The sequence below is a fragment of the Dendronephthya gigantea genome, unplaced genomic scaffold, assembly GCF_004324835.1.
Source record: "Dendronephthya gigantea isolate DGI-Jeju-01 unplaced genomic scaffold, DenGig_1.0 000113F, whole genome shotgun sequence".
Classification (NCBI taxonomy): Eukaryota; Metazoa; Cnidaria; class Anthozoa; order Malacalcyonacea; family Nephtheidae; genus Dendronephthya; species Dendronephthya gigantea.
In genome coordinates, this window is record NW_021163123.1 from 589,874 (window position 1) to 650,821 (window position 60,948).

Below are 60,948 nucleotides of genomic sequence, written 5' to 3' on the forward strand. Positions count from 1 at the left end.
TTTACAGTATGTAAATGAGCATTTGCTTAAGTGTGGGTTCAGGCCCTTCAACTCTAATTGTATACGCGCCATTTCACTGCAAAGGCGGGAAGATCGAAGCGTGTGCGTCGAGCGCCAGACTGTTTTGCCTTTGAATCCACTGCGATATCTAGTCCAAAGCTAGCGAAAAAGAAGGCCAATGCGTTGTATGAGATTGAGGTACAAGAAATCGACAGAGATTTCTTCGAATATTTTCCCTTTTTGCGGCAAGAAAAGTTCCCAGTTACACCGGAAGAAAGTATTAACGATAGATCCGATATATTTCGCGCGCTCTAAGTTGTATAGAGAAATAAAAAGAAGGCCGTATTGTCCGAAGAAGGACGATCCTCGAATACCTATTGGAATTGACGCGCAGGAGGACGTTTATAATAATGTTACTTCCATAGTTTGCTTAAGGTCCACTATGATGGAGGAGCTAAAGTCATCCCATGCCCTGTATGATGCATCTGTGTTCACTATTTGGTAATAAATAGGAAATGTTGATTTGTTTAAAAAATTTGACTTTTTCTGGACCAGTTAAGTCTCTGTAATCTAACATTTTTTAATGCCGAACGCCCAGACTGCAGAGTATGGCAAGTGCACACACTCCAGATAGTTTTTGTCCAGCGACTTTGTACACTCAGTGAATAATTAGTACGCAAAAGATTGTCGAAATCTAACGAGTCTGTGAAATAATTTTGCATGGTGATATCACAATAAATAAATTAGCGTAAGTTTTTAATCATTGCAAGTTTTCGGTCCGTTAACACCCGGGCCTTTATCAGGGACAGTTATCAGTGCAACATATTCATCAGTTGCACTCATGAAGGCCCTCATTAACGGATGTACCTACAACTTACAAGCCAATTTATTTAAGTCTATGAAAGTTGAAATAGAGTGTTTTAGTTTATATATTTGGTTTTTATATAAAGTATTAGTTAAGCTGATAAGTGGTAAGCATAGCTTTCATTTTAATATTTTACTAAATAACATTTTTAACAAAAATATCCGAATTTCTGAACCAAGATTTAAGAACAATATTCAGTTTCAAGTTTATCGTTATAGTCAACGAGTATGCAAGTTTCGGCATTCCACAACTTGCATATAATATTATTACTCAACTGCATGGTAATTCCAAATGGTTGTTTAAACCATAATACATATGAATGGTTACTGTTCCTCTGTAAGTACATGAGGGCATCGTGGAATACCAGAGGCAATTCGATCGACGACTTTACTAACAGTTAACTTTGTGGATGCCCTTCCTCTGAAATCAGTGAAGGTCTGAATCTGCTTTGGTAGATTATGTTTTCTGTTCCCTTTCAAATAAATATTGGCAATTGTTTGCATTGTAGCTGGACAACGGATTGGGTGGGGTGATCATTTTTCTCAAAGAAAAAAGTTTCTCCTGTTGCTAAATTACATAGTTCCATATGTTGTGATGGGGCAAACTCGTACTGTCCGAGATATGACAAAACAGTTTCACACCGATTTTTCAATTGCTTCTTGACCCTTGCCTGGTGTTGTTTGGTTGACTCGATTAAGTTTTTCTTTTTGTCAGGTCCCCTCCTCTTTCGATTACACCGTAACTTGGCAATTTTCTTCACCCACTGTTTAAACTTCCCTTTGTATATTAGTTTGTTCTTTGCAGTTGTTTCTGTTAATATTTTCATATCCGATTCAACTTTCGCTCTTTTAGCAGAATCAGCGTCCAAGGCATCTTCTAAGTTTCGTTTTTCACCAATTAATTCTACATTTTCTTTCTTTAGCCCACCAACATCTGTTTCCTCATAGTGAATGCTTATCTCGAAGGTTGAATCCTTCCATGTATTAACCAGCTTTAAAACCTGCCTTCCACCTTGTTCTCAAACGTAGAACAGACACACTGGATTTTTTAGTATTTTAATAAACAGATTTCAAAGTATATAATTTACGAAAAATATGTGCGAAAAATGTCCTCAAAAGGCCTAAAATGTCTCTCTCGCCGTTTTGTCAAAATAACAACTCCCAAGAGTCCTTTGCGCGCTTAGGACACAGGTGTCCCAAAATGTTTTCTTTTTAAAGATTATAAAGTTCCAAAACACACCTTTCTTTTGGTGCTTGTTTGTAAACTGAATTGAGCTTTGAGATTTTGGTTCCAAGCAGACAAAAAAGATGGCTGTTCAATTTTATGCAGTATATACAAGATTTGTGCAGTATCGCTAATAACTGTTAGCCATGCATCGTAAGTTTGGCTATCCTGCCGCTTAGTCTCACGCGACAACGAATAAATAACATACCTATATTAATCAAACGATAAGCCGAATGAACAAAGATTTAATATGATGTAACAATTTACAATTCATATCACCATAAATATTTATAATTTTGTACACTTACTTGCTAATGTGATATGCTAATGGTGGGAACGTCGCATCCGCCATGTATAATTCATAGTTTCCAACCTGAGCTACTTCGATGGCAATGTTGGATATCAACAGGAAACTGAAGGCCAACTTTAGTAAATTAAATCGCATTTTGGCAGGCCTAAAACGCCTCAGATCACGTCGAATTTGGTATCAAAATGCAGCTTTCCTTCCGAATTTGGCGGCAACTCGCGCGCAGAACTTGCGTATTTGTAACTATGGCTCAATCCCGCAACCTATTGCCGCGCGCATTGAACAAAGTCCTAATAAAATATCGCTCTACTGTCTCATTTCAACTCGAAAATGACAGGAGTTAATTACGTCTGCTCATCACTAACATGTAGTCATTCAAAATAAAGCTTATATGACTCATTTTCATATATCTTGGGAAGTTATTGCCAACTTGTTCACAGAAAGAGCAAGAAGCAAAAAACCGCAAAATTTACCGACATTTCGCAGCAAATTCGGTGAAATATGAGCCTCAAAAATGGGTATTAGGCATTTGTGTTAATAATTATTCAGTCTGATAATGTAGATAGTATCTTCTTTGGTAGCCAAGACACTTTTTTTTCTGAGCCTTCTTGATCTTACTCCTATAAGGACCTCTTCCCGACAGTTCACAAAATTCAAATTTTTCTTTCTATATGACATCCCACGGTATAAGTCTCCATTCCAGTAAAGAGACGTCCAATGGCTTTACTGTATCGTTGATAACTTTGAAAAAGTTGCAATCCTCAGAATTATGATTTATCCAAGCATTGGTTAATTTGTAAGTTGTCGAATCTAACACGTTTGATTTGTATGTATAATTTGTAAGTGGTCGAATGTAACAAGATTGATGTGTAATGACATTGTCCATAGCTACCTAAAAATCATAGAAAACGAATGGCCACCCGCCACTATAAAAAATACCCTAAATGGAGTAATATATACGTATAATAAGTAAATGCAAAATATAATGAGTTTTGAAACTGCACGAAAATTTGGCCTGAGACCTAAGATCTAAGTCTAAGTCTAAGACCTTTATTGAATTACATCTGTTATTAAGCATCAAATGTGGTATAACAACTGCCTAGACAAAACACTTCTCGACGTTTCAACCTGAGGGCCTTCGTCAGGAGAGTTAGTATAAAGACGAGGTGCATGTTTTCAAAGAACCTTGTTACAAAAATTAAATAATTTTCTTTATTTTTTTTACAAATCAGCAGCGGGCGGAATCCTAACCTTTTCTGCAATCTGGCTGTAGTAGCGGGCAAAATTTTACGATATCTGTCCACAGTCCGCAATCCTATATTTTACACTGTAAAAATTGATAGGTTAAAATAACCAAAAAAATAGGTTGTTTGGATGAATCTGAGAGAACCGGTTTAAAATAGGTTGTTATTCTTACGTATACCAAATAGGTTAAAATAACCTATTGTTAACTTGTAGTTTTGACCTATTAATAACTGTTTAACTAATGTTAACCAATGATAATAGGTTATAGCAGCCTATTACAAAACATGACAAAAATGTTGGCTGGCATGATTTCAATATATATATAATTATTGGTATTATTTACAAAAGCTATAGAAAATGCATAATTAGTCACATCAACGAGAGCAAATTCTGAACAGCGGGAGGTAAAGCGTTATTTTGTTTTCCCAACAAAATAAAGTCCATGCAGGAACATATATACTTATACAAGGTTTTCCCCCATGCTATAAATTGTTTTTACCACTAAGCATTTCCCTGTAATTTTAAAGGAACAATAATGTATATGGGAAACCTGCATAAGTGCTATTCAAACACTAATTTGAATATTCCTTTAACTTATTTACCACGTTTGTAGACGTCACTGCAGAACAAATTATATGGACTTGGTCCTCTAGCTAGCTGCTTTAGTTCTTTTTAGTGTTTGAGCTGTAATTTGTTTCTCACTAACTGCTTGCTTTTTTACTCGTTTCTGGTTGCCAATCCATTTCTATAAAATATGATATTAATAAAATATTGATCATTGGTTTTTATTTATATGCAATGTATGAAAATAGAAAACTTTATTAACAATTAAACAATGAAAACAATCAGAAACAGTGAAAAAAAGAACTGCGGAATGGACAATTTGTGACATAGGCTACTGTAACTTTGGTCAGGGGCAAATTGGGGTGGGGACACATAGATATCTTAATTCACTTCAGTAATCGTGCAATAATTAAATTTTTGAAGGTATATTTTTTTGACAAACCCTATCAAGTAACACAAAATATAAACCGTACAAGTAAATTTTCTGAAATTTTCACCAAAATCTATTAGGGGCTGGGTGCCCTCAGTAAAATTTCCCAGGGGGTTTCATCCCCTTGTACTCTAAGCCTATGTCGACATATATTAGTCAGGACAGCTATAAACATCTCATATACTAGATGATTCTTGAGTAGAGTAGCCTATCATTAGAAAAATATGTACATTAATTAAGACACTGCATCATGTCACATTGCTATAAATGTCCTAATTTAACGCATTAACTTCCATTTTAACAAAATGTGTTTCAGGCTCCCCTTTTCCAAGTATTAATGAAACAGGAGGAAAGGGAGATAAAAGGATGTACGCTAAAAAATCAATTTTGTGTTTTAATGTCTGGTTTAGCCATGAAATTAATTCTTGGTACGTTTTTGTTTGACAATACTCGTTGAAAGTATGATGATTTAGGTGATATCATAAATTAACAGTAATATATGATAATAGAGTTATACAGTGATAAACAGAAGAAATGGATTACACGGGAAACATACATTCATACACTGGATTCATCATGAAAAATCTATATTAAACCATTTCTGTTCACATAAGCGTTTAAGGCATTATTAAACAATAATGTATTAATACAATACCATAATAACATATTTTACAGATCAATATTATAAACTTTTATCCTTGATTTATTAACACAAAAAATACTCTGTTTGACAGACTTGATTTTGTTCCAAACGGTATTAACACGCCGAGAACAAGAACATAAAAGGAGAACCTGACATGATGACATGATCACAACAAATGAAGTGTAAATTCATAAATATTTATTACGCGGAAATTATGCATGATGTATAGGTATACTATTCAAATATTATATCGACTATTATCGTGTTAAAGATACGTAGTAGCTACCTTGATTTGAGCCTCTGTGAGACCAGTTTCATCGAGTGCACTGTCTATTTTGGTTTTGTATTGACATCCTGTGCCAAACATCCCTCCTTTATAAAGTCTTTCTAAGACATTCCTTTGCTCGTCAGTGATTGTATTTCTATTACTCTTGGCAAAGTAAAATGTGAAAATAAATCTATCTTAATTTATATATTTTTTAAAACCTGGTTTTCAATAACCTAATGAGCAGATTTGATGTGATGATGCGTTGTGTAATGCTTTGCGTTGAGTAACTTTTGTTGTATGGACATCGAGATCAGAATACAGGGCCGTAGCCGTAGGGACCTGGAGCCGGTTGTACATAATAGCATTATTTGTAAATACTAGCCAGTTACTGTCCCTTGATAAAATTCCCTCACGTCAAACGGTCTTGCGAATTACCTTCTAGAGCAAATGGCAACGAATAGATAAAAACCCGCATTTAGAAATTTATCACAAAATGCGGTAAAATTCACCGGATTTTGCGATATCTCTCGCTCTAAACTGCGGCGCTTATTTGTTCCGAAGCAGCGCATATTAATAAGCCAAGGCCGTTGTCAAACGGGAACTCAGTATATAAGTTATTTTTCTTACCAAAATTTATATTCCAACATTACTATTTCACAGTTCCACAATATATAATTGATACTAACAATAACCCTAATTCGGCGGCCATATATTGCGTGGCGGACAACATTGCCATTATAGAAGATGCGATGGCTTAGACGATCATCTAAGGTTGCTAATACCAGATTTCTCAATTGAGAAACCTGTAGTGGAATTTCACCACCACCATTCCCTCAGCAATCAAAGCCAACAATTCATGTCACCTAATGACCCAGAAGCCAGAAACTTTGGCGTTGGGGAGTGACTTATTTTAGTTTTGACATCATCATCGTCGTCATCCTGAAAAAATAAAATTGCAATGTGAGTAAATATGAAATAATAACTATATATAATAGACTTTTAATCATGCTTACAAATGATAATGCAACTTACAGATAAAAAATTAAGAAAGAACTCTCCTGGAGTTAATTTGGTGGTCTTTCTCTCACCAAGAGCATGCGGTAGGGAGGCGAAAATACATTGGTCTTCCAAATCTACAAAAAATTAAATGGAAGTATTATTTCAGTAATTCATAATATTCTTGATATAAAATAACAATCTTGATATAGTAAGTCTTAGAGAGTAAAAATTTAACTATACATTAATAGTTTTGTAATTATACCCCTTTCATCTGACGCGTTGCATTCGTCCAATTTCTCTATGATGTTTTTAACCTCGCGCGACTGGATTTTCTTTGGTGCAGATAGCAGCTTCGGTTTGTTCTCCTCCCACAACCCCCTTATTTCCTTCCCTATCTCATTCTTTCCTTCATTTCTTTCCAATTCTGCTTTGATCTATAATATTTTACATACAATCATAGTAGAATCTGTACATGTAGAATCTTCCAGACTCTTGTGTTATGCAAGACAATTTCTTGCCTTCTTTTTGCATACGTGTTGTCCATAAGACGTTTTACCAGGCTGTAATCTTTGCTGCCTTTTTGGTACATTTCCTGCAGCTTCTTTCTCTGCTGTTCTAGTGTGTTGTCAGTTTCCCCATCAGGAATGGCTGGCACTATTGCAGCGCACTCTTTTTTTTTCTTTCTTCCTTTTGGCACATCTATACCTTCATCGTGCAATCTTTTTGTTTCTTGCTTTGCCAACATTTTCTTCACATTGGCAAAACGTTCTTGGATTTTTTTGACCCACATATGCTGAAAGAGACAATTAATTGCATAATTACATTACGTTTCTCTTCAGTAGCAAATGGCATTCTCTAATTTTTACCATCTTCAGAGTACTTAGTACACTTTCTGAAACCCTCCTTTGGAAGTAAAAAATTGTCAAATCCCTTTACCTGGCTCCTCCCTCCCTTAAAGTCTTCAACCTTCCTTATTGCATGTGGCATAATAAATTAATTTTTCAATTGTCCTAATGAAAATTATTAGCACAGCAGGCTAACAGTAAATATCAATTGAATGAGTAAAGAGTAAACTTACATGTCTTGCTCCAAATGTTCCTTTTAGGAATGGGTACGTTTGAATTAGTAACAAAGCAATATGTGCACTATCGTCAATTGTTGGGTACGATGTAGGTCATGATGGATGTGCACAGCTGCCGTATAAGAGCATTTAAACGAGCATTCAAATTAAACGAATGAGGTTTTGATTGTCTATGTTTTTGTCGCCACTGCTGAGTCTTGACCATGCAATTATAATACGACCGAACGCCTGTTTACCGTTTTGGTCGGTCCAGATAGAACAAGTACGATCGTACTATAGGGACCAGGAACTGCGTAACCGAGTTTAATTTCTGAACTGCATTGTATTTATAACAATGGAAAGGACAATGTATTTCTAATCGTTTCCGTTTACTTATATATAGGCTGAATATTAATGATATGTATATATTATTTGCTGCAAATATATCAAGAATTGCTTGTAACTTGCTTCAAAGGTCAAAAGTAAAAATTCGAACTCAGTCAATCGATGCGGAATAATGCTTAGAATAATTGTGCCAAGTTTCATTCCGATCAAACAAGTAATGAAAGAGCCTTAGGGTTTTTTTAAAGAGCGTCGCCCCCTAACAACAACAACAACAACAACAACAAGATTAGCAGCGGTTAGGGACCAGTTCCTGGTCCAAAAATATTTCCCTCGGTGCCAAAAACGTCCTTCGGCCTGAGGCCTCGGGTTATTTTTGATACCTCGGAAAATTATTTTTCTACGCAGCCTAATTAACGATATGTTCAAAATAATATGTCCAAATTTTTATTCTATTCTCTCCAAAGTACACTAAAGTATAGAAATTGTGTCTAAATTATAGGTAGGTATATACATGAAAACTGTAAGTGGTTTATGAGTGGATTTGGCTCTTGAGTGAATTTTTAATCAGTCGGTGGACATATATCAGTTTAAAAGTTATAAAATAAGGAATAGGTGTGACCACACCCTAACCCGTTCACGATCGATGATGAATTTCAGTGGCCTTTTATAGAAGTCAAAAAATCCAACCCAACAATACATGAGAAAATGATGTAGCAAGGAACAATTGTGTATCTATACCATTTTCTCTTGGTCTTTTTCATGTTCATCATTACTGGTCCTTGAGTGCATTTTTTGGTTCTTTAGTGAATTTTGAATTTGGCGGAAATATATCAGTTTAAAAGTTATAAAATAAGGAATAGGTGTGAACACACACTTATCCGTTCACGATCGATCATCAATTTTAGTGGCCTTCAGAAGTCAAAAAATGCAACCCAATAATACATGTGAAAATAAAGTAGCGAGGAACAATTGTGTATCTATACCATTTTCTCTTGGTCCTCTTCATCTTCATCAGTGTCTTCTTCAGTACCATCATCTTTGTTAGCTTCATCATCCAAGAAGTGAAGGGTTTTATCTTTTATATTTAGTTCTGTCATGCAAGTTAGAAAACATCTTATTCTATTCTTAATAAAGTATAGAAATACCAAGTACAAATAGTATCTAAATTTTAGGTAGGTTTACTTGAATATTGTATGTTGTCATTGAGTGGATTTTTTTGGTTCTTGAGTGAATTTGTTGGCTGACATATATCAGTTTAAAAGTTATAAGATAAGGAATAGGTGTGCCCACACCCCAACCCGTTCATGATGGATCATCATTTTAGTGGCCTTTAAAAGTAAAAAATCCAATTCAACAATACATGCGAAAATGATGTAGCAAGAAAAAATTGTGCATATATACTATTTTTGTCCTAAAGGTGAAGAGTTTAATCTTATATTTAGCTCTGACTTGCAAGTCAGAAAACATTTTATTCAATTTTTACCTTCTCTGGAAAAAGACCTGGTGATGGTATGTCTTCAATTTCCACAGTCTTCTAAAGTTTAAGGTATAGTGTGTTATGTTTTATGCTTTGTTGGCTAACTCATGGAAGTTATTGATTACTACGGTGGCCCAGAAGTGCAAAACACAAAACAAACATAGCAAAACAAAAATTACATTTCTTCGCCTGTTTTATCCAAAACACGAGACACATTTAGAAATCACAAAACACATTTAGAAATCAGAAAACACATTTAGAATCACAAAACACATTTAGAAATCACCAAACACATTTAGAATCACAAAACACATTTAGAATCACAAAACACATTTAGAATCACAAAACACATTTAGAAATCACAAAACACATTTAGAATCACAAAGCACATTTAGAATCACAAAACACATTTAGAATCACAAAACACATTTAGAAATCACAAAACACATTTAGAAATCACAAAACACATTTAGAATCACAAAACACATTTAGAAATCACAAAACACATTTAGAATCACAAAACACATCTTTATTTGTTTATCCTTACTTGGCGTTTGAAATAGGCTATTATTGTTTACCGTGACGTCTTCGCTTCCTGTCATTATCCCTGCTAAATTTGTGGTGGTAGGAAGCACAAAAACGCGACGGAATGCAGGAGGAAGCAATCAGATATTATTTTAGGAGAAATTACGAATATAATACAATACTAGAGTTCTTAGACAAACATCATGACATAAAGATGTCAAAACGAACTCTCTTAAACCGTTTAAGAAGTTATGGTTTGAGCAGGCGAAATCGTAACATCGATGAAGATCTTCTTCGCGAACGTATAAACACGGAACTGGACGGCCCTGGTAGCCTACTTGGTTACCGAGCGATGTGGCGAAGACTTCACTTAAAATATGACATTAATGTACCCCGATCAGCGGTAGAGGAGTTAATGAGAGAGTTGGATCCTGAAGGTGTTAAAACTCGAAGAGCTCACAAGCTTACAAGAAGAACATATTCTAATCCCGGGCCTAATTACTGTTGGCACATCGACGGGTACGACAAACTCAAACCTTATGGGCTGCCTATACACGCGTGTATCGACGGATTTAGTAGACGTTTGATATGGTTGAAAGTGGAAAAAAGTAATAATGATCCTAGAGTGATTGCAAACCTTTTTAAAAACGCTATCATTGAAATACAAGGTTGCCCAACGGTGTTACGTACTGACCGAGGAACAGAAAATTCACTCGTCTCATCAGTCCAGTGTTTTTTTAGAAGAAATGGGACCGATTCTCTTGCTGGTTTGAAAGCACATCGCTTTGGCTCCTCACATAGTAACCAGCGCATCGAGGCTTGGTGGGCATTTTTAAGACGAACATGGAGTACTTGGTGGATAAATTTCTTCAAAGACATGATACATGAGGGTCGCCTGGATACAAGTGATAAATTACATCTTGAATGTATCTGGTTCTGCTTTAAGAATCTTATACAAAACGAATTAAATGGCGTTATGGAAGAGTGGAATAATCATTACATCCGTAAGTCGCGATTTCAAACGGCTTCAGGCATCCCAAATAATCTATTTTTTCTACCTGAAAGTGTCGGTGCTACAGACCTCAAACATACATACAACCGGGAAGATTTGGAGGAAATTGATAATGAACTTCGTATACCGGAGAATAATGACTGCTTGATTTATCATGAATACTTTTCTCATATAAGTCAATTCCTTAGACTTGGTGCACCAAGTTCTGCGAGGGAAGCGCTAATTTTGTATAGTAGACTGTTGGTTGCTGCTCAATAAATAGCAGCAAATAATATTAACGGCATAATATTGAACTCTTTACATCGTTCTTTTTTAAAAAACTGATACCAACTTTAACCTAAGAATATCAAACCAATTATGGAATCATAAATGTTGTTCCAAATCTTGAAATGAATTTAAAAAGACTATGTACGAACTGTAAGGCGTTTTCGAGCGTTTTCATTTATGTGAAACGATACTAATCTAATACAGTCGTTGGAGAGAATTCAATATATTTGAGATATGCATTGGACAGCGTAATCATGCTCCCAAAAGATGATGGACGAAAACCTTTTTAAGTATGCTCGAAACTGATGCCCATTTGCGCATAGCCTTTAACTATGTATATAATTATTGGTATATTTGTATCATTATCACGATGCATAATGCGCCCTAAATATACTCTAAACTAATTGGAACCCAGGCGAGTTCAGCAGACAAAACGTGAACTCTTCAGAAAATTTTTTCCCATCATTTAGACCACTTACTGGGAACTTAAGAATGTTAGCACATGAATTTGTGCTTATCTTTCTTGCCATATGTAAGTGATGAAGGAACACTATGGTAGGACGAGGAGAAAAGCCAACAGCAGGAATATGTCGCGCACCAGTTGCAAATTGAAAAATATCACTAAGAGATATTTTAACTTCTCTATCTTCCAGTTGACCAATCACCTTGCCGCTTTCTGCATCCTCAAGATACTGGTTGAAATTGAAAATTATGCTCTGTTCAATTGCATATTTGTTGCTGCCAGTTGGACTGAAAACAGGGTCAAAGATAGCATCAACATCTTCAGCAGTGAGCTCTGCATGCCCCACTTCAAATAAACCTCTGAAACTATCCGGGTCTACTTTAATAAGGTTTAGCACATTGCAGGTACTAAGCCCATCGATAAATTGATTAAGCTCACTTAGGGAAACAAGCAAAGTATAATGAAGAGCAATACATTTCACAAAATCATCTTTTTCATTTATCGTAACAATTGGCTTTGTATAACCAGCATCAAAACGATAATCACTTTCAAAAGTTGCCTTTTGTTTAGTGGGGGGGGGACAGGGGGGTCAACATCTCCCGCCTCCCGTACCTCCTCTTCTGCCTCCCGTACCTTTTTGCGAATTGTCTCCCGCCTCCCGCCCATTTTCTATTAACTTGGCTATGTTGCTATATTAAGCTGTCCTATGTAATTTTGCTCATGACTGGCATCGAGTTTCAGTTTAACAGCTAATACGCCGAAATTTTGTGGCAATTTTGCAACCTATTGATTTTGTAATATCACGTTTTGTAGTTTTCTCTTGTCAGAAGGACAATTACTAGCACCGCCACCCTTGGCCGCTTTGTTGTATCAGTTATAATATACTGTAACTCCGAATGGAATCTTAGTACATCTTAATCTTAAAGGGAAAACTCGAAAACGTGATGTTACCATTCGTTCATACCTCACTGATTTCATAGGTAGTCTTCAAAGTGACGAGGGGGTCGCACGGACCTTCTTCTACTCCAGATAGATGTAAGACCAGTTTCATCTGATTCATCTTCCGAGTCGAGAGCAGTTTGGAGGTGATGTTCAGTGTCATCTGTCTCATGTCTCTCATCTACTTCTGTATCACATTCACGTCGACAAGTAGAAAGAGTATTACAGAATGCTTCCTCCGTAAGTTGTAACTTCTTATCTAACAACGATGTTACGGACGTGTCATCTACCTCACAGATAATACGATCTTTGTTGGAAGATACTCTTTCTCCATATGTTTCAAAGGTAAACGAACTTTCGTCCATGACGACGTATTCCGTACCGGTGATGTTGTTACCTTCCATACTGTCCGAGATAAGCAGAGAGAAACAGTTGGATCTGCTTTTAATGGCATAGATTGCAGTGTGTGCTACTGGACTCGTGTGAACATTATCGCTTTCATTTCCGTTTTCAGCCTGGGATGCTGTCCCCAAGTGGCAACTGATGCCTCTATCCAATGCTGTATCTTCCTCTTGCGCTAGATAGGCTGTTTGAAACAGCTCTTCCATTTGCATTTGAACTTGGTCATCAACATCTTCGTCTGAATTTACTGAAGTGTACATGTAGAAAGGCAGAGTACCCGCTTTATCTTTAGTAAAGGAGTTTCGCACAGACTGTTGCCTAACTCCTCGTCCAAATTCATTTCTCCAATCGTTAAGGAGTTTGACGTCCTCCTTACTGATGCTGGTAGTTGGTTCTTGGGGAACTTGGAGCAAATCTTCATATTTCACAGAAAAGTCCGTGGGCAACTCATAGTGCTCTTTCTCCCTGGTAAAGCATATGTACCCAGGCCATGCAATCCTCTTTAACGTCTCATCCGCAGCCTCCACGAAGTTAATTGCACAATCTAACACAGTGGGGGTGTCCGTTACCTGTCTCATTTCGCTATTAAAGTACTCGTTGACCAGGGTGAGAAAGGTTCTTACATCTGCTACATCGAGAAGATGGGGAAATTCTTCACTAAATTTGGTCTGGAGACGATGAAGAAAGTTTTTGATCATAGTTATTGACTTCACGGTTTTCTCAGCTGGCGTTCCTTGCGGTCCTTGCATCACTCCGGAAACTTTGAACTTAGCCTTAACGTTCTGAAGCATTTGTTTTAGCTCATCTTCTGCTTTTTCAATGCGTTGTTCTGCTTTCAAAAGCGATGGCAGTTCCGCATGTAAAATGCACGATAGATGTTTTCCAATATTCGGATGTATTTAATCAAAGCCGATACCTTCGTTATCAGCCTTACGCTTTTACTTGCTGTATCAATAAAAAAAATTGTACCATACTCTGCGATAATCCCGGAAGGATGAGAAACTCTTGCTACGTCGAGTAACCCATCTTCTGTTCCGCTTGAGCCATTGCCAGTGACTGTGTCAACTGTCTGAACTACATCTGTTCCATCTAGGATAGGTCCGTTGAGAGAAAATCGTTTCACCGAGTGTGATTTGGTGTCTGTGAAAAGAACCGACTGACCACTTAAACTTACTCCGTGAATTTGACGACACAAACTACTTTCATTCTGCAGGAGTTGTGTGGTGGTGCTATCTTCTAGGTTGATCATGAGAAGGCCACCAGCAGGACCTGAATCAGCAAGCAGTAGCTTCTGTTGGTTTTCGATGACACACATTCCAGTAGGATTGACGTTATCCTTAAAGTTTGTCACGATTCGAGAGTGACACTCCAGCTTGAAATCTGCATTTTCTACCCTTACTTCAACTAGTCTCCTGGTGCCAGTATCAGCAATGAACAGAATTTCGTCAGCAAGGCTTGTCATCACCACTGGTGTTTTAACAGCTGGTTTCAGATCCAACAATGTTCCTTTGCTACCCGTCTTCTTCTTATTTCCTTGTAGGAACTGATGTATGGCTGACTTTAACTCTTCACGGCTGTGGTTTTTGGCATTTTCATCAAGCCCATCATGCCGAGAGTTGATTTTAACTTTATGCCTGGTAACAAACGCATTCATTTCAGACTTTTTCATTGACGCAACCTTAACTTGCAACTTTAGATGTGGGTCAACGCAGTACACATGTCCGATTCTCTCAGCAACAATAATAGTACCATGTACCATTGCCACTGCCATTGGATTGGTATAACCGGTAGCAACCACCTTCACTGTCGCTGGATAATGAAGACGAACTTCAAATACTGTTCCTTTCTGACTATCTGCTACGTACAATTTGCTCATGTCTTCCGAGTCTTTTACTAGATCAACTGGAAGCATGAATGTGTTAGATTTGTTATCATCTGTGTTTCGGTGTTTCTCTGGCACTAGCGTGTAGACTATGTCATCAAATCGACTTTGAATGGATTCTAAAACCGACAGGCATTTTTCACTACAAATTTCTGCGACTGATTCAGTTGACATCTTATCTCGATGTCTCACGGACTCTAGCTTGATTGCTTGCCTTAGTTGTTTTCCGGTCTCTGATTTATAGTCTTGGCGAATAGTACGTAAGATTGCTAAGTTCACACGACAGTCATCGACTACTAGCCACCAGTTTGCGAGGCTTCCTTTAAGGCATTTACCGACATGAACTGCATCTGGGGTTCCTTCTGTAAGTCGCATGTTTGATTGTAGAGATTCCGATTCGTCTTCCTTTTGTGATAGCATAATTTCCAAAGCTGTTTTGTTTTTTTGTTCACAGTCTGATGAATAACCAGTTATCAAAAACTTGACACACTGTTTTTTGTTAGATAAGCATTTCTCACAAGGTCGCAGCTGAGGCTCTATACTTTCCATGCCCTTTTCTCGACATTCTACACAAACTTCTTTTTGTTCCAAGCAAGACTGACAGCGAGACGTGCAGTCAGAGTCATGAATCAAAATTGATTTACTTGACTTTGACTGCGCTTCAAGACACGTGAGACATGTTTGCAACTTTCCAGCAATTTCCTAAAGTTCGGCTAGCACTTCCACTCCAGTTTGAGCTGCGGCTTCGTAATTTACACCGACGGCAAGGCTGATCTTTCTATCGATAGTTGTTACAACTGAAATATCTGCATCTTTAATCATATTCTTTTTTAGTTCAGAAGGATTAGGCACGGGGTTATTCTTTATGTAATCAATATCGATTGTTTTCGTTGAACCAACAAGTGTTTTTTTTCTTTCATCAAGTTCGAGGCTAGGTTTGAGGCCAAGTCCATCCCTTGTCAAAGAAATTGCTATAGCTTTGACGTCAGAATTATTAACACACCAACTTGCATTTTGCACATCAGCAATCTTCAGAACTGAGATAAGGAGGTTTCTGATAATGCCACTTGCTGTAGTATAACCAGGTTTGTTACGACGCAACGTTCTTTTACTTGGCAACGGTATACCAAACCGCCCGAAATCCATACGTTTCTTTAACTGGCGCTTAACCTCCTTGGATGTGTTGAAGCCACCAGGTCCTCGAAGAAAATTGTACGTACGACTCTTACCCAGTCGAAGAAGTGATCTGGCCCAACGTACAATTGTTGGGTCCCACTGATATTTTTCTCCCCTTGTGTGATTATACGATACATATTCGAGAACACTAGAGACTAACTTATAGAAAATGTGCTCCTTGGGAAGAACTCCACTTTGCACAACTGAGTCAAGCATTTCAGCCACTGGATCAACAAATTGAAACCTGGCAGCACCACTATCCTCTATAACATCTTCTCTACCCGAATCGTTATCGACATCTATCAAATGTAGTTCATAGTCTGAACAGCTGTCAGAATCGGAAAGTTGCTCTAACAAATTTGCTGTAGGGATTGGATTCTGGGCTTCTCCACTCGAAATCAGCAATGTACTGTTTTCGTACAATGATGTAATTGTGTTATTAGACGTATTATCAGCAGAAAATGGATCAGGATAATCCGCCATTTCCCATATATCAGTGCTGGTTTCATTATTCCAGGGATCAGTCACGTGGGAATTAATATCATTATGGGATATCTGCCATGGGTCTTCACTTTGACCGAACCACTCATCAGTACAACAATTAATTTCATTTTGTTGTTTGCTTTGAATTAAAGAAAAAGTCAAGCTAAGACCGAAATAATTATAATTAATTTATTAGTAATTTGATACGATGAACGTTGGGATTTGTTTATGCTTAATTTGGAAAAAATTTAATTATTTTAATTTTGATTGACCTAAATTGTTGAATGATAGTGATGTTAGACATGTCTAAGGCAAACTAAATTTGACGTATAACTTGTTCATGAATACGCATAAAAAACTGCCTTTCTTTGAAGATACAGTTTATTGAGTGTAATTTTTACAAGCTATAGGATTATTCACTCTCGTTTACACATAATTGAACATAACTATTAATTTTTCTTTTGCAACAATAGTGTCCAGTACTGTCCAATATCAAGTGAATTGAATACTTTCTCAAGTAGAGTTCCATATATACTGTACATAAACTCTTAAACAAAATATAACTTACGATTCTTCATCTTCTAATACAAGTTCTAAATTATCACTGTCACTGGTCACAATATTGTCTTCCAAGTGACTGTTATTCTGTATGGATTGCTGTAATTCTGATGCTTTAGGAAACACATCTGTAATCTTTTTCGTTTCTGGTTTCTTGCAATTTGCATAGTGTTTTTCTAATGAAAAAGAAACAGAATAAAAGATCAGTTTCACCACTCATAAAACTACTTAGATGTTCAACTCCTTACATTTGTTAATGAAAAGCTGTACAAAATAAGTGGTACTCACTGAAATAGCTACGATTGCGCACTTTGTTCAGGGTAACTAATTTGGCACATATTCCACACTTTACTTTCAACTCTGAAACAGCCACTGAAGATGCAAACGTCTTCCCTATATCTATATAAGGTGATAGTAACGAGAAAGGTCGCTATAACTTTGTCCAACTTTGGATACATGCAATTATTATTGTTATCACTATCTCCGGTACACTCCACTAAATACCTAGACTCTTAAATAAAAACGTGATTCATTCACAATACTTGAAAACCGTCTACATTTGCAATTTTGGTGGAAATCACATAGATGCAGAAAAGCTATCAAGTTGACTAACATGCAGTAAAAAGCATAATAATATTGCTAATGTTGCCAGGTTCTGTAAGGCAGCTGATTTTATTAAATAAATAATTGTCAAAAACTGGCAACAACTTACCAGTCTTAAATATCTCCCATAACCTTGACTCCTCCAGTGATCGTTTTACCTCAGTGCCACACTTCTCAGCAGACTTTATCTTATTGGATAAGTCAATTTTAGCTTGTGTTTCAGGCCGATGGTTTCTATGAGATGGAGGGGTTTTTCCAGTTTTTTTCTTCTCAGTTGGACTAGTACTATAACTAGATGACAATGATTCATCGGATATGACAATGGTTGAGGACTCAGCTGAGGATGTAGTTGTGCAACTACTACCAAACTTTCTCTTTCTCCCAAGCAAAGAAGTTTCAATCAGTTTGGCTAAATATACAGGGAAGATGAAGCCATTTTAGTACGTTAGTCTAATTGTAAACATGGCATTGTCTCATAGTGACAGTGCTTTTCTTTTTGCAAAGTGGAGAAAAATCTTCATGTATGCCTATCATGCCCTGACGAAAGGTGGGATATGGTTTGGGGGGTTAGCCGTTAGGGTCCTTCTCGTGAGGACATAAAGTAAATCAAGTCAACAAGCAACTCTTTTGCTACAATCCTTTGCAGCCCTTCACTGCATGAAATATTATATGTGCTACGGGTTAAGTCAGTTAAATCCTGAAATTTCACATTGTCTACATTGGCCACCATCTTGAATTTGACCATGTGACAACTAAGACTATGTGCACACGAGCGTCGTTTTCGAGCGTTTTCAAAATCGTTTTTATCCAGTTTATCGCTTTGACACCCTGTCCACACGATCCAAGGAAAAATATGCTTAATATGTTAAATTAGCTTCAACTTCTATTGTAAATTGACGTTATTTGAAACCGTTTTGGCGTGAAAACGAAAATAAAAAGGCTCGAAAACGTTGCCGTGTGCACATAGTCTAAGTCAACTAAACACATGAAAATTTTAAATTTCTGTGTAACCATGACACTGTTGTCTGTTTAGCAAATGGCATACTTCATGTAAGCAAGTTTAATAATTTTAATTTGACTAATTTTTAATAGACTTAATAGTAGTCATAGTAATTATTAACAAAATAAAAGTGTTTTGTAATATTGGTCGAACGTTATAGGTACAAAGGTCGTTATAGGTAGGGCAGTAAGACACAGTAATCACAGTATAAACAGAAAATTAGCACACATACAGTACCGTGTAATTCGTAATCTTTACCAGAGACCTTATTTCTGTTGTCAATGTAATCGGTTCTTGTAGCTTCCCAAGCTGTTTGGCCCCCTATTCTGATGGGGATAGATCTTGTTTTGTCCACCAAAAAAAACTGTGAAGTAAATCGCATCACGCCACATTCTCCAGCACGTTCATCGAAGCAACACATCCTCGACACATGCTTGCTCCATTTCACAAAATCTGTTGTAATTTCGGAGTCAAGATCATACGGAGCGAACTCCCACGATGGCCTCCCATGAACGGATTTGTCACTGTTAATTCGGAATACACTGAGGCCTATTAATATTGTCTTAGACGACATGAATATTTATAAAATAATCAAAAGTCTGTTGAAAGTCTTATAAAGTCAACTTTTCGCGGCAAAACACGCCACGACAGATCAGTGTTTCCACAGCAAACCATTCAAATTTCTTTGATATTGCCAAAGAATTTCCTTGAAATGAAACGCAATTTCTTTGAAATTTCCTTGATTAACTGAAGTACTATTGGACACTATTCGTCAGTACTCATCAATACGTATATAGAGCAAGACAGTCATACATTTTTGGCGCAACTCTTAAAATGAAAGTACACAAGAATTTTAAAAGCTCTGAAATGGACTAAAATGTAAAATTCTAGAGTTTTAAAATTGTTCTCAACGGCTGGGTTTCAGTCACGTGGTACATTTAGACCTTGGTGGTCGACTCCAAAAGACCAAGAGGAAACACAGTTACCAGAGCAAGTTAATTTTTCATTGTAAATCCTAATGACTTGCTCATAGACTGCAAAACAGTTTTTTTATACAAAAAATCTTCAAAACAATTCAGTACAATTTAGTTACTCTAAAATTCCTTAGATTTCCTTGATTCATTTTTGGCCCTTTTCCCCTCCTTGAAACTCCTTTTTTCGGTCAAAACATGTTAAAAAGGAAATTTCCTTCAATGTGGAAACACGCCGACAGAACCATAGAGTAAGCCGAATTCCATTTATAGACATTAAAAAGGACTAAAAAATGCCTCCGATGACTGTCATGACTGACAATAAAGTTTAATGCCAGTTAAAATAGTAAATAGTCAATATTGTTTGGTTCTGATTTTTGATAGTTTGCTTAAAAAGGGGCTAAAAAGTCATTAAAAACTTAACGTCCCTCATTCTTCTCCCGCCTCCCGCCCTCGCATGACTCCCGCATCCCGCCCCGTCTCCTCCCGCTTCCCGCCCACCTCCCGCCCTTATTCTCTCGGGTTCCCGCCCCCCTGTCCCCCCCACTGTTTAAATTCATCAGGATTTGTAAGATTTTTCAACCCCATAAGGCTATTCTTCACTTCATGAACTGGGATTTCTTCTATGGATGGAGCTAAGTTATCAATGCTCCCAGAGCAAATATAGTCAAACACCGACTTTGTAAAACATCTTGGGCCAGGTGATCCCTGAAGCAAACCTACAGCTGTCAACTGCCCAAAAGCATAGTACTCCCGTCTTTTTAAAGCAGAAATATTATGTCTGAATGCAGATTGAGACATCAACTTTCTTTCAGCTGCTTCATTTATTAAACCAAAATATTCACGCGAAGGCCCACCTTGGTCAACTGCCGGTTCGCCAATGAACTGAACTTTTATTGGATTCTTTATAGCATTTTCATCTCTTTGGAGTTTTATCATTGTATCTTCTCATACATGATCCCTTCGTATTTTTATTCTAAAGTTTTTTGAACTGTCCATAAACTGTTCCTTACAGTGTTCAAGCTTTTGCGTCAGTGTTGCATTTACTGTGTAGTGAGTTTTCAAAGATGTTTCCAAAAATGATTCTAAATTTTCATCATCATCATGGAGAATGTTTACATCTGCATCACATTCTTCGGTAATAAGTGATCCATATGTGTTATTTACTGACTTGTCATCTACAACCATATTAATTGCTTCTTCTAGCGTATCATTTAGCTCAAGCGCTTGTGTTAATTCACTCTCGCTATGATTAGGGAACATGTCTCTCATTGTTTTCATATCATGATCTGGTAGAGTAAATATTTCCGTTCCATCAGGAAAAGCAAGAGTATAGTCCACATCTTTGTCAAAAGTGCGGTCATGGGCGCAGTGTTTATCGTAAGCTAATTTCAGAAGTTCAAGCTTCCGGATTGTCGTAGGCACACGAACCATCTTAACTTTACCTTTAACAGGTTTAAATTCTCCTTTACTTAAATTCATTAAGCCAATTCCAACGAAAACTTCTTTGACTTTGGGAGGCTTTTTACCTTTTTTCGACGTTTCTTTTGCCACTCTTTCGCTGCCTTTTGGTTTTCGGAACTCATTGAATGATTCAACACGTGGCAAAGGTGTTAAATCCCTTGAATCAGTTGAATGTGAATGTGATGGTCCTGAAACAAACGAGTCAGATCTCGACAAGGATTCCAAACTACTATTCAATGCTTCGCCACACCTATGGCAAAATTTAAAGGACTCTAAAACGTCTGAATCACATTTGTGACATTTCATTGTTTTGTTTCATGTAAAATTTCGAAGAACGTTTTTATTTTTAAAATATGATCGACGCCATTTTGAAATTTGTCAATACCTCCGAGAATACTTCATGTAATAAAAGGGGTAGTTACTTCATGTGACCTCACATACCTTAGTGGTCCTTAGCCCGCCTTAGCCCATCTTAGACTTCCTTAGACCGCCTTAGCTTCCTTAGACCGCCTTAGCTATCCGTAGCCCACCTTAATGCTCTTTAGTTCACCTTAGACCTCCTTAGACCGCCATAGCCCTCCTTAAACCGCCTTATATTAGCCCACTCTAGACCGCCTTAGACCGACGTAGCCCTCTAAGGAGTTCTAAGGTGGGCTAAGGAAGACTAAGGAGGGCAAAAGGCTGTCTAAAGAGGGTTAAGGTGGTTTAAGGAGGGCTAAGGAGAGCTATGAATACAGCTTATTCAGCTTATTTCCATAAACAATCAAAGATGAAAACAGGAAATTCGTTTTTTATAAATGGAAACACCTGTTAATTTCCAAATGTGTTTTATGATTCTAAATGTGTTTTGTGATTCTAAATGTGTTTTGTGATTCTAAATGTGTTTTGTGATTCTAAATGTGTTTTGTGATTTTTAAATGTGTTTTGTGATTCTAAATGTGTTTTGTGACTCTAAATGTGTTTGGTGATTTCTAAATGTGTTTTGTGATTTCTAAATGTGTTTTGCGATTGCTAAATGTGTTTTGAGATTTCTCAAACGTATCACAAAAAAGAAAATTGGGTGATAAAATGGTTTAATGTGTCTCGTGTTTTGGATAAAACAGGCGAAGAAATGTAATTTTTGTTTTGCTATGTTTGTTTTGTGTTTTGCACTTCTGGGCCACCGTAGATTACTACATTAGGTTACATTTCATTTCTTCTTACCTCATGCGGTGAACTTGCTCTTGTTTTCTTGACATCGATATCTCGGCTCTGCTTAATTTAAGCAAAACAGAAATAATTCAAAAAATAATTGAAACAGAACATTTTGAAACTTGGCAAGTTGATTATATATTTAAAAACAAAATAACGGCAACAAATTTTTAAAATACCCTTTCGGTTTGTCCATCCAATAGCAGATAAAGCTTCCTCAACTGTAAAAAAAGGAAAGCATTGTACATTGAGAGATACAATAGTAATCAGTGTCCCTCCACTGTGAATTATACTTCCTGAAGAGAGCATTAATATTCGTAAATCTAACCTTCCGTTTCCTAGTCTTCTTCCGCATGGTGCGATCATCGTCGCTGTCATAAAACATTTTGTTGTCAATCCTTCTTTAGGCTTGATCAAAAGAAGTCCCCATATAGTCCCTGTAGACTCTTATGCATGCTTCAGGTAGAAGAACGGCGCACATATATATAATTATTTTCATGTCATATATGCCTGTTCTGGGAAAAGGTGCATGAGTAGGAATTTCGCCATAAATTGATGTTGGCTTGGTGTAAATCCTCCAATTGGCATTAACATACTATAGATCTTCATATCCAACGGTTCATAACTCCTTTTAAACTCACTTGGTAACTTACCATCGTTCACGTCCTGCACTTCCGGCAAAATCTTTGTTAGAATTTCCTCAAGAGCCTTTTGACTTATTGAGCTTGTTTGCCGTGAATTATCCATCTGTCAGAAATTAATCATAAAAATATGTTATTAAAAACTTGGATTATATCGGAAATGCACGTGACCCAAGGTAAATAATATAAAGTGATTACGACATAAATAAAATCGGATTTTTCTGGTCCTTGATCATGAGTGTATTTTGCCAGCCTAAATTAGACAGAGATGAAGGCCCAAACAGGAAAATATTTCGTTATTACTTCAAATACAGCAATAAAATGCTTTGGTAAGATTTTCACATTTATATATTCACTCAATTGGATATAAGAGCACCTCCTCTAATTACAATACAGAGTCCAGTTGCACTATACATTACAATAGTATGGTAGCCGATAAGATGGTTTAACACGAATGCGGCCTCAGACAGGGTGAAATAAAATATCCACCTGTAAAAATATGACCTAGTACAATACGTATAAATCAAGTGCAACAATAAATAAAGTGCAACAAAATTTTTGGTCCTACCCTGAACATATTTTACAAACTTTGATCCACCTTAAATAGAAAAAAAATAGACTGTTGCGCAGATATATGATTTATAACTGTTCTAACACTCATGTATATACAATCCTTTATCTGCTCGTTAAGAGAAAACTCGCAGCCGGTATAATAACATATATATTGTTTTAAGCCATAATTACTTGTAGAAGAACGGTACCATCAGAAGTGAGAGACTTGTTTTTGTTGAACAAACGCGATATTTGCCGATATTTGAGCATGCAACAAAATTGTGGTATTAGAATTTAACAGCTTGTTTAGCGATCCTTGACAAAATGAGGTATAGACGATTTAATGAATTAAATGTTAGTTTGACAACGTGCCACTGCATTCACAAATTCGAGTTAAGAAATATTCATGTTGTCAGTGCAGGGGCCGGTTGTATAAAACTCTTAACTACATTTTAAGTATATTTAAATTGTAGTTAACTAGAAAATACACGATTCTGATTAACCAATTCTGCCACTAACTATGATTGAAAGTTAACAACCTTTTCATACAACCGGCTCCAGGTGATTAAAGATGCTTCACCATTTTTTTCTATTAAGCATTTTCTATGGAATGATGTGATTTGTAGTATGTATTGCAATTGTAGATACTTTCACGCAGAATTTTTAAGTGCCTATATCACTCGTGGAATCTTCATGCATTTGAAAAGAATGTAAAAAGTTAGTTAATATAATAAAAAGTTTGATTTAGTGCAATAATTTTGAAGATACTAGCCTTTAAACTACCTGCAGTTCCTGAGTCCCAGGCTCCTGTAAACAATGGGCAGTTTCAAATTGAATAGCCATGTTTAAACCCAGGAGGTTGGGACACAGGAACCGCAGGTAGTTTAGAGGCTTGTATCTTCGAAATTATTGCACTAAATCAAAAAACGTTTTTTGATATACTAACTGAATTTTTACGTTCTTTTCAAATGTATAAAGATCCCACGAGTGATATAGGCACTTTAAATTCAATACACTTTTGGAGGTTGTTTTGCTTTAAATGTTTTTTTTTAAAAAATACTAATATTTTGTAGTAATTGACCAATAATTTTTTCCTAAATGCTATGAAAATCATTTCTTGATTATTTTATGCTGCAATGTTAAATTGTCGTGTTATAAATGTCCTGAAGATTTATTTGGAATAAAACGTCTTGTGCATTACTTTCTTCCATTTTATATGTTACAATATGCAACAAATTACAATAATTTGTATTGTATTGTTCGTCCATCGTCATCATTTGTATTGTATTGTAGTTGTATTGTAATGACGTGCAATTAGCCAAGGTACTTGTTTGTCATTCTTTATTCGAAACTCCTACTTGAGTCAAGTGTCTTTCCGTCTTGTCTTGCACCAAGTGTTATTTGACAAAAACTGAAGTTATGTCTGTTAAGAAGAAACTCTTTACAATCCAAGTCATGCTTGAGGACATGCTCAATGCTTCGTGATCCCGGTGCCGGCTTAGTATCCACATGAAAGACAAGGATTGCAGAGAGTTGAGTAATAAACCAAAAGAATTCTGCGAGCATTGTGTTCTTTAAAGAAAACACAATTTAAAACGCTTGTATGTTTCTATGTTCATAAAACTCTGAAAAAGTATTGGAAGCTTTAAAGAACGTGTAATTGCAAAGTGCTATGAAAAACCGTTAATACAGCGACTCCACTATAATTTGACTGGTCATGGGTCAGAAAGACACCCCCGCCATGGATGAGCGTTGATAAATCAAACAATATAGATAATCCTTTAAGAAATCTGGAGTTCATGGTGATGTTTAATCTCAACAAAACATGTGCCCGTACTGATAGACATAATGTTACCCATTCAACGTGTATTCTTTCCCCCTAAATCATTCCTCGTCAATCAATCGTTGGTGAGCATTAAAGAAAACATTTGCAAGTCTGGCACTTAGAATTCTATCAATGGCCAGTGCTGATTTCAAGTCTGTCACTTGCATATTCTTTAGTATAAATGTCATTTACAGATGCTCTGGGTTATTCGGGGATTTTATATACACGAACGTCTATTGTTGAAAACATTCAACCGGTGACTATTTCGCGGTGACTACGGTTTTTCAACCCGTGCAAGAAATACATTTACAAGAGATTTACAAGAAATACATTTACTTACACCCGTGCAAGAACTACCAAGCACCACATCGATGAAAAAAATCATAATGCTTTTGATTTGTCCTTTCTTGTTACCACAACTACCAGCAACTATACCATGCAAGCATCAATCGTCGTCGACAATGAAAAACGTGTGGATACGAACATAAAGACGGATTTTTTAGTACTCAGCCACCGTCACAATTTCCATCAATTTTGTTTCTCTATATAATTCCTTGCAAACGTTTATGTGTTCCATGCAAAAATTGCTTACCGAAAGCTACTTTTAGAGCAGTATCTGGGTTTATAATTTTCATACTTTAGACGGCTCAGACAACCGCGATTTTACGGGAAAGAAATACGTGTCGCTGCCGAGATGGAAGTAAAGCCTGGATTGTGAAAGTATATCATAGATTTCAAATGTGGGGGTGATCAATCAATAGATCAATTTTCTTCTGAAACAGTAATGTTCCTTACGCGGACACGGGTTTTTACGTAAACAAGAATTGTGTCTACGCCTTATACGGAATGGCAGTTAAAAATCATCGAGATCGCTTTGGACGAGGTGCGTGCAGAATCGTCAATTTTGAGGAAGCCAAGCGGGAAGAGTTTCGATGTATTTAACACTTGACATTGTTTGACTTCTTGTACAAATAAAAATCAGGCAATTCCAGAAAATACTTCTCCTCTTTCTCTTGGCGTTTGACCTCATGTCACACTAGAGAGCGTTTCCCTCTCGCAAATCTCTGAATTACCAATGGGGACGTTCTCGTAATTCTAAAACTTTGCGCTCCACTTTTGCGCTCCATTATAAGGTTTGTTTGGCGTCTCCACATTTAGTGGTGATTCATTTCGAATACGAGGTTCCAAGGTGCTCCTTATTTGCGTACATCCTTTTTTCTGCTTCCAAAATTACCCTCAATTTTCTATTTCCCAAAATTTTTGTGATTGAACGACATGAAAATTTGAATCGAATATAGATTTAATTTGTTGCTATATAATTAGAAATTAGTTAGCTTGATCTGGAGTGAAAGGATCTACATTTGCAAAGCACATTGGTAAATGAACTTGCATGCATTTTGTTTTCATGGCAAAATTATTTTCTCTGCACTATTTCGCCTCGCAGTCGTTGAATCCATACGCTGATACCGAGTGATCTACTCTCCATGCAAACACTTCTGATGGTACCGAACCAATACAACCAAGTCTGATATTATGATTCTTTTACAAACAAATTAGACACTATAACGACAACGTTACGAGACGCAAAAGAAATGTTTCAGTGAATAGTGGGGGAAAACACATATGGCTAGTGCTTTTTTTATCAATGTTTAGAATTTTGTGCATGGTATATATACGTTTCACAAAATGTTTTGTGATTTAAAAAAATAAAATTGAACATTTTTGTAACAAAAAATGCTATATAGCTGACATTTGCATCGGATCACTATGATAAAAACAATGCACACTGTTGATTTTTAGGTGTTAATTTTTGGTGCTGAAACAGCACTTTGTTAGTGCTAATTTGCGCTGGTTTTGGAGTAATTTAACTCCTGTGACGCTAAAATATCACCTACCTAGAGCTTAATAAGCGCTCTTTCTGGGAGTCAATTTAACACTACCGCGGTAGAATTAAAACAACACTGGTTTTACGAATTGACAATTACATTGACGAATTACATTTTTTGTTAGGCCACGCGTGCATTTTTGAAGTAGCTCTGGTTTTCTAAGATCATCAAAGATTGACTCAATTTCTTTAACTATAAGCACCTAGGTATACCATTCTTGTGCTGGTACGGTTCTTTCTGGCTAGCCACACCAACTGTCGTGAACGTCAGGGCAAAGATGGTACTGAGGATCCGATGAAGCAACATGGAATAGTGTTGCTTTAATTGCTGTTGCCATTTTATTCCAAGTTCTCTCTTACACCAAGACCATAATAATTTTTTCAGTATCTCTATTTTTTTCCATCAGTGAGCCTTTCTTTGCCTCCTAACTTCTTGCCTTCGCTAACAGCTTTCTTTTTATTCTTCAATCGCCGCAACCAACGTCCAACCAACTTTTTTGTACATGTCCAATGCACTCTGATTTGTTTAGGATACAGTCCTCACCATATATAGGCTTGCTCTGAATTGAAGTGCTAATTAAAATAGTTGTGTTATGTCTTTTCAGTTCTTATGTTTACCCTCCGGAATCTTTAAAAAATTATCCTAAAAAATGTTCAACATGTCCAAATTTCAGAAAACGAGGAAATTAAAGTCAGAAAAAATAAACTTGCCAAAAAAACTAAAAACTCCTCACATAGATAACCAGCTTCCATCTCTATAACTAACTGTCTTAATAAACTTGCATGCATTAACTCATTAGAATCTCGCAACATAACTTGTCATAACCTTTCTTGCATTTATATATTGCTTTCGGGCAAGAAAGGCAGGCAGTATGGCTATGACATCAATCGTTATTGTGATGGTACAGGTAAAGATGTTTCTGGGTTCCGGAAGCAGATTAGGTAAGGGAGTTCAGGTGTTCTTTTGCCACCACGTTGAGTTGGTATCCAGAAAGGGCTACTTCAAACTTTCTAATTTCCTGGTTTCCACAGTTCCGAGGGGAACACCATCATATTCATGGAGATGATGAGCAAGACGGGTTTGCGAAGGTCTTTGATGGTTAGCAATATGCTTTTATTGAGGGTGTAGTCAAGTTTTGCTTTAGCCACAACAATATACTGTAGCGCGAGCACAGCAGACATTCGTATTCATCTTGACATTTAAAATGTCAATATCATGAACAATTGTCGCTCAATGATATCAATTAGAACATGCTCATCAGATGAATCACTTGATAAGATACATGTATTCTTATTATTCTTATGGTTTCTTTGAACAAGGTGTTTTTTCCTTTTTAATTTTGATCTGTTTTCCTTGTCTCTTCTAACTCTCCTCTTCTTTTCACTCTTTTGAACATCAGATGAGTTAAATCTTGCTTCGAGTTGACGTGCCACATTTTTTTCTGCCTCCATCATCATCTCTTCATTTATAGCAATTGATTCTTGAACAAACTTCAGTTCGTCGCTGGCGCATACTTTCTCCTCCATATTGTCAACTCCTTTTTTCTTGTTTTTCTTGCCAGCAGTTCATCATGTAAGGAAGTTATTGATTAGACAGTTGCCCTGAAATGTTCAACAGCACATTAACTTTTGGAAACATCATCCACTCTTGCATCGCAAGGTAATCTTTGTATCGGTGGCTTTTCGGTGCCAGTTTATATTTTGTTTGAAAATATTTAAGCTTTCGTCAGAACTATGTGATATTGCTGGTAATCGATTGCGTTTCTAGTGTTAAATGTGTACAAATGTTTCTTGAACTTCAACAAATACCCTGGTAGGCCTGGTTTGTTTGATAAACCTACAAGATAAACAATATCTGTTGTCTTTCCTCTTTGTTCAGAGCTTTGATTAACTCTTTGTCGTCAAAACCACTGACTTTCAAACGTTACAGATATTATAATTATATATATATCACAACATTGGACTATTCTATTTTGCCATAATCGCTGAGGAATTCTAAGTTATTGTTTAGCTATTCCTGCTATAGTCAATTATTTAACTATATAAAACAGATAATAACACGGAAAATCATGGCCCAATCATTGCACGATAAAAAAGACGTAAATACAATTCTTGATCTATAATAGGGTCGAATAAAGGCTAACGAAGGCTAACAAATAAAGGCTTATACGTTGTAAATAATAACACACTCGATCAGCATGTTGGCATATGACATCATAAAACATCAACTCACCTTATGAAATCTCACAAATTTTCGCCGACATAGTGTATATTTTCTCACATCCTAAACGTCCATATCGAAAGGAATAATGGGATAAACAGCATTTTGCCAACATTATATGACTTTGTTCCATTTTGACGGAATATGTCTCGCCATGCTTGTAAAGTGCAAGTACGAAAAGCTTCATTGTTGACTAGGGCACTTTAATCATACTGATAATTAGCTAAATTAATAAAATCATTCAATGATCGGAACGAAAAACAATAAAATATGCACCATATAACTTTTTGAAATCAGCAAACTTCAACAATAGGGAACATTTGAAACACAAGAAAATTGGAAGTTTACTTTCTGCTGAAATTCTTCAAATTTATTGCGAAATGCATTTTCTTAGTTTAAGAATATATATTTCTTATAACAAGAAAATTATATATCATTATTTTCTTGAGAGAAAAATTCTTAAGAAAATATGTTCTCAAAATAAGAACATTATTTTTTTAAACAAGTAAATATTTTCTTTAAATAAGAAAATTCAATTTCTTAAGAAATTTATTTTTTGCTGTGCAATCCTCAGTGAAATTTAGAGAGGAAAGGAAAGCTTCGAATGTAGTATTATATTAATAATAATATTTAATACTTATATTTATAAATTTCAGTTCACCTCATGTATGTGAGAAGCACTGCTTGCTTTATTTAAATAGTTTCTGTGAGTACCTACATCTACTTTGTTTGCTTTAAAAAGTCCCTCATCTGTCGTTTTGTCGCACTTTGAAGTTTGGACTCGTCGTTTATATGGAAGGCTCCTAAATACACACAATCTTTTGGTAATACCTCTGCCCAAGGCTCCTTTGTGTTCGTTAACCAAGGAGACCATTTCTTATTCCATCCTTTCCAGTAGTGGATGATTGCTAATGTTTGGAGTAAAATGGAGTAAAAGAATTCGAACCTCGCTGAAGTTTGTAGCTTGTACAATTGTACACTTCAATATTTATTTGGAAAACATCAAACTTGTGCAATCAGGATTCAGTAATTGAGCCTCTATAAAGAGATCAATTTTTTCGCAGGAGATTTTTCTACCATTGATCTATATATATAGTACCTGAATGCAATATTTATGTTTTCCAAAAAAGTTGCGAGGCTGTAACTGTAAAGATCTTCGTTATTTACCTCTGGGATGTCTTCGAGTTAACCATTAACCAACTTTACCATCTCTTCGGAAACGACATTGGGATCAACTGGCAAAGTATCTCTATTTTCTTCTTCATTCTCGGTCGAGGAGGATCCTGTAGTATGGCCAGATTTCGCAATTCATCTAGCAACCGAGTAACTGGCTTCTCCTTTGCCATATTGCAATAAACAACGTCAACTTGTTCATAAAACTGATAATCCACTACTACTACCACTAGAATTATTATGAAATGTGAATAAAATAGCTACAGTTTGTGTTAGAATTGCTCAAACTGATTTAGAAAACTCACAACTGAGACAAAAATGGTAAAATTTTCAGTAAAAATCACCGAAAATGTTAATATTCTCTTGATTTGGCGCCAATAGAATATCCCAACCTATCGTAGAACGTGTTTTTGGTGAAACTTACCATAATATTTTATTGTTGTATTTAAAATAATACCGGAAGATTTTTCCATTGGGGTCAGCAGCGTCGTCCCTTCTCCTTCATTCCCGGTGATTAATTCACCAGGCTACTGAAGAAGAAATTTACTCTTTTTAAAAGATCTTGTGGCCCTAAATGGACAAACCCGGACGTCATGTTTGAAACGTAACCAAATCGCGCAAAATAGTTCAGGCGTTGAACGCATGATGCATCAACGCTTCAGTTTGCCGAAACATGTTTGCTTTAAGAAAGAATCGTCATATGCTTATCAAAATTGATAAAATCAAAGTTTAAGTAGGGGCTACTTTCGTCCGTGTTTATAATGACGCGTTGTTTCTTTAATATACTAACAAATATAACATCTCCTTTCTTGAGACTGTTAACACTACCCGTATAGGACGTGTAGAAGCCACTTTTCCTTCCTTGGAAACCGTTGGATGCCACCGATCTCAGCAAGAGGCTCTTTTTTGCCCCAGATAACACGAAAAATACCGAGTAGCTCCCGTCGAACTCGGCTAGCCTTGGGCTGGAAGAGTGAAATGTAACTTGAAAATACAACTGAGCGTATACGAAGTAATTGCCCGTTTCGGTGATGGTCACTGCGTTTAGGGTGGCACCAGGCGAGGTCACTTCAGGACTTGCTTGGCCCAATCCATACATCCTGTATTTCTAAAATAAAGAATTGGTTTGAGAATGTGTGCGCATGTTCTACGAGATTGACCACAAATGAGTAGGAACTTACCATCATTCAATATGCCACTCTTGCTACTGTATCCGGTTAAATGAATCACAGGTTTTGACTCGTTCGTCCGTAATCACATTCAACGTAGTTAAATTCGAAATAGGAAAAAAGCAATATTACAAGACACTACTACAGGTTGTTATTATTAAGACGGCTTATTTCTTTTGTACGCGAGAACTTACTTTGATACGTTCCCCTGTGTCGTTGCCAATTGCAAATATTCTCGTTGGATTCGGCAAGGCGTACGGTATGTATGGTGCCACCGATTCTTCTTTTGAATTGCTAATTTTCACAAAAGCAGTAACTAGCAAAGCATCGATAACAAGGCTCCATACAAGAAGAACCATTGCAATTTTAAAAAGCGAGTTAGAAATCGGCACACTTGTTTGTTTCTCCACGTCTGAAGTGCTTTCTCTTATACATGCCATTGCGCAGATATAGAACTGGTTTGCCACAAACTAGAATTCATATAGAGCAGTGTATTCATATAGAGCACTTTATTGCTATTTACTTTCTTGAGATTTGGTATTCTGTTAAGTCTCACTAATTGTGGTGACAGATGCCCCAGTGTCACATAAAAATGATGTCAGTATGTTACTTTCTTGGTCTTGCACGAATGGGCAATTATTGCGAATCTCAAATGTAATATGATTAGAATTAACAGAATGTACACGTGCTGATGGAACAGAAAATGATAGACCCTCCAGGTCAGAATTCAAAACAACAACACTCGATTCTTTATTCATTTCTTTACTTCCTTCAAATGACAAATCAACTAGATTATCACAGATTGGTACATCTGTACAAGGTAAGGGACATTGTTCTCTAGTACTAGGTCGGACTTGTACATTTATACATGGTGACTCATTCACCTCTAAATTATCTGCACACATTTTGTTTACTGGACTCAATAAATTCATTGAAACTGTATCACAATTTATCTTTGGTAGACAAGAGGAAATATCCTCTTCATATAGTACATTAACAGGCTCATCTGTGGATGAATTAAAATCAATACCAATAAGATCAGGATGTATACTGGTTCCTAATTCAATATCAAATGGGAGGCTGGCAACATCATGCTCTTCTTCTATATTAACTAGTGTGATATATCAGTAAATTGATCATATAGATCATCATCAATCTCATATTCATTAGACATTTCGAGACATTTCGTTTCTTCACAATTCTCTAAAAACTTTGCTTCCCTATCGTCCCGGTATAAAGAAGCAGCAATTAGTTTCCCGACTTCGAATGGAAAGGATTATTACCAGTGTTTCTTTGTTGAGGGTGAAATACAGGAGGATCAGAACGAATATGTCCCTGTGAAAGCTGATGTTGCACGTCAGGGTGGATATATTGATTACCTTGAGGTGCATGCTGATAGTGAGGTTGCATACTAGGACGATGTGATATGCCTCTTGCTCTACAGGTACGAGCGATATGGCCAACTTTATTGCATTCGTTGCATATAGGTAATTCATCTGTTGTGCGACGGTGACGGTTAAAGGGCACACCAGAATTTGACGGGCGATGTGGGGGTATTAGGTACTGTGTCTGTCGCCGTACCTCCTCCCAAACTAATTTTACAATGTGGTCTGATTCATGCCTTGGATGAAATTATGAGGGCTGGCGCCAATTGTCGCGACTTGGGTTGCTTACTTCGTTAGATCTCGCAGGTTTTAGATAGTGATTATAGGCTGCTATATTTGGTACCTGGTTTTGGTCAGTTTTACTCACAAGATTCTCTAGATTTTTAACAACAGATTCGAGCTGAGATTCAAGCTTATATTGTGCTAAACCAGGCGTGCTCATTGACACGGCTTCCTTTAGTTGGGCAAAGTTTTCTGCCTCTACTAGACTTTTTGGTTGCCCTAGGATAACATGACTTTTTAAATCTGGTCGAATGCCCTGAATAAAATAGTGCATGCTTTCGATGTCGCTTAAACCTAACTGTTTAGACATGCGCCTTAATTCTGCTACATAGTTAGCCACAGACTCAGTTCCATGCTGCTTTCTCGCTGACAATTGCTGACGCAAAAGCCAAATTGATTCCGGATTGCTAAACTAGTCCTTGACACAACATGTGGTTCGTCGCATATTTCAAGCCAAAGCAAATAAGTAAGGAAATAACATGTACCTGAAACAGAGCAGATAGATAGATAGAATGTCTTTAATGTTTCGACTTCGCGTCGCGTCGTCGTCGGTCCGTTTCTTTAGGCATGTTGTAAAACATGGACTGGACTGGACTTGTAAAGTATGGACTGGGCTGGACTGGACTTGTAAAACATGGGCTTGTAAAACATGGATTTGTAAAACATGGACTTGTAAAACATGGACTTGTAAAACATGGACTTGTAAAACATGGACTTGGGAAACATGGACTTGGGAAACATGGACTTGGGAAACATGAACACCAATCTTCGAATTTGTTGGTTTCAGCTCATTAAACACACAAAAACACATTACAAAATATCTTGCCACTCTCTGTATGAGGCGCCGAACCGGACAAAATTGTCTTTTAGAAAAAAATATGTGTCAAACTACGAAAGTTTGCTTAAATGCAAAAATATATCCACTCAACTCTTGATAAGTATCTGCTAAACTTAATTAATTGGTTCTGATCTCAATATATATCGGACAAACTTGAAAAATATATGCTAAACTTAAAATTTTTGTGTTCAACTTAAAATATACATGTTAATATTTTCATAAATATTGGCTAAAGTTGGTATCGCCATGGCAAACTAAACTCAACCACGAAAATAATTGTGAAATTTTATAAAATTTGCCAAACTCCAAAAATACATGCCTTTCGAAAAATATATGTTCTAATTAAGATGCTTTGCGGGCTTGTTTACATCATGTGAAATTAGTGAAAATGCAACGGCCGCCATTTGTAGCGGATTCTGCGATTGTCGAAGATGCTAAACCAGAATGAACTACAATTTCACTTGAGTAACGCGTTGCAAAGAATAAGTGAACTGGAAAACGCTAATATTTTAAGTGCAATAAGAGCGATGGTAAGAAATGACGAGTTCACAGGAAATCAGGTATTGAAAAAATGAACAGTAAAAATGCCTGTTTATCGCAGAGACGGTCAGAACGTCGTCAACGTTGAATGGGTGTCATTTTTACAGTCAGCCAAATCAATTATAACCGGCGTAGCATCTCTATTAACAGAAACCATTACTGAGGATGCCTTAAGTAGAATCGATCATTTGGAGGTCTTAAATAATCGATTAGAATGTACGTGCTCCTTCTTTACGACCCTACTGAACAACACGAACAATGATCAAGAAACATTCGGTGTGCTTGCAAGCGCTTTAAACAGCCTAATGTCCATTCAAAGGGCACTTAGTCTTGAGATGGAACGGCTCCAATCAATCAATGATGAGCAATGTTACAGGTGTCCAGTTAATCATACAAACAGACCTGGTCGACCAAAATATGATATTACAAAGAATCAGCTTGAATTTTTGCGAAGCAAGCACTTTTCCTGGGTTAACATAGCCAAACTGCTGCATGTGTCTACTCGAACATTGAGGAGGAGAAAAAATGAATTAGGTATGAATGATGAGTTTTCTGCTATTTCGGAGGAAGAACTTACCCAAGCTATGGAAGACATAAGGAAAGTGACCCCAAATATTGGTCAGAGTAGGATGGTTGGTGCCCTTCGGGCTAGAGGGCTGCATATACAAAGGCATAGAGTGAGGAAATGCCTAAAAAAAATTGATCCTATCGGAACAGCACTTAGATGGAACTTGACAATCTACCGGCGTAAGTATCATGTTCCACACCCAAATGCACTGTGGCACATGGACGGCAACCACAAGCTGATACGATGGCGCATAATAATTCATGCATGTATTGATGGTTACAGCCGACTTATTATTTACCTGCAATGTGCAAATAATAACCGAGCCTCAACTGTTCTAGAGTTTTTTGAACATGGAGTCACAGAGTTTGGTTTACCATCAAGAGTCCGTTCTGACCATGGCTTGGAAAATGTTAGTGTTGCACGCTATATGCTTACTAATAGGGGTTGTGGCAGGGGCAGTATGATAACCGGTAAATCTGTGCATAACGTTAGAGTTGAACGCCTCCACAGAGATGTTTACTGTGGGGTACTTTCTCATTATGTCTGGCTGTTTACGACTATGGAAGAAGATGGTTTGCTTGACTGTCTTAATGAACATCACCTTTTTGCATTACACTATGTGTTTATTCCGAGAATTCAAAATTCTCTTGACGAATTTAAGTGCCAATGGAATAGCCACCCTGTTAGTACGGCTGAGAACCTAAGTCCAGAACAAATGTTCATCAGGGGAACTATGACCAATTGCAATAGGAATATACTGGCAGAAGAGAATGCCCATGAACAACTTGGTGCCGGTGTAGATTTAGACGAAGATGGAACTGTCTTAATCAGTGATGATGATTACGATGTTTCAGTACCACAAGTAAATGTCAGTGAAGAGCTAACCAACTTGGTACATGAAACTATTAATCCCTTAGATGACGATGGATATCATGGTGTAAATTTATATAGAGCATGCGTAGGTCTGCTATGTGAAACAACAACCAATCAATAGTGTATCCAGTTTTTTAATTTTAATGAAATGTCAAAGTTACATTATAAAAATATGACATTGTTTCAGAACAGAAACAAACTGGCGTTTAAGGCCTGGTTTAGACCTCAAACTTTTTATTTGCCAAAATTGATATTATGGAGCTAAAAGACTTCGTTCAAGTTCATTTGCGTTCAATTCCACACAAAAAGTTTGATGTAAGGAATAGGCCTATTAAAAGTCAGTTAAGCATGCAAGCGGTGATTGATATGGTAAAGCCTTCAGGAGTTTAGCAGCAAACAACTGAAGGAAAACATTGAGTTGAATTAGAAGGCAACTATACTAGTTGGTTTATATTTGAATTGGATCCGCTAATTCCCTAAAATTTTGGACTAACACCGATTTATTTTTAAAAAAATCAATTGAATTTTCTTGTTTGTGGTCAGGGGTATTCAAGCCATTTAACAAATGCATAATTATCACTGCTACAAAAAAACTGTTAAAAAATTGGTACACAATGGTTACTTTCTTTAGTTTATGTAATTATGTAATAGTACTGTATTTCATCAAAATCTTTTAGCCTGCAATTGCTGAAAATCACCATTTGCATGTTCAACATAAGAAGTAACTACTAACACAAGACTAATAAAAAATTGGCTAAAACTAGCTGAGATTAACCTTAAAAGTACCTCAAGCTAAATAAACCAAATATTAACTGTAAACAAAATATTAACAAAACCTTGACTTAACGTCTTACACCTAAAGCTGGTTTAAACAATATGGAATGACCATGACAATTTATCAGCTAAGATATTACTAAACTCCTCAGCTAGGTCATTATAAATTGGTATGTACTTGGGAGCTCCAGCAATGGTGCACAAGTATGTGCGACTGGCCGCCTAGCAAAACCTTGGACAACCACAAATGCAACCTTAATCTGTTTAGTTACAATAATATCACTACCAGTCGTAAATTGAAGAAATCGTGTTAAAGACTGACCCTGTAGAGACTTTACGTACTGCTTTAAAAAATCGAAACATTGGTTTTCAGCATCCTTAGATGGCTCACACTTGAATAGTTTTATTACCTTACGGGTTGTCGGACGCTTTTCATCATACATTTTCCTAACTCCTTCAATAGATTGGAAAGGAGGAAACGACTTTAATGCATGAATATAAGGGGTCCAACAGTGGACAACGTATTTTGGCTTTTGCACAAGTTCTTGGTGTGCAAGCTCAGAAAATAATGACATTATGTTTTCTCTACTTGGTATGCGAAAACACTTGTATGAACTCAATAGTTCTAATACTTCATCATCATTAGGAGATAACTCCTCATCCCTACACTTATCAAAGGTCTCGCGCTCATCATCAGAGATGTACATTCTGAATGATTGTATCAAGTCTTGATGAGTTAAACTTTCTTCCTCAAAAAGGCAAGTAGCAATAAATACTGAGGAAAATGAAATTGGGAAATATTTTTCCCTGATGTAGCCATAAATAAGAATCCTAACAATTGCCACCCATTCCATTTTTTGATGATCATGCCTAATTGCAGGTACTTTCTCCTGCACACCTACAGCCAAGGAATCAAAAAATTGCTGCCAAAAGCTTGTAAGAACATCCCTGGCTACACCTACCCCTTCACCCTTTTCAGGCAAGCCATTAAAACCTACAACAGTAAACATTAAAAGATTACTTAGGATGTCTGGATCTTGAAAAAGGATAATCATGTCCTTTTTGATGGTGGTCCTGTGCACTGTTACAGCTCTCACTGAATAATTTTCCATCTGCCCAGGTGTCAAAGGGTGCACTAAATTAGGCAAAAAGCAATTATATGTATTTGAAACTGACAACATCAAATAGGAAAATTTTATATACTAAAGGCGCTGTTACACTATGCAATTTTCCTTGCAACTTACAATGCAAATATAATTTTGAGGGATGTTAATTAGTAAAGAGTGTTCGAAATGCTAAGAAAACGTTAGTAGATCGTGAGAAATGTTCGTATTTGTCAACTTTAGATGCCTCAGGAGTAGAATTGCATTGCAAGTTGCAAGGAAAGTTGCATAGTGTAACACCGCCTTAAGTTACTTATAAATTTTAACAAATTAATTTTATAATTTCTGTCTTAATACTTTGTCAATTACCAAAAAATAATGCTCAAAACAAAATTAAACAAAATGAACTAGAACAGTTTGAACACAAACAGTATGAACTAATCTGGACTTTTTGCTGCTTTTATTTTCATCTTGTCAACTTACCATTTGCACAGCTTGGTTCAAGAAAACTATTGGGCAAGTCATCAAGGTCTGGCAGTTCTGGCAATATTATTTCAGAAACATCATTAACTTGTTCCACATTTACAGGGTCTAAAATTTTAATTTTTAAAGGCTTTTTGTGTATCACATTTTGAAAAATATGACAAAATACATGTGACAAAGACCTAACATTACATTATGAGAATCCATGGGGGACAACATAACTGATTTGTGAAACTGAAACAAGGCAGTGAATATTGTTTGGTTCATGCATTTTACTTAACTCACCATTAACCTGTTCATCAAGTACAGCAGGCATTGATATCAACTCTGAAACGTCCTCTACATTCACATGTTCTAAAATTTTTATAAATTAATAATTAATTATTTAGATCATTCACTTCAATACTTGCAAAATAATTGACACACCATCAACTGGTTCATCAAAAATATCAGGTAAGGTAGCAGGAACTGGGATTGAATCTAAAAATATAGAAACTATACATGTTGAAACTATATTTGTTCATATAATTGCTTATATGATTTTAGCAAAGCCTACAATTGTTACATGAAGAAACCCTCAATTGTATGCCTTGCAACAAATTACATTGAGTTTCTCTAACCCACCATTATTCTTAACTGAATTAATTAGTATTCAAGCCAAGAATTGTGATTTTGATTGCTACAAGCTAGATGATAATTAACACAAACTAATTATATATATGAATATATACTGTATCATATTAGTTGACAGCATGTTAATAACAAAACTCCATGTAAACCATCAAAAATTAACAGCTTATACCAGACTCCCATTTACCTGTTCCTTTAATATCTTCAATTTCTATGAGTTCTGGTTCTTGGACTTCTTGCTTAATTATAAACTCTTCATCATCAAATTGATCATGACTGTCACAACCAGCAAGTTTTTCTATTGAGCGTATGTATACAGCACCTTGGCCTGACAACTTCAGAAGCATGTTGCAGTTCATCATGACACCAGGAGCTAAATTTGGCAAAACGAGTTTTCCATAGGAGGCCTGTAATAAGTAAATATAATGTGAACATTACATGCCTATCAGGGAGCTTAAATGGGACTGGTAATCAAAGAATACCCTGGATTTGTTTTCATGCAACAATTTAATACATTGTTCTAAGGAAGAATTTATAACACAGGCATTGTTATAAGAGATTACAGGTCTATGTTTTTGTAGTATACATACATAATTACGTACCTTGACGTATTCATAACCACAACATTGGATCTGGGGAAAGACTTTTTCTATTTCTCTTTTCAAAGTAACATTATCCCATTCTCTTACAAAAGGAAAGCTGTGAATAACGAAACCATCACTTTCTAAAGTAACCCGAGAAGAATGAGTAGGAACTGAAGTTTGAATTGGGTCCGGAACCAACACCAAGTCTTTGTGAACTGCTTTCGGCTTGATTTCTACTTTAGAGCTTGACGTACGCTTTCGCTTTTTCTTGTTGACACCAAAAGGAGTCGCCGAAGCCCGAGTCAACGGCATTTGTGTTGACCTTATGGTTGAATTGATAGAGGGAATTACTGGAATTTCAGCGCTGTTTGACTGCAAATTTGCTAAGCTGGGAAAACTCCTTCGCAGTTCTTCCGTTAAGGTTAACCTACTGTTTCCTCTGGAATTGTTCGTCGAACAGGTCTGGTTATTAGGAGAAATATTAGCGTTTTCCAGTTCACTTATTCTTTGCAACGCGTTACTCAAGTGAAATTGTAGTTCATTCTGGTTTAGCATCTTCGACAATCGCAGAATCCGCTACAAATGGCGGCCGTTGCATTTTCACTAATTTCACATGATGTAAACAAGCCCGCAAAGCATCTTAATTAGAACATATATTTTTCGAAAGGCATGTATTTTTGGAGTTTGGCAAATTTTATAAAATTTCACAATTATTTTCGTGGTTGAGTTTAGTTTGCCATGGCGATACCAACTTTAGCCAATATTTATGAAAATATTAACATGTATATTTTAAGTTGAACACAAAAATTTTAAGTTTAGCATATATTTTTCAAGTTTGTCCGATATATATTGAGATCAGAACCAATTAATTAAGTTTAGCAGATACTTATCAAGAGTTGAGTGGATATATTTTTGCATTTAAGCAAACTTTCGTAGTTTGACACATATTTTTTTCTAAAAGACAATTTTGTCCGGTTCGGCGCCTCATACTCTCTGCCCCAACCTTAATTTGCCGTCGAAATTGGACGGCGATGACGAAATAGAAAACCTCTACTATTTACAGGCATACATTTGTATCATATATAGTTAGATTGCGGTAATTAGCCTTTCTCACGTCGATGTTAGAACTGACTTGGTTTGTACGTCGACACTCCGACTAACACCAAAGTCACTCAAACGGCAGACAATTGGACAAGCGTGATAAGCTTTACCATAAGAGAAGTATCATCCCTGCTATTGCACATATGTTGATTACATACCAAAATGTTCCCAGGTTTTAAATCACGATGCGCTGTATCATAGCTGTGAAGATAGTCCAGGCCAGTGATGACATCTTTCATGCATACAGGCAAAACCTCCGAAAATGATGAAAAATTATACTCCGCGTCTACAAACTGGAGAAAATCGGCTAGAGAACTGACGCTGTTATCAACTCCAAATATGCCAAAGTTAAAACAGGAATACTGCATCATGATTGCATATGGTTTGGTACACAGCCCCAAAAATTCTGTGATGTTTCTGTGCCCTTTAATACTATTAAAAATAGTCGCTTCTTTAACAAATCGAGCCGCAAAATCAAGAGAAGCATTCTTTAGTTTTTTTACTACGCCATCCTGTTGGCTGGTAGCGTCGTGAACATATTTTGCCAGGTGTACGGAACCAAAACTACCAGAACCGAGCTTTTTCTGCTTTATTATATTAGCCCATTCAAATTTTGGTAAAACAGGCTTATCGTTTGGCTTTTGCGTCAGTTTGGAAAGCTTGAAACTACCGAACATTTTGGTTTACAGACCTTTACATTGTTGGAGACTGACAGAGATTAAATAAGTAATTTGATATACTCGTGTGATGTACTCGCCCAAGGCAAAGTCTGGGCAGCCTATGATTTGTTATGAAATAATAAACCGGCACGCGCTTAACGCGCGCGTAACCATTTTCCATTTAATTTATTTTTCAATTGAATTGTAGTGTCTGCTTGATATTGACACAGAGTAAACAAATAAAGCAATAGATACATGCAGAGCTGTCTATTACTTACTCCGTAATATTGGCGGCAGAGAGTGTTCATGTCTTACAAGTTCAAGTCCATGCATGTTTTACAAGTCCATGTTTTACAAGTCCATGTTTTACAAGTCCATGTTTTACAAGTCCATGTTTTACAAGTCCATGTTTTACAAGTCCATGTTTTACAAGTCCATGTTTTACAAGTCCATGATTCATTGTTCCACAATGTTTCATTGTTTATTTGTGCATCGCCCGTGCATATACAACGTATCTCAGTCATATTGCTTATATAACACATGCCTTCAGTTTGTCGAAACATGTTTGCTTTAAAAAGAATCGTGATATGCTTACGAAAATTCATAAAACCAAAGTTAAAATGCTCCAAAAAAGGAGCTACTTTCGTTCGTATTTATAATGACGCGTTGTTTTTTTAATATACTAACAAATATAACATCTCCTTTTTTGAGACTGCGAACACTACCCGTATAGGACGTGTAGAAGCCACTTTTCCTTCCTTGGAAACCGTTGGATGCCACCGATCTCAGCAAGAGGCTCTTTTTTGCCCCAGTTAACATGACACACGAAAAATACCGAGTAGCTCCCGTCGAACTCGTCTAGCCTTGGGCTGGAAGAGTGAAATGTAACTTAAAAATACAACTGAGCGTATACTAAGTAATTGCCCGTTTCGGTGATGGTCACTGCGTCTAAACGCACCAGGCGAGGTCACTTCAGGACTTGCTTGGCCCAATCCATACATCCTGTATTTCTAAAATAAAAAATTGGTTTGAGAATGTGTGCGCATGTTCTACGAGATTGACCACAAATCAGTAGGAACTTACCATCATGAAATATGCCACTATTGCTACTGCATGTATCCGGTTAAATGGATCACAGGTCGTGACTCGTTCGTCTGTAATCACATTCAACGTAGTTAGATTCGAAATAGGAAAAAAGCAATATTACAAGACACTACTACACTGCAAAAAAAAAAATCTCATTTGAGTAAATATTACTCCTCATTCGGTAAAGGGAAACTTTACTCTTCCTTGCGAGTAAACGAAAACTCAAAATGTTGAGTAAAGTGTTAGAGGAACTTTTACTCTAATTTTTGCTTATTATTTACTCAACTATGAGTAAATTGATGAGTAAAATTTACTCAAGCTTACGCATGAGATTTAAATACTCAAAAATTTGAGTAAATGTAAAGTTTCACTCTTTTCTTGAGTAAACGCTGTGAGTAAACGCAGCGTTTACTCAAATCTTGAGTAATTTACAATATGTAACATTTACTCAAAATTTTGAGTAAATACCACGTGTATCATTTACTGAAAAGAATACGTATTCTTTACTCAAAAGAAAGAGTAAAACTTTACTTTTACTCAAATTTACTAGTATATAAATAACTTTTGCTACGAAACTATATATGCTATACATTTATATCCAGTACTTGCCTGGGAATATTTGTCCAAAAGATTTATTTTGGCGGTTAAAATGCAAAGGATATTGGTTCATACATTTTAAAATTTCATATCATACTACAAATTAATTTATTTTGAGAAAACAACCCACTATTTTGCATGTATTCTGTATAAGTCAATATTTGAAACTCGACGTTTCAAGAATTATAAATGGGCAAGCATGAAGTACCAAATAGCTGACAATTGTCTATTTACTGCAAATAGTCCACCCTGTATCGCAAAACGACAAACGATTTATTTGAGTTGTTGTCAAATCCTTTATGGTTTCCTAAAGGATGGAAATCTTGCAAAGCGACTTGCTTTATATAATCCGTATCACGACATTAACTCGCGTAATACGCATTTAAATGTTCTGCATATTCTGCCACTTCTAACGTTATGTATTGGAATATTACAATTCCCGAGACAAGTAACACCTTGGTTATTTTGCCGAAGGTTGGTTGACCATAGTGTAGCCCAGTAACGATAACACAGCCTTCTGAGTAACGAGTGCCATATATCTTAACCCAAGACATCCTGTAAGGCAAAGTTGAACATCGTTTAGTTGCTAAATATATTTGTACAATATGTAAAACGACCCTTTTTGTGTGGCTTCGTTTAGGCTCTTCTAACGTCCGGGATCGTCGGGTCGTTTGGGGAGACAGCTCTTTACAAATACTCACAGAACACACACATATATTTATAACTCTTTATTCGTGCTTCGGTGTTTGAGATGTGCTCTTCCCGTGCTCCTGTATCAACTAACTGTTTTCTGCTTAATCATACTGTGCTATATCGCTACATGATATCCCTTTTCAATAACCCATTGTTCATTGTGCATATTACGTGTATCATGTTTCCTATATTACAAATACCTAATGTACAGCTATATATAGTTGTATCTAATGAAGACGCAATGGTTAACATTATTATGCTAGATGATTACATAGTATTTTGCATAGAGCCCCAGATGCTTTCTAATGCCGCGTGAAATTCTGAGTTTCAAATTTGCTTTACAACGATACATGCATGCTCTTCTATTAAGTCTACAGCATTGAGAAAAACGTTTGGTATACAATAGGGTGGCATGCATGGATCCCTAAAGGCTTCAGAAGCTCCTCTACTCTCAGTTTAGCTTTTGAGCAATTCACATGTTGGTTTCATAAAAACCAACACCCTTCTTTCTACCTAGGGACTAATTGTATACATTGCACAGAATGATGTCTTTTTTATTATTATTATTATTATTATTAAAAAATACACATAAAGTAGCTTAGACAGCTAAATTGCAATGTGATTTACAGGTTCATAAATATAACTTAAAAAAATATTACATTTTAGAATTACAATAACTCATACTCTAATCTATATTACAAAGCTAGAAGTAAATTACAAAAGATTAGATTAGATTAAAATTACATACCAACTTACACAATAACTTTATTGTCATCATTAATTCCCTCATCAAATTCTTGAAGATCTTCACCAAAGTTACCTTCATATGCTGTTGTTTCCTTCCTTAAAAAACAAATATTCATCATAATTCTAAAAGTGCCACATTGTATAAGGTACATCCTGCTTGGGTGGAATAGCATAATCAACCCGTGTCAAAATAAAACAACTTTCACACTTTGGCATGTAGGCTTTTTTAAGGCTTTTTTAGACATTTTAGAGGCACAATAAAAAGGAAACAAATGAAAACTGATGCTTCCCACAAATTCTGCAAGCATGATTCACACAAGATTTTCTCTTCGGAGCCTACATAGCTCGTTTTCCGTCTCCGGGTTCTTCAAATCTTTCAACTCTTTAGAATGTTCTAGTAGCGTAGAGTTTATGGCTACGAAGTTTTCGATAAATTCCTTCTTTAGATCTTGCAGCTGATTATTTCTTCTCATACACTAAGCTTTGCGAAGATGAAAATTCTTTGCCGCAAGCACTTTGTCTACCTACCTACTAATCGAACCATCTAGTAGCTGGTTCCCTCCGAAGTTTCCCTCAGGATAGCTGGAGTTCATACATGCAGTTTTATCAGGTAAAGCGAATGATCAGAGGTCTTAGGGTCGAAATGACCTTAACCTATTCTCAAACTTTAAATTGGTAAGAAGTCCGACTTGCTCGATTGAAGCCGGACACTCGAATGCGAGCTCTTAGTGGGCCATTTTTGGTAAGCAGAACTGGCGATGCGGATGAACCGAACGCCGAGTTAAGATGCCGAAGTCGACGCTCATCAGATCCCACGAAATAATAATAATAATAAAATAATAATAAAAAGTATTTCTATAGCGCACAACCAAATTGTGTTCTGTTCTAGGCGCTTTACAGTAAAATCTAATATTAAAACTATTAAAATATCTAAATCATTAACAAACCTAATAATATAAATGTTAAGACCAACGTCATACATATTCAAAAATAAGTTAAAAAGATATGTTTTAAGATTTTTTTTAAAAACAGGGTATGACCACCAGAGTGCGTCGCTCCAGCAACGTGCTGCTTCAAGTCAGATGAAGCTAGAAGATCTAGGAACTGCTTAGCAAGAGGGTCATTTGAATTATCCAAATGAAAATTGAAATCTCCAACGATCAAAAGTTGTCTGGGTGATGCAATAATTCCTTACATGAAAGATGAAAACTCTTCAAAGAATAAAGTGGATGTCAGCGAGTTAGCCGATGAAGGTGGCGGTCGATATACAACTATAACTCTAATGGGTACAATGTCCAAAAAGGAACAATCAAGATATTCAAATGATCTAAATTCCTCCTGTACATTACAATTGATATTAAGGCTCTCTTTGAATAAGAGACCGACACCACCACCAATTGATCCATGCCTTGGTGTATGCAAAAATTTGTAGCCTGTTAGACATAAGTCTCCAATAGTTAGTTCATTCCCATTTGGAGCGAGCCATGTTTCCGTTAAAGCAAAAACGTCAATATTATTATCCACAGCAAAATTCTTAATCATCATGGTCTTGTTTCTGACAGATCTGGCATTAAAAAGGAAAAAATCAAGCAAATTAGTTTCATCACATTTAAAATTTATAGGTTCTATAGGCACTGTAATTAAGTTAGAGTGAAAACTGTTCATGTCCAAGTTCTCCTGCGGACCAATTCCAGGTGCCTGAGCCAGTCGGTCTGATACCAATGCCAAAAAACCTGATGCGCACGTCTCTGCTTATTTACTCGATTTGAGTTAACTCGCATTCGACGATGTGTAATACGTACTGGAATGCTATGAGTACGTTGATCTTGATCCCGTGAACAATTAGAGATTACATTTTCAACAGGAGCACTATAATGACAATTTTGTCTTTCCCTAATTTTCAATTTTGCTTTACTTGACTTGCTTGTTACACCGTTAGAAGTATACATTGCACGATGAGTAATTCGTACTGGAATTATTTGACTTCGTTGAACTTTAATTTGCAACTCATTAGAGTCAGCCTTATTGTTAGAGGCATTACAATAGCATTCATGTTCCGCACTGATTTCACATTGTGGTTTGATTGAACTTCCTACATTAGAGCAGGGTAAAGTATGAGCATCCACGCCATCAGACATATTTGGGAAAGCGCTAATAGTTTTTGATAGTATGCCAGTATTTGCCCCTGGGATGTCATCAGGGGTCTCAATTTGAATTGGATTTAAACAACTTGCAATTTGTTGTGTATTCAAGGTCATTGTTGATACCGAAGATGTTTGATGAGGCATAACATTTTCTTTGTTTTCCAATAAGCCCGTCCTCAGCTTATTTTCACGCTCTAAGGAGAAAAGCTTCTCATAGAGTGAAGCTAAATCCGATTCAAGTTGAATTCTTTTATCTTTTTCTTCAGTCAATTCTCGACTTAAACGACATATCTCTTGCTGGTATTCATTAAACGAAAGACAGACTTTCTGTGTGCTTTCCAAACTTTGTAGAGCATCAGTCCTTGATTGTAAAATCTCCATTTGTAGCCTGATATCTCTGAGTTCATCTAAAGCGAGTTCACACGAACAACCACCACAACAAGGATTATTCGTGGGACGAATAGGTGTCGCTTGCTCAGACGACTCCAATGTCGAACAACCCCCAAACAAGGAAGGTTTAGGTACATTTATAACTTCAGAAATACGGCTTTTAATGGCGTCAGCTGCTTTCCCTTCGAAGGAAATCGTTTGACTTTTACTGTACCATGTTAATAATAAATTACCGTTTAAAAAGCATGTCCAACTACCGCCGCCAGGTGACTTCCATACAATATCCTTTGCATTGACGTCTTTAAATTCACTCGCAATTAACGTCTTTAGTTGCGTAAGGGTTCCTCCCCAAATTAGTTTGTTCTTCTTCGTAGCAAATAAATCATATTCGACAGAATCGCTAGATTCTTTATCGATTATATTATGAATTGACATTATTGAGTCTTTCTACAGCCACTTGAGAACAAATTTAGAGTACAAATCTTTCTATCACTTTAAAAAAATCACGGAGCTCTGAAATCACGTCTGCACTCGGTCGAATGCAGATTACTCGGTGAAGGTTATTACTCGGAAAAGGTGTTAGTTGATATTGACAGCAGGACGGTGGCCATGGAAGTCGGAATCCGCTAAAGAGTGTGTAACAACTCACCTGCCGAATCAACTAGCCTTGAAAATGGATGGCGCTCAAGCGTCGCACCTATACTCCGCCGTCGGAGCCGTCAGGGCGCGGCGGTCGTGACGCAGCCTTTGGCGCGAGCCAGGGTGAAACGGCCGCCGGTGCAGATCTTGGTGGTAGTAGCAAATATTCAAATGAGAACTTTGAAGACTGAAGTGGAGAAAGGTTCCATGTGAACAGCAGTTGGACATGGGTAAGTCGATCCTAAGAGATAGGGAAATTCCGTTGCAAAGCGTCCCATTCGCGGACCGCCTATCGAAAGGGAATCGGGTTAATATTCCCGAACCAGAACAGGGATACTGCCACCTAGTGGCAGAAGCGGCAACGAAACCTAACTCGGAGACGTCGGCCAGAGCCCCTGGAAGAGTTCTCTTTTCTTTTTAACGGGCAACGTTACCCTGAAATCGGTTCAGCCGGAGATAGGGTTTCACATCCGGTAAAGCCCCAAACTTCTCTTGGGGTCCGGTCCGCTTTCGACGGCCCTTGAAAATCCGAGCGAGTCGTTCATTTTCTTGTCTGGTCGTACTCATAACCGCAGCAGGTCTCCAAGGTGAGCAGCCTCTAGTTGATAGAACAATGTAGGTAAGGCAAGTCGGCAAAATAGATCCGTAACTTCGGGAAAAGGATTGGCTCTAAGGGTTGGGTCTGTCGGGCTGGGACTTGAAGCGCGAGGACTCGGCGTCGGCTGACGGAGATGCGTGGCTCGCTGCGCGTCGAAGTCGGACTGCGAAGGGACGTCGCGTGGATTGACTCAGCTGTGACCGATTCGGCAGGCGATTAACAACCAACTTAGAATTGGAACGGACAAGAGGAATCCGACTGTTTAATTAAAACAAAGCATTGAGATGACTGGTGACTGGTGTTGACGCAGTGTGATTTCTGCCCAGTGCTCTGAATGTCAAAGTGACGTAATTCATCCAAGCGCGGGTAATCGGTGGGAGTAACTATGACTCTAAGGGGGTCATAAGGGGGGAGTTAACCTAAAAATTATGGTGTATGGAAAACCCTCATAGTTCACTGAGTTTATATCAAACCCCCCACAAAGTATATATTGACAGAGAGCTTATAACATGAGGAATCTAAAGAAGCTATTTACTGCACACAATAACCTATATTAAGGTGGCTCTGGGCCGATTGCCAAATTTTCGAATAGGCTATATTCAAGGAAAAATTGCACTTTCTGTATTTAAATGATTTAATTGATTTTTATCTTAAATCAACTAACACATAGTGATTTCTGTTTTGAGCATAGAAAATTTGTATACATTAAATAATAAAAAAAGTTATGGCCAATCAGATTTTAGCACCGAATTATAAAATATTGAAAATGCCATAACTTTCAAAATATTTGTCATGGAGTAAATTCCTATGCTTAAAACACAATGATGACTGAGTGGAACAATCACTGAAAATTTCAGTCAAATCTGTTGTAATGTACTTGAGATACCTTTTCTCAACCGTTGAAATAGTACGAAATGAGAAAATCGAGTTCAAAGTTTTCGTTACCAGTTAAAGTTTAGTATGTCATCATCTTACGTAGTTAAGGCCTTATTTTGAAAGTTCTAACAAACTATGTGATTCCTGTAAGAACTACCAAGAAGGCTCCTGACTCATATGTCACTCCTTCAGCATTGCGGAGGGCTTCTTCTCTTCTGACGTGCAACAGCTTCATTCCTTGGCGTCGCTTCTTTTCCTTATCACTTGCTTGCAAGACTTCTTCATTCTCTGCTGGTCTTTTGCATCACAGGCTTTCTTTGTGTTGTTCCCAGGAACATCTCAGAACACTGGCGGCAGGCAGTCTTTGTCATCATAGGTGGAGGTTTTCATCGCTTGATCCTGTTGCCATTTGCACCATGACGATTCGCCAACTGGGCAAAAGCGATGTTGTTGGGCAAGAGATTGTCCTTTCATACAAAATAGCAATAATGTTCTTTTTTCATTGATACTGCCACATCAATTTCTTGCTTTGTTGGATTCAATTTCTTAATTGTGTTCTGCCGTATTGCAAGTCCGTAATATTTTTGCAGCTGCAGAACTTTGGTCTCTGTCAACCGCCCACGACCCCCAACAGTTTTCCCATCATCAAGCCTGCCCTTGGTAGTTGACTTTAAATTCAAAAGGTGCTTCCCCATTCTCTTTTGCACATGGCCAACACAGTCTAGCTTCTCAACTTTCACATCGCCATAGACATCCTCAACGGAACTAAATGCCTTGCTATCACCGTCACTCACCATCCACTTGTACCTCATGTTATGAGTTTCGATTGATCTTTCCCATATGACAACAGCTCCTTCTGACTCCATTGCTGGAGAACCTCCCACAAAGTTAATGTCACATTTGTGAGTCAACAACCATTGCTCGAATTTTTCTTCGGTAACCTTTCCTTTCCTAATGGCACATTTCTGGCAAGCCTTCGACAGTACATGATAATCCAAAACTTCCCCAGTGTCAACAGAAATGACAAAAACCACACCTGTCAAGGATGTAAAGCCTCTCTTAGCCCAAGTACCATCAAAGGTGACAGCAACATCCAGTACATTATCATTAGTCAGTTCCGGATTTTCATCCAGTATCAATTTACGAAGCCTATTACCAGTTTGCTTCATCTCTTCCTTTGCTTCTTCTTCAAGAGACCCCATGATGCTTTCAACTTGCTTGTAGTAAGCAGGCTTACACATACAAGGCATGTTAAAAATGCTGCAAAAAGATGCCAGCACGGCGATTTATATCTTGCGACCGTCCTTCGACGACGGTTGACTCACTTCGACGTCCTTGCGACGGTTGACTCACTACATGAATCACATCCCAATGTAAACTCAGACATGAAACCAGAACGTTTCTCAGGGATTTCTTCAAGTGTCATATTTCCTGAAAAAAATTAAAAGTAATTAACCTTTAAAACAAGGTCACAGTATAATCTCAGGGATAATAATAATGAAAACAATCTATAAAAATAACTAAAATTAATGAAAAGGATAAATATAATGCACATATACTTTGTTTAAATACAACTTGCCAATTAAAGTTATATGAAAAAGTAAGTGCATTGAAACATGAAAAAATATTGAAGCGAATTTTACCTTCACCACAAACATGTTGTATACTTGACACAGCTGTGGACAAACAGTTCAGGCTAATAACTCGGTATTCATGACAGTTTTGAGGATTCTCAATCACAAACTCGGACTCAGCATCCTTACTGTCACCTCGCGTTTTCTTTCTTGAGGGTTCCAACGATATTTTGAACATCGACTTCATCTTGATTTTCGCATGTTTGAGATGTCTGACACGTGGACGAATTTGGGGTTATTTTTAGTTATTGCAGGCTAAATATGTGAATAATTAGTTAGCAAATAAATAACAAAATAATTTTTTTTATATATTTTTGGATTTTTTCAGTTTTTTTTAGTTATTAAACGTTCGATATGGTAGTTCTTTGCTTCTTCTTTGCCTTTTGTTGTGGCGTTCGGGACGTAGTATGGGTCTCTTTGCTGCCAGGATCACGTGTGTCGTTATCATCAGATGAATCTAAGAGTTGTACAAGATTCTGTTTTGTTGTCCGGCTTGACAATGCTGATCTGTTTTCATGACAATACGCATTTGTCATCATTTGACGCATTCCTTTAATTGTAGGGGCATTTTTGAACTCTTTCAAGTCTGGGGAGAAGGAGTCAAGAGATTTTTCGGCATAGAACTCCGGGTTGGAAAGAAGATACTTGATGGTGCAATAATGTGAACCAAGGAGAAACATCATGCCACCGACACGGAACATCTCCTGGAAGAATTCATCGGCAGATGTGTTTTCTTCCAGCATTGCTTGAAGAAATGATTTGAGGTCATCTTTTGTGGGCACTTCTTCTTGGTTCTTTGTGTTAAGCTTTTTCAGGGCTTGCAACAGTGGTTGCAGGTTCTCCATCATACCTGCGATTTTCGACTTTTTGTGGAAAGGGGAATCACCTTCGGATAGAGCTTGAAGGGTTTTTTTTATCGTTTCTGCGAATTCACTGGCGCCTATCTGCGGTCTTCGTAGCTATTCACAGTTGTAATGCGACAAGCGCTTGGCGACAACATCTTCTGTTAAAGATTTCTCTGCTTCCCCATATGGCTTTAAAAAGCATGTAGGAAAGTGACGGTAATAATTGACGCATTTAGAAGGCGAATCTGTCGTTGTTTTTGATTTTGAAAACATCTAAAGACAAAAGTACACGAATGTTAATTGCTTTGGTTTTATGATTTAGTATCCTTCACTTCAATTCGAGATATGGTACTTTAAATTTGAGATAGTATTAATGCAGAGTGTAACAAAAAGAGTCATGCTAATTGTGCCAGTCGTGTCACTGGGGTGAAAAATTCTGGCTTAAGTTTTTTCATAAAGTATATATCCTCTCGGCATTTTACTCTTGACAGTGCTACATATGCCGTGCCAGGAGGTACTGCATCAATGTCAAACCAGATTACTAATTGGTTAATGTTTGTCCCTGTGCCTTGCAGATTGTTGTAGCATGGGCTGGCGCAAAGAGATAAAGTGTTCTGGATGAGGCATTGCATTTTATAGTTACAGGATATATGGAAACGATTTTATCCGAAGGAAGTCGTAAATATACTGATTTGTTTTTTAACTCTGTAAAGGAAGCAATCTGATTGGCTGAGAAGCGTTTCACAGCGGGCCGGAATTTTGCATTCGGCCCGCTGCAAAATGCATCCGGCCCGCTGTGAAAAATGCAAGCAAAACGACAAAACCAAAGCAACGTACGGCTAAAATGTGTGAAAACCTTTCTGGAAAAGGCTAAATGAATGTTAAAAATAAAAAACATACCCGAAAAACTTCTTTTTTTTGGATTTTTTACGCCTTTTTTCGCTTGTCAATACGTTGTTTTTTTAATCGATTCGCCGTGATTTAGTTGCTATGGCAACAATATTTGCCATTTCATTGGCTGTTTCCCGACTAGGATATCCTTATAAGTTATAAGGAGTTGTTGACGTATTAAAATTCTAAAATGGCTTGCAGAATTTAAAATTTTTATAGTTTATTCATTAAATTTGTTGTATTTTTTTGTGTTTTATAAAGTCAAAAAAGTCAAGGTTAAAAAATAAACACGTTATTTACCGGCAGCTTCGGTCCGGATGCAAAAAACTGTGCCCTCGGTCTCAAAAACATCCCTCGGCCTACGGCCTCGGGCCGTTTTCGAGACCTCCGGCACAGTTTTTTGCATCCGGACCTCGCAGCCGGTAAATAACATATATTTATTGTGAACCATGTGGATGTTAGCTACTTGTCCATTAATAACACCGGCTGTCTTATTTCTATTTTGTGTTATAACCACACGCATGCCAACATAAAGATCGGTTGGAGGTAGATCAGAATCAAGTTGTAATGTGGCAGTAGGGGTTTGTTTCTTAAATATGGTGTTGATTACAACCTCATTTGCTCGGTTTGCAGCACATTTTGTAAAAGTGATGTGTCTATCTCCGAAGCGATGCTGCGATTGTAATCTTATTTATATGCAGAAGTTAAAAAGGATTCATCATCAAAAGCACTAGGCAATTGCATAGTTTTTCCTATTTTACGAGCAAATAGTTGCTGTTGTCCTGCGTCTCCTGAGAGCAAAAATACTGGTCTAAAGAGAAGAACATTTAATGTCTTCAAAATGTGTTGAAAAATAGCTTGTGCCACCATTGAAATTTCATCTATAACTATTAAATCAAAGTTTGACAGATGCCAATTAATCGATGGTTGGTCATCTGATTCAGCATGAACCGTATCGCATGTAACTTCATCTGGTAACGATGTCTTGAAACAAGCAGCTAGAAGTCCAGTTGGTGCTGCCACAAGGATGTTGTAATCATTCTTTATTAGTTGATTCACTATTGATTTGATTGTGTAAGACTTTCCACAGCCTGCATGACCTGTAACAACAGCTGGCACTTTCCAGTCCACACCTGGCATGTCAAAGACAGGTTCTACGTTGTCAGCATAAGAAGTGTCAAGCTCATCCTGATGTTGAAGTTCATCCTCTTCATCAGAACTATCAAAATTGTGATGATCATGTTGTGAAGAGTGATTAAATGCTGAGTAATATTGTGTTATTTTCTTAATACATGACAAAATGTGTGATAAGATTTTCATTTGCAGCAGAAAGGCTACTTCAGCTATGGTGTGTATGCTATCAGCTAGGGTGTGTATGTATGCTAAAACTGTTGTAATGAAGACATCACGATTACCTTGCTTGTGAAAGTAATCAGAAATAATGTCATCATTTTCCCAGAAGTCTGAACAGTAATGTTAGCGGATGCAAACCATTGCAACTGTACTGGTAACTTCTCATGTTGGGGATGTTGCAACTCAGATAACTGTCTGTGTGGGTTATGCATAATGAGATACTAGAAGAAGTACTGGCTATTAAAAACTGAAAGCATCTTCAAGCCTACTAGTGTATAACCATTCTTATACTCCTTAGGTTGTTGTTTCACATGGTCAACACTGCGTATCCATTGTAATAGTGAGAGTTGTTCATGTTTGCTGGTCTATTACGATACTTTTCTGCAGTTTTGTCTTCGTTTTCTCTGTGGTTAGAGCGTTACAAATAGAGTGCGAAACACGAGCCGAACTATCAAAGCATCAATAACAAGGCTCCATACCAAGAAGAACCATTGCAGTTTTGAAAAGGGAGCTTGAAATCGGCACAACATGTTCGTTTTTCCGCGTCTGAAGTGCTCTCTCTTATACATGCCATTGCGCGAATGTAGAACTGGTTTGCCACAAACTAGAATTTATATAGAGCAGTAAAACTTAAACTTGGCTTCTTCATCAAGCCATCTGGATGCCTTTCGAAGACGGGGTAGAACAGGCTCGTCACTCAAACCGTTGGAGGATGTCAGTGTATCCTGGTAGAAAGTTGAAAATGATGCGTCGCTTCTCATGGATGTGTAGTATGTTGTCGAAAGACGAGCACCTTTAATCCCTTCTGAAACGGTTGTATCTTTCGCCTGAAGGTTAACGGAGAATTGCTCAGCTGCTGAGAAGATCCGGTATGCAAGCTTCAAGAGGTTTAGCCACCCCCCTCTTGCCCCCGTGGTTCCAACGGCCATGCATTCAGTATTTCTAAAATAATAAATTGGTTTGAGAACGTGTGCATGTTCTACGAGATTGATACAATAAATACATTAGGGCTGGTTTATGGTAATTCTATTTGTCATATCTGCTCCTTGCAACAATTTCCTTTGTAGGTGGTTGGGGTAAGTTGGAAATGGTAGGGGAAATTAGGGTAAGGCCACTTTCATTTTAATCCACTGCTCTTGTAACACCACCAATATCGTTGTCATCTGCTCTTTGTTTCAAACTTTTGGCTATAAGTACTGGGATGTAATCGTAACCTTTCTGCACCTTCACCGTCTTGAGGTCCCAATTTCCGTTTCGTGGATGTACTTTCTTGTCACAATTTCATCACCACACTTTGTTTTGGCTGGCTGGAGGTTTTCATGGAAATTCCAATCAATGGCTGTAAGCTGTCTTCTAGTTTTGTAAGTATGGTATCTGGAGTAAATTAATTTATGCCATTTAAAAACAATTGATACAATTAAGCTACAAGATGGACAAAATTTCATCTGAATGGGGTCCGCTTTGGGGTATAAACCAGTCCATGGCTGTTGGCACATTCTATGCCACCTGTATGTCTACAAAATATCATGTTCGAATGATCACATTAAACTTTTTGCATTTATACTAAAATAAATAATATTAGATATTATTTATTTGATAAAATATTATTTATTAAATAAATAATAAATATATAAATAATATTTTTTCTGCACCTAATATGGGTATAGTAGAAGAAAAAGAAGAAAAACATTTATTACATATAAAAGACAAAAATACAGAATATATACAAAACAAGTAAGGTAAATAGCCAACTAAAGTAGTCACCAAGGACTAGCCTAGTTAGTTGACTGACTAAGGCAATAAGATGACTGGTAGAAAGAGGTCTTACTATATTACAACGTAGAAGAAAGATTGAAATAGTAAAAGTATTATAACATATTTAAGAAGTATTAAATATAAGTAAGTCTGAATAATGCAATATGAATAGGCAAAACTAATTGATTATATAGTTGTTGTACGTGTTATGATTATTTTCACATAGACATGCAGCAATAAATGAATTCAGTAATCTCCGTCTGAATATTTATCAAGAATAGTTCTAATCAAATAACTTTTGAATTTAGATTTAGGTAGGCTCTTTGCATTCTTATCAATCGAGTTCCACAAGCAAGCACCGGAATATCTAATATTTAATTTTCCATAATTTGTCCTCACTTGTGGTAATGAAAAACTAGAACGGGAAGCTAGTCTTGTATTGTATTGGTGAATCTTACTGACACTTGTAAAATAATCATTAAACGTAGTAGGAACGTTACCAGTATGGAAATCAAACATAAACAAAGCAGTGTGTAAATTATATTAGTAATATCAGTTTTATAAATATATTCGAGCAGCTTTCATTTGCAACAGATACAAGGGTCTTGTAAAAGAGGAATAACTATTAGCCCAAGCAACAATATAAGTTAGTGAATAATAAACAATTATCAAGATAACTCTGCATATCACAAAAAACCGAATTTAATAATTGTATTATTTTACATTTGAAGAATAGTAAACATAGTATTAACGAATGAAAAACCTTATTTAATAGCAACATCCAAAGATACACAATTATTAATACATAAATACATTCAAGTGCAATGAACAAGTTACTGGAAGTTCAGTTAAACAGTTAAATTATGACCATAAGGTATAATAAAATTAACAATTTTATCAAACAGTAAACAATTAGATGATAATTGAAAAATTGAATTATATCGTTATCGTTATATCGTCTTTGTTTTCTAGTAGTTCTTGTATCTCATCTTCGGTAAAGTTTGAGAATCTGTCCATATCTTTTTTCTACGTTTGTAAACGTTTGTTTTCCTTTGTTTGTATCAGAAATGAATACCGCTTGTTAACCACCGTAGGCTCACTTGCAGATAGCTCAGTTATCTGCTAGCATATAACTGAATTTTGCATGATTGCGCGTTTTATCTGTCAACTATTAGCCAATCAAATTTCTTTTACTACTATAATGTATAATAATACAAATTAATGTGAAGTTTTCGATTAACATAGTGCCTCATTTTTTGAGATAGAGTAGGGTAGAGTGCTTTGCTCGAAATCCAAATTGTTTATTAATGATCGAAGCCGTTCTAATGATTACTAGCAAGCGGGTTTTCTGCGCAAAACAATACACATACGCACACGCGTTTTTGTGGGAGAAGGGGCTTAGGGTAAACACTCCTATAGGATGTAACATCGTGGAATACGTGGTTGTATGGCACTTGAGGTAACGTCGAGGTAGGAACAGCCGAGTTTACAAAATGCGCGGCTACAGATTGCTCAGGAGCATCATCAACGATAGCCTCATCTATGCTGTTGGTGACGGGACCGGAGTTCTGCATGGATGCCAGAGCAACTTTAGCGGCGGTTGTCGCAATCTGTTCAGTCGATTTGTCGAGGATGGCCTGAATTTGCGCTAACTGAGCATCGTTGAAAGTGTTCGCTGTCGCTGTCTGGCGAGGATTATCCGGGGCAGTCGCAGGGACCATCTTTGACTGAAGAGAGCTCGTGGAACTTCAAACCTTGTTCGGCGCAACGTTCTCGAAGAGCCGCTTGGTGTTTGATGTAGTTGGCGTTGTTCGACTACGTCCGGCTCGAGGTATGATAAGAAATTTTTCGATTTGGCGGAAATAATAGCTTTAAATTTTGCGAACTGTGTCTTTGAGCAGAGCGATTATCGAAGTGAGAAGATTGAGCTTGTGCATGGTGTTAAAACTTCTCTGTGAGGGAGACCCGCGGGAGTAGTAAGAAGGGCTTTTCCCCGAGGTTGGGGATTCCCCAAAATACGCGGGGTGTTTAAATCAAATAATCAAATTAACCACGTGTGAAGTATGTAATCGCCTTTAAATGCCATTGAATTGTTATTTCCATATAAAAATGATCATTATTCTACTATATATAATTACTATTTACAACGAAGTCCTTGTGGACCATTCACTACTTTTTCTTGTATTTGTCCCCAAAGTTCTCCCGCCACTGCTCATACGTTTCCTCCATATAGGACAATACCAGTTGCCGTAGTATTGCTTATGGTTTCCTGTTCTATTTTCGCGGCACTTCGAGCACTTAGCTGAGCCAGTTCGTTCCTTGTATCGTTTCGAAGATTCACCACATAACTCTTCCTGTCTTTTCTTCTTTCGGTAGCTTTGCGTGCTAAAGGGGATTGGGGCTTGATGTTGGGGGGCTTGATGTTTGAAGGCTTGAGTTGAAGGATGGCTTAATAATGGAGGTGGAAAATTTGATGAAAGTGAATGTGGTAAAATATGGATGTATGGCGGCGGAGGATTTCTTGTCCTGGCCTGACCAGTCGTGTTTGCAGGTGAATCAAATATATGGGGAGTTCAGAGGATTGGGATAGGTGACATGGTGGCATACCAAAACATGAGCCTATTTATACGGACATTTGCTCTTCAGCTGTGCGCACGCGCAGTATCAACTTGTTTGTATTTTACGCAATCAAATATGGCGAACGCATGGAAGCGACGACGACCGGAGAAAGGGTTTTATAAGACTGTAGAGGACGGAGAACGCTTTAAATGTGAGAAAGTACCACGAAAACTTGAAGTAAAAACCGACAAGACAAAATTTTATCCAATTGAGGTTAGTATGGTTCAAGTGATTTTGCTTTTACTTATAATTTCTGTTGCTTTAGATTGTTGACCGAGACCGAATTAACTCCAAAGTTAAAATCCATTACATCGTATACTCGGAAGACTACGACGAATGGAGGCCTTGTTCAGAGCTCGCTGAGGGGGGAATTGGTCGTGTTTTGACACGTTTTCAGCCAAGTAATGTGTCTTTAGAAGATCGGGCTGCCTTATTCTGCGATCGCATCAAAAGAAATAGGCCGTAGGATGAGCATCCAAAAGATGCAATTCCGTTGCACCCTTAGTGAAACTACATAATTTTCACATGAATCAATAGATAAAAACTTACTTTATCAGAATCTGTCGCTCCCCAAGCGAAACAGGTGCACAAATGGGAAAAAAATCCCTCCAAAGTTTGCTATATTCGCGCTTCGAAATATTCGAACCGCCATTGTTTTAGTAGCAAATACGCATGCGCTTGTCAGCCAAACTCGCACTGCGCACGCGCAGACAGGAAAAATGGATTTTCCCTGTGGGTTTTCCCCGATTTCCCGTGTAAAAATAACAAAATAAAATCACAGAATAAAGATCAAACCTTGTAATATTAACGAATAAATACACACACAATAAATATTGTTAAAACACATTGTACATTTTGCTTGCTCATATGCTAAATCACTTCAATTTATTGGCTATTGTTTCAAAATACCGTTTTAACGTATAATTCTACTTATTAACATCTTAATTCAATAAAAATTTGTGAGGTAAAAAACCCACCTGTATCAAACAGGACGGAGAATATATAAATATACATACAACTCACACAATCAAGAAACAAGTTAAATATTTCGCTTAAATATAGCCTTGGCCAAACGCATTATCCCATGCAAGAGTAGTTGGAACATCACTAACAAAGCCTGGAGGAATAGCAGAATCATTGGATATATTTATCTGTGCAAGGGCAGTTTCATGGCACAATACAAATGAGTGTGACATGCAATGTCCAAAGCCACTCAATAGAGAAATTACTGAGGCTGAACCTGTCAGTTGTCTAAGTGCCATGGCAAGTGCTATGCTCTTGGGTGTAAGATTCCTTCCCCCAGATGCTAAATTCACAAGGTCTTGTACAATTGATGTTAGTTTGGAACTGTTCTTGCCGTCAATTGGCACGTACTCACTTAAAGTTGGCTCTGAAGAGAATCCACAAGTCCAAGCCAATACATTAAAAAGTTCACATGGAACCACTTTTTGCACATTATCTATTGTCAAATCAGATGCCAATGGTGGCCAAGGAAGATTCAGTTTTGGTATAATTTGTATAGAATTTGTAACTCATTGACTTTAGAATTTCCCTCAGTTTCTGTGTTGGAATTCAGATCATCATCATCAATGGTACCGGTATAGCTCTCTTCATCAAAGTCTTCATCGTTGTTTTCTGACTTGTTTGAATCTCACTAACATTTCTCATTTTCGGTACATAGAACACAAGTTGGGGATAACTTTTCATCTGTCGTTGCTTGAGTTTAAAAGCTCTATATTTAGATGCATCCACATTCTCGGTGTCCTTAGCAATGATAACAAATTTCTCCAGCAATCTTTCATGTACCTTATTTGCTTATTTGCGATGACCTCAGTCTTGATTACTTTCTTACAGAAGACATCATAAGACTTCTCGTACACTGTAGATCTTTCAGTCTCCAATTGCTTCTTTGTCTCTCTGGTGAGAAAATTTGTATGATTGCAGTAGCAAACTTTGTGATAGCGGACTTCCAGTGCTACACAGTCTTTCCCCCGGATTTACACGAGTATCCGTTCATCATTCTTTCTCTCGGCAGCTGTACGTAGAAGACCAGCATCAATTGTTTCTGCCAACATGAGTGGGGTTCTTCTTCTCTTCTTAGTCACCTGGTGTGAACAAAACTATTAAACTTAATATCTGCTAATAACACAGTTGGATGTTTGTAGCATTAGAGACTACTTTACCCTAAGACTAAATAAACTTAATTGACCACAATTCAAGATATTTTAAAACCAAACTCGAGAATGCTGTGCTACTAGTGCACATTGCACCAGCTACTAGTGCACATTGCACTAGTATAATTATATCTATCAAAATGACCATACCTTGTCTAGTGAGAACTAAGAGGAATCTCTTCCACAAACAATACATATCTCTGGAAGTACATGCTCGTTTCTTTTAGGCAGGGTCTTATTAACGTCTGCGACTGATTG

General features: G+C 37.0%; 3 protein-coding genes, 1 long non-coding RNA gene and 1 pseudogene across 4 annotated transcripts; 1 reads left to right on the forward strand and 4 right to left on the reverse strand.

Annotated features, from left to right (window-relative positions):
• Positions 1–11,586: 11,586 nt before the first annotated feature.
• On the reverse strand, positions 11,587–12,360 carry LOC114535233 (G2/M phase-specific E3 ubiquitin-protein ligase-like). Its single transcript, XM_028556612.1, has 2 exons — positions 12,307–12,360; positions 11,587–12,265 (listed from the first exon to the last, which is right to left on the reverse strand). The coding sequence occupies exons 1-2, from the start codon at positions 12,358–12,360 to the stop codon at positions 11,627–11,629; spliced, it is 693 nt and encodes a 230-aa protein (XP_028412413.1). The 3' UTR covers positions 11,587–11,626.
• Positions 12,361–34,335: 21,975 nt separating this feature from the next.
• LOC114535216 lies at positions 34,336–37,244 on the forward strand. Its single transcript, XM_028556598.1, has one exon. It carries the CDS (start codon positions 34,919–34,921, stop codon positions 36,434–36,436), a length of 1,518 nt encoding a protein of 505 aa, XP_028412399.1. The 5' UTR covers positions 34,336–34,918; the 3' UTR covers positions 36,437–37,244.
• Positions 37,242–40,872, reverse strand: LOC114535234. Its single transcript, XM_028556613.1, has 6 exons — positions 39,908–40,872; positions 39,493–39,712; positions 39,102–39,155; positions 38,961–39,029; positions 38,676–38,783; positions 37,242–38,224 (listed from the first exon to the last, which is right to left on the reverse strand). Exons 1-6 carry the CDS (start codon positions 40,442–40,444, stop codon positions 37,242–37,244), a joined length of 1,971 nt encoding a protein of 656 aa, XP_028412414.1. The 5' UTR covers positions 40,445–40,872.
• Positions 40,873–49,552: 8,680 nt separating this feature from the next.
• On the reverse strand, positions 49,553–51,240 carry LOC114535235 (annotated as a pseudogene).
• An 8,107-nt stretch (positions 51,241–59,347) lies between these two features.
• LOC114535218 lies at positions 59,348–60,018 on the reverse strand. Its single transcript, XR_003688216.1, has 2 exons — positions 59,895–60,018; positions 59,348–59,633 (listed from the first exon to the last, which is right to left on the reverse strand). It is a non-coding gene; the product is annotated as an uncharacterized LOC114535218 (long non-coding RNA).
• Positions 60,019–60,948: the final 930 nt, after the last annotated feature.

Excerpts from the sequence above, each read along its gene's own strand:
- LOC114535216 (XM_028556598.1), top strand. The coding sequence starts at position 34,919 with ATGCCTGTTTATCGCAGAGACGGTCAGAACGTCGTCAACGTTGAATGG.
- LOC114535234 (XM_028556613.1), bottom strand. The coding sequence starts at position 40,444 with ATGCTAAACCAGAATGAACTACAATTTCACTTGAGTAACGCGTTGCAA. Across the intron at positions 39,156-39,492 it reads TGAAGATATTAAAGGAACAG|ATTCAATCCCAGTTCCTGCT; the intron begins GTAAATGGGAGT and ends CTATATTTTTAG. Across the intron at positions 38,225-38,675 it reads TGAACCAAGCTGTGCAAATG|TGCACCCTTTGACACCTGGG; the intron begins GTAAGTTGACAA and ends TGCCTAATTTAG.
- LOC114535233 (XM_028556612.1), bottom strand. The coding sequence starts at position 12,360 with ATGGGCGGGAGGCGGGAGACAATTCGCAAAAAGGTACGGGAGGCAGAA. Across the intron at positions 12,266-12,306 it reads TACGGGAGGCAGAAGAGGAG|ACTAAACAAAAGGCAACTTT; the intron begins GTACGGGAGGCG and ends TGTCCCCCCCCC.